General features: G+C 53.2%; 1 protein-coding gene across 1 annotated transcript; it reads left to right on the top strand.

The window, feature by feature from the left end:
- Positions 1-4,548: 4,548 nt before the first annotated feature.
- EPHA8 (EPH receptor A8) lies at positions 4,549-56,129 on the top strand. Its single transcript, XM_086764711.1, has 17 exons — positions 4,549-4,633; positions 16,994-17,058; positions 25,948-26,611; positions 39,264-39,419; positions 42,832-43,167; positions 45,442-45,566; positions 45,750-45,912; positions 46,356-46,452; positions 47,083-47,150; positions 47,687-47,812; positions 47,951-48,136; positions 48,757-48,818; positions 49,209-49,418; positions 50,350-50,499; positions 51,663-51,853; positions 52,247-52,402; positions 53,786-56,129. Exons 1-17 carry the CDS (start codon positions 4,549-4,551, stop codon positions 53,898-53,900), a joined length of 2,955 nt encoding a protein of 984 aa, XP_086620837.1. The 3' UTR covers positions 53,901-56,129.
- The last annotated feature ends 4,819 nt before the right edge of the window (positions 56,130-60,948 follow it).

Genomic DNA, 60,948 nt, shown 5'->3' with positions numbered 1-60,948 from the left:
TTCCAAACTGTCCCCTTCAATGAGGAAAAATTATTATAAGATTATTTTTTTTTAATATAAGGGGTATTAATACACAGCATTTCTGGTAATGACAAGGAAGAAAGGCATGCCGGGCCTCCCCAGCTTTGACTTGAATTAATTGGGTGCTGATTGCTCAGCTGGCCAAGGACCTCCCACAGTTGTACCTCCTCACAACTGGTGCCAAGGGCTGACCATCTCCACTGATGTTAATGGAAGAGACTGTGCACCCGCGTGCGTTAACGGAGAGGGAAGCAGCACCCTCCGCTCGGATGTGTATCTCATGAAAGAGGCTGGCTCGGCGGCCAGGTGGTGATGGGGATACCCTGAGCTCCAGGGAGTGCTGGGGCAAGCAGGGAAGGCACAGCTCCACCTGCTCCTCAGGACAGGCACCTCGCCGAAAAAGAGGCCTAATGCATCAGGAAAGGGAGAACCCCAGAGCACTGGAGAGGGAAAAGAGCCTGGTGCAGGCTGCCCCAGGAGGCGGGGAGGAGGTGAGACACTGTCCCTGTGATGCTCGACCTCGCTGCCGAGCAATCTGTCCCAGCCCTGATGCAGCATGAGGGCTTACAGTGATGCTGGTGTAGCACAGGTGTTGCTGCAGATGAATTGTTATCTCGATGTTGATAACATCGGCATGTTATCATGTGTCATCTCAGCACACAGATGCCAGTTTAATGGCCTTCCCGCATGTGCTGTTATATGGAGCATACTGCAGTTCACGGGGGGTTACTGACAACAGCTCAGGCTGGGGCACCAAATGCAAGTTTTGTTGGTGGATGCCACAGCCACGTGAAAGCGTGGTGGAGGAATGTACCCACCCGCATGAGTCCAACACTCACTCCCTCCTGTCCTGCTACCCCCGGGGCTTTGCTGGGGAGGCTGGGAGGGAGGGGTCAGGGCAAGTGACGGAAGGCAGGACCTTGACTTTTTAAATCAATCCCAGTTTTAAAAGGTCCTCAGATTCAAGGCTGTTGCCTGTACAAGAGATGGAGGGGGCATTGTGCATGGCCATTTGTGTGGGGAAAGCCACCCAGGACTCCCATCCACCCCCCCACAGCAGCATACAGCTTTGCCAGGAGGCTCCCAGATCTCTGTGCAGCATTGCCTGTGCTTGGGGACCCACTCAGCTCACCCTGCTCCTCCTCCCGCAGACACCTTGTGAGTGGGACAGGGATGCACACTGGCCCTAGGAGAGGGCACCCACACCCCATCATCTCTTGGTACTCCTCCTCCTGGGAAAGGGATGCACTGTAGGGGACAGATAGATGGACAGGCATCAGGGGGTTACGGAGACCTGCAGCATAGCTCTGCTCCCACCCTTGAGCATCCCCTTCTCTGCAGGGGTGGGAGGGGTGGTCCTGAGCCTGCTGGTAGCCCAGCACAGAGCGGCACCAGTCCTGGAGATGATGCCATTCCCTTAATGACTCTGCTAGCCACGCTGCCCACACCAGCCCTGATCCGGTGGCACCTGGCCCTGCAAATACTGCAGGAGAGCAGAAGTGCCTGGACATTGCTTTCCTGACCCAGGAGGGGCAGGGGGACCAGAGGCAGGCACGACTACCCTCCCTGCTAGCCAAGGCACAGATTTGCTCTTGCAGGGCAGGGATGGGCAATCCCTGGGTGCAAAATTGGGTGAAAAGGGCAACAGCCACTCAGGTCCAAGCTGCTGAATTAGTGAGGAGGCTGTGGTCTCCCTGGTAAATGCACAATAGCCTGTGTTGTGCTAAAAGGAGGCTTGGCTCTCCTCCTTCACTGATCCTCCCTGTCTGAGCTGCGCTTTCCTCTCTCTGCAGCATCTATAAATATCCTCCCCATCTCCGTGACAGCCAGGTGTGGGACCATGTCTGAGGAACGTGGCGATGGCCACTGAGGAGTGGAGGCAGCAGCACGCAGTGAGATGAGGGAGGCAGCCGGTGGGTGGGCGTTGTACCCCGTATGGCTCAGGCCAGGGAGAGGTGAGTGGGAGCCTGGGGAGGGATGCAGGTGGGGAGAAGGGCCAGGGATCCTGGCGTGATGTCTTCCGTGTGTCTGGTTCCTGTGTTGTTTGGAGTTCCTGGGATGTCTCGTGACTATATCCATGGCTGCACGTAGATCCTGGGTCTGCATTTCCAGACAGGAGCATCCCAGGCTCTTGACATGTGTTTGCATCCCGTACCAGCTCGCATGCTCCCAACAGCACCCAGCCTCCAGGCGCGTGCACTAACTGTGCACGTGAAGCACATCCTGACCACAAAACCAAGTGTCCAGTGAAACCAGGATGCAAAGCCGCATTATGCTCTGTAATAGTGTCCAACCACCGCAGCTTCTCTAGGATCTGGATCACGACAAAGCCAAAAGCTGTGGGGAGGTGCAACATCTGGTAGCCCTGGACAACTCTGCAAGACCTGGAGGACCCACGTTTCTGGGACATGTGGGGCTGAGATGGCACCAGGGGCTGAAGAGCCTGTGTGGGTGCCTGGGTTGTGCTGGAGGTCTTCAGGGCTGACCTCCTGTGTTAGAGCATCGCACTGGGAGTGGGCATCACTCAGTACTGCAAGTCCAAAGCTACCTTCTGCTTCCCCAGAGGCTCATTTCCAGAGCTTGGGACTGAGATGGTGCCAGTGTGGATGTATCCCTCTGGCATGCCTGGCTTTGCTTGGGCACTGGGTGATAAAGAGTTGAGGGATCCAGCACTGAGCTGTGAGAAGCCCTTTCAGCACGAGGAGATTGTGCAATGCACAATAGCTGGCAGAAAATTAGCTCTCCCACCAGCTGCAGAGGTGCAACCATCATGGCATCGGCGCTGCTCTGGGGCTTCCTGCTGTGTTGGTGCTGTTCAGGAAACCATCAGCCCTGACCCCTTTACTCCAAGGCCCATTGCAAAAAAAAACCAACGCTGCTTAGCTGCACCCCCAGCCTGACAGTACCGCTCAGCCTCTGCCAACTGCCTTGGGAACTGCTGGAGCTCTCCTGGAGCCACAGCCGTATCCCTGCCAGAGCTGCCCATCCTGTGATACTGATGATGACAGGATCTCTCCAGCGCTGTCTCCGGACGGATGGCTTCCCAGGCAGGCAGAGCAAAAAACCTTGAGGGACTTGATGCCCCGGACTGTTCCCAGGTCCTGGTGATGAGTGCTGCAGACGTGTCCCTGCAGGCACAATTCTGATCTGCTCTCAATGGGGAATTGTTACCACAACAAGCTGCGAGATAAGCAGGGAGCCCCTCTTGCCCCCACGCGCAGGAAGCTGGCAGTGCCATGGGATACCCCAGTATGGGGTCCAGGATCTCCAGGGAACCCGCTGGGATCCAGGGTGGGATGGACAGTGTGCGATGGTCCCTGCCCTCACCACGAGCCCACTGAGCAAGTCTGGGCGAGCTTTGTCCAAGGGGTGGCCTGACAGTCCGTAGAGATGCCCGCACTTCCTCCTGTGCTTTTTCCTGGGGTGAGTTGCTGGGGGCAGGGGAGAGCTGCAGGCACACAGTGGTCCCCTGGCCACGAGTGCATGGAAGAGCGAACAACCCCACCACACGTGGCAAAGATGGGAGTCAGCATCTGTGGCTACCACGGGCAGGTATTCGTGATCATTCAGCATTTAGATGGGGAAACATTTGTGGCCACTGTGGGGGGTCTGTTGACAGATGCTGAATGTTCAATGCTGAGCAAGATACTTACCCAAGTCGGCAATTCTGGCGGCTCAAAGTGAGAGGGGTGCAGAGGCTTCCTCAGTGGGGCTGTGGGCAGGATGCTCTGTGTTCCTGAGGCAGCCTAGACCCCTGTCACAGGGACCCCTTGCCCTGTGCAAGGGGACAACTGTTGTGGCCCTTCAAACTTTGCTTTTGAAGGGGCTGGCCCTGTCTCAGGTGGCCAATGTGGCTGAAAACGGGCTGGGTGTTGTGAGACCTGGCCATGTTGTCCCCTGCTCCTGTTGCCCCCGCTCAAGGGTGGGGGCAGAGTGTCAATCCCAGGACGATGTGTCATGAAAAGCATCAAGGGTGGGGGTTCTGCCTGTCTTCCCCAGCACCAGACATGCAAGGGGAGCATGTGCAAGGGGTTTTCCTCTCTGTGCAGAGTGGGACTGAAGGGCAACCCTGTCCCCTTCACGCCTGACCCCGACTGAGCATGGAACTTCCCTGCCAGACCACAGCTTAGGCTGCGAGTTTGGAGCTCGCAGCAGCTGGATGAGAGCGACGAGGAGGGATGGGGGGCCACGAGAAGTGGTGGGGGCTGCTGGAGCATCACGAGGGAGGGAGGATGGATGGCAGGTGGGAGTGGGAGCCCCCCTGTCCAGATACTCCGTCTGGGTACAGCGTGCGCGTGTGGAGCGGGAAGGGGGGCTCGCTGCAGAGCCCACCCACCCCATTGGCTTGCGAGCGGTGACAGGCAGGCTGCTCCCTCCCTGCCAAGCCGCTTGCTTGTGTGGATGCGAGCAATGTGCGCAAAGTGCCTTTGCATTAGCCGGCGTGTGCCGTAGCTCTGGGCGCTCACTCGCAGAGGTGCTGGGACCACCAAGGTGGCCCTGTCCCGTGCCTGCTGTCCCTGCTGGACCATGGCATGGGCACTGAAGGATCTGACGTCCTTGCTCTCCATCGTCATTGCTTTGGCTGCCTGCCTCTCTGCCACCACCAGTGAAGGTAGGAACTGGGGTGGCCCTGGAGCGACGGGGCAGCGTTGGGGGGACCCGCATGAGTCTGCATGGGCTTGCTTGCACTGCCGGACCTAGCTTCTCCCTCCTACCAGGGCAGGGCAGCTCTGGGTTCCTGAGTTTGCTGATTCTGGAGCTTTTGCACCGGAGGCTAAACTTTGGAGCTGGGCAGGAGGACTTGATTTCTGCAGCAATGCCTGTCAGCTCTGCCTGACCTTCCCTGTGAGGGCTCTGCTGCAGCGCGCAGGGGTGGCTGCAGAGGGGACTGGGGGACAGGCACCAGCTCAGGCACAGGGATCACAATCACTAGTGCTGGTGGCAGCGTGAGGCCGTCTGTGCTGGTCGGGAGACGTGGGCTGCGATGGAGCAAGCGGGTGGGCATGGGAAGGCGTGCAGAGGGTGTGGGGAGCTGGAAGGGCACTCAGGTGGGAAACTTGTAGCGAAGGAAAGGGCTGGAAACTTCCGAAGTGGAAAGCAGGGATGCAGCCGGGGACCCTCTCCTGACATCTCGGTGTTAGCCACGTCAGGCCTGCTCCCTCCACCCAACTGCTCTACCCTGCTGCCGACTGCGCACATCCCTGGCCCTTGTCGGTAGCACAACCCTGCTCCGACATCCCGGGCCCCCCTCAGCTGTGGCAGCGCTGCTCCCACTGCCTGCCACCCACCCGCTCGTCTGCCTCCTCCCACACTGGCAGCAGTGGCGCGACTGCTCCCCAGGTCTGCTGATCTTCATCACCCGGAGATCTGCTGTTCCCGCTCCCGAGCGTGTCTTTGGCACTGGCAGCAGCATCCTTCCTTCCTTCTGCTATGCCTGAAAGCCGCGGCCAGCACGGTGCAGCCTCTGCAGTGAGTCCTGGTGCCCATGTCCCTACCCGGTGGCAACAGCGGCATCCCTCCCTTCTCCCGCCCGGAGAGTCTGCCACATTCCTGCTGTCCTTCCAGGACGCTGAGGCCTACAGGCTGGCACCGCGACGCCTCGTGCACTTTGCGGTACCCTGCCAGGCTGGGTCCTTGTGCCTACTGCCATCTTCCAACACCCTCCCGCGCCTCCCGTCCCACCTAGCCTTGTCTTCCTCACCTGTATTACCCATTTCCAGCTATTTGCTGGTCCCAACCTTGTATTCTGCCAGCTGTCCGCTTCCTGGCACCCTTCCTGCTCCTTTCCCCACCAGCTTTCCTGCCATTGTGGGGGGATGCCTTGGGCTCTCACAGCTGGACGTGGTCTGTGTGGGTGCAGGATGGGATCCCAGCACCCCAACAGCCCCAGCCCTTGCTCGCCTTTCACTCTAAGGTGCAGCAGCTGCCCTGCGCCCTGAATCCTGGGCGCAGTGCGGTGCAGGATGCCGCCCGCGCCGCCCTGGGTTCTCGGTGCTGCAACCCTGCGGAGCTGAGCAGCCCTGCCTGGACTCCGTTAACCCTGGGCGTGGGCAGCCCTAGGTCTCTTCACTTTCCTCCGTGGAGGAGATCGCTGGCTGCTGGCGTGTGTTTTATGGTGTCTGTGTGGACAGCCAGACCCTGTCTGCCTGTCTTCAGCTGGGAGAGACCTGGGTTTCCCGTAAGACTTTTTGGAAAGGAAAGCTACTCTTAATAACAGCCTTGGTCATAGGGCTGGGGATGAGCCAGGCTCTGGAGAAGACTAAGCGGGCTGGATCTGGGTTAGACTGGGCAGAAGGTGCTGGGTGGCATCAGGACGATGCGTGGGATCCCGCAGAAAGCTGGTGGTGCTCTGTCAGCCGCCCCCAAGGATGCTCGTGCCTCTCTGGGTACTGAGGCACTGCTCTGTGGTGGCATGAGGCAGTTCAGCGCCAGACGGGCCCTGCGATACGGATGGCAGAGCTGGGGATGCGGGTGCAGGCTCCTGACAGCACCCGACGTCCCAGGGTGCTGGGAAGGACCGGTGGCAGGGTCCGTGCCGGTGCGGTTGCGGTGCTGGTCTTTGAGCGCCCTGGCACTGGGATGGGACTAGAAACATGGGGAGATGCTGCAAAGCGCAGCACGGCCCTGGTGTCTCCTGTACGCCGGTTGTGCTGGGCTTTGTTACCCCGTTTCCGCACGGTGCAAGGGGTGGCCGTGGTGCACAGAGGTGCCCCGCCGCTGCGGAGACCTCCGCCTGCTGCCACTGCCACAGCCTGCTTCTTGCCGTGCGTCTTTGGCCCTGCTGCCCAGCAAACCCAGGGCTCGTTTAAAAGCTGCAGGGTAGAAAATTACAGCCACGAAGCAAATTTAAGGCCAGTGTGTTCTGCACTCTGTGTGTGTTTTGGGAGGCAATTGGTATATAAAGACAGGTATTTACCTAAAGAAACGGCTTCAGCCTGATTTTCTTCCCCTTCCAAGAGCTCTCAGTGCCTTTCTCTTTCTTGAAATATTTGTTCCAATAATTTTTTAGCTTATGTTTTTTTTTTATTCCTTTAAGTCTTGCGTGCAGTGGGTGCCCTGGAAATGGGAGGAAAAGGGAATCGCCATTCCATGGGAAATCTCCACATTCCAGTGCGGCAGCAATTGCAAAATGCATTGAAAGCCAAAACTGAGATTTTTTTTTTCTAGATGAGTGAAGATTTGCAGGATGTGGAATATTTTCATTTGGAGCACTGAAAAAAATTTCATCTCAAATTGTTAAATTGCTCTAGAGCAGGGAGGTAGAAAAGTTATTTTCAATAGTTTGAAGATAATGTGATTAAAACAGTCACACTATTACACACTGAGTCACATAGGCAAAAATATTAAAGCAGATATTTCATATGACACCACAAATTGAAGTTAAATAATAAAATATGAAATATCTTTATTGTTTTGAAAGAAAATAAGATAAGTAGAAATTGCCACGTTTGGGGCTTGGGCAAGGGGTGACAAAATTGTATTTTCTGCCAGAAAATGGCACTTCAAACGCTGCTGCTGGGATCTGCTCCACGCCAGGTGATGCCTCCAGCTTGGCTCTGCCCTCCGTCTGGGAAACAGGCGACCTTCCTCCCGGTCGCATGGACTCGGTGGCCTGCGGGTGAGCTTGGGTGGTACCTCAGCGGGGAATGTGGTGCATCAAGGAAGGGGGACCGGGGGCCATCTCCCCCAGAATTTCAGGGCACATAGGAATGGCCGGAACAGTGGGTGACAGGGGTAGGGCGACGTACAGGGAGTGTACTGAGAACGATGCACAGCTGATGACCCGGGGATGCTCGCCTTTTTACCGCGCCACGAGGTTGGCGGAGACATTTTGTTCATCCCCACAACAGGGATGGGGTGTGGGAAAACACCAGTGTCCTTGGGAAAACCCAGCAGCTTGCTGCGCTGCCGAAATGGGGGCCAGAGGAAGGGTTTGTGGCAACCTCCCCTGCTAATCTCTCGATTGTGATCTCATTAATTGCCCCTCTGCTCAAACAGAAAAAGAGGTAAACACACCTCTGTGTGTTTATTCAGCGCTACTTTTCTACCCCTTCTGCAGCAATGACAAAGTCGGGGCTGCGGGAGAAACAAAGCTTTGAAAGGGAGAGGAAGTAGCTTTTTCAGTTGTAAAAAGGCTGTGAGGATGCCATGTTTCTCCGTAAGAACAGGAAACGAGATTTTAGGTACACAGACTTTTGGTGATGGGGGGATGGAGAAGCATTAGTTTAAAACAGGGAGTTGATTTGGGCTACATTTGCAAAAAAAAAAAAAATTTGGAGTGTGTAATTTTTTTATTGCTCCCAAAATGCTGATATAAAGCAAATACTTGCATGATTTTAGGTAGACTAGTAGGGATATGTTTCTGGTCTCATCTTCATTTCCATCCTTCTTGTATTAATAGCTCATAAAACTTGTGGAAAATCAAACCCCAGAATTTACAGAAAAATAACACAACAGCGCACAAAATGCACCTACTCTGTGAGCTTTTTTCATTCTCCTTGAATTCTTGTTTCCCAAAATCATGAGGGGTTTATTCACAGTGAAAATAAAAGAGCAACTCTTTTGGTGACGGTGGTAATAGATCTGATTAATCCAAATTTAAGTACAACTGAAAACCCAATTAATTACTACAGGGACGAACGAATTCCCTATTTTTTTGATTGCCTGAAAATTATTAGAAACATATTTTACTAAAAAGAAAACAACAACGAACCCCAGCCTCAAAAGATGGACAGCCAGGGAGGGAGGGAGAGCGGCTCGTCCCGCACATCCCACTGGGATCAATGCGCGCGGGTCCCGGCGGGCGAGACTGGGGAGTGCCAGTTTCATCGAGACATCCTGACACCTCCACTCTTTGTTTCGGTCAGGTCCTGTGTTTCGTACGTCCCTGCTCGCCTCGCTGGCAGCCTTCGGTGCTGCCTTTATCTCCAGGGGCAATTCCATTCATATGATAACTCTATTCATACCCTGACAGTTTTTGATAGTTCATTCTCCTAACCCCAGCATGTTTGCATGACCAACACTCAAAATTATTCCTCTGTCACACAGAAACGATTAACCCCTTCCGCCCTGGTAATTCAAAAGTAAGCGGTGGGATCATGCAGTCGTATTTCCTTCAAAAAGAAACAAAAAAACCCCATTTCCTGCTCACGCAGGTGTGCAGTACTTAGGGTCATAAATAATTGTATAAAGGATGTAACTCCTTTACGATCAGGTCCAGCCACACCAATAAAGCCTAATGAACTGTGTTTGGCTCAGGGATACTGTCCAGAAAGGTGTTCAACATTTATCTGAATGTATCGGCAAAGGCAGACCCCTGCCTTTGATAATTCGTTCCAATGGCTCACCAGACTCAGCCTGAAAAAATTGGACCCCTGTTTTCTCTAATACAAATTTTCCTGGCTTCACCTTCCAGTCGTTTGTTCTTGTTAGGCTTTTCTTGCTAGATTTAAAAATTTGTATTTTTCTGCCATGAAGGTACGCTAAGCATAACCTGGTGTCTCGTGCCCCTTGTAGCCACAAGCAAATCAGGCTCTGCAGATTCCCCTCATTTTTTTTTTTTCCTCCAGCCTTGTATTGTGATTGTGCCTGTATCCTCCGCTCTGTCTCCAGTTTCTCATATTTAAAATGCCTTCACCATGAAAGTGAGCACCAACACTACTGCCTGCAACTGGATAGACCGACTCCATCCCAGCATCAAGGGCACACACAAGTCACAGGACCGTTCCTCGCACGCGATAGCTTTTGTGTTAGGAAAATCTTCCATACAATTTTTAAGGGCTCTTGTGATATTTCATTATCAGTGGCATGAGATATTCAGCCTGTCCTCTCAAACATTTTTAGTATTGGTATTTTTGTCCATGAAAATGTTCCGTTTCAGAAAGCTATTTTTAAGAGAGCAAAGTAATTGCCTTTAAAAGAAATTAATTTCTTTAAAAATGTCACTGGAGTACAAACAGCTAAGCATGGTTTGGAGTGCCCAGCTGGTGTGAGAGCAAAAGGCATCCTCAGAGAAGTCAGGGAAAAAGCATCCGACAGCCTGAAAAACTGCTGTCCAAAGCCCCTTCAGATAATCTAGATAAGAGAGCATATTTGAAAAAAATCCTCATTTCCCTAGTGAATCCTCCAGAGAGGATAAAACTCAAATTTGCCAGGACTGCTGCGATGCAGGAGTCAGTAGGAAGGTCGGAGTGTCTTTTTCAGGACGCTGCAGGGTTTGTCCTGCTGATGGACTCACGGACTCCAGTTCACCTGAGTCACTGTGGGTGGCGTGGGAAGTGGCTGGGAGCAACACCAGGGATTCCTGATTTGGGGTAAGAAATCTTCAGAATCCCAAACAGGCAGGAGATAACTGAGCGGGCATGTGGCTTACAGGTGGGGAGTGGAAGCTGTGACATGCTCTGAGACAAGGATCTGGGATCGCATTAGGGGCTTGCCTGACATAAGCTTTGACTCCCAAAAAATGCAGCAGAAGTTGGAAACCTCAGCAGCTGAAGCTGAAAACGCATTTGTGTCTATTTTGCTATATCAAACAAACACGAGAAAAGAGAAGAGGGAGTCAGGACTGGTGTGAGGCCCAGTGCAGAGGACCCCAAAGGAGCCATTGGCACAAACCCCTCTGGAAGAGGGCTACCATTTCCTCGAGTCTGTACCACAAGCAGAAGAGGTGTATTTTGTGTTAGAAAACTCTCCCATCTAATATTTAAAGACTGTCTTGATATTGCATTTCTGGTGGCATGTCAGCATTCAGCCTGTTCCGGAACCTGGGACTGCAGCTTGGTGGAAAGTGGGAAGTTCTGGTCTGTGTGCGGGTCCATCACCTGTTCTTCAAGCTTGTGGGTTTGGGGATGTTGGTCAGGGGACATGGGTCAGGGACACAAGAAGCTGTCCTTTGACCGTGTGCGGGTTGAACAGATTAGCTCTGGCAGGGCTTTAGCCAAACAAGATGCCAAGGGGTGACTGTGCAAGGTGTGGGCTCCTCTCTGCTGATGGACATGCCCATGTTGTCTTGCTGTCCCTTAGGCTGGAACATTGTGATGGAAAGGACTTGTGTGACTCCCAGATGGCCAAAATCCAGACCTGGGACACCAGGTCTGCAGAGCCCTCCTCCGGGGCTGCAGGGACCCTTCAGCTGCCCTCGCTGCTCCCCAGCGCCTGCCCCCTCCCCAGCCTCACCACGGTCCTGCTCACATCGGATGTTTCCATGGAATTTCTTGCCTCTCTGACCTTTCTCACCACCCCTCCATCCCCAGAGCCTTCCCACCTCCTTCTCTGGCTTCTGCCCTGAATCACAACAAGCCCAGCTGTCCCTTGAGCCCAAAATAGCTTCTTCCCCACCAGCACGAGCTCCTGGACTGAGGATGTGGAAATGTGTGCTCACGCCTCACTCTGAGCCTTGAGTTAGGCCCCATACAGCCCATCCTCAAGCCCTGAGACAGTCTGTATTTTTTTTAACATTTACAGTCATTTATATTCAGCTGACCCTGCATCATTTGCGCCAAAACTTATGTGCGCTGCGATGCAGAGACACTGTCCGGCAGCAGGCAGCGTGCACACTTTAATTTGGGTCATGAAAGCCAGAGTATCCAGTTCACCCTGGCTGTCCCACCGCGCATGAGCATCAGGAGTCTCAAACAGAGTAGAAAACAGGAGCATTTTACATCTATATTCTCTCACCTATATTTCTGAGAGTGAACATTTTTTTTGTTGTTTGGCTTTTGATGTGGTGTTGTTTTTTTTTTTTTTTTCCCAGGGAAAAGAAATGCTGCCCTGTAGTTTCAAGGTTTTTAGCCTTGGAAATACTTTTTTTTTTCAGGGTGTTTTGTTTTGTTTTGTTTCATTTTTTACATTATTTCATGACATCTCAGTCTTACCACAGGTTATGCTCTTGCGCTGCACATTATCTTACATGATATCATGCAGAGTCTGGAAGGATCAGGTTGATCATTTTATTTTTAAAACCTGAACTGCGGCTTTTTGTTAGCACTGATTGAACAAACAAGCTTTCTTCCGACATCAAAGTGTCTCCTGCTCCTGATATACTGAAAAGGGGTGAACCTCTGGGCAGTCCTTATGGGTATTACCGCTCCTGATGCATTACAAAACGATATAAAATTAAATACAGGAAGTTCACAGCAACAATCCAGAGGTCTGAGAAGAAATCCTGAAATGGGAATTAGGGCACATCGAAAAAGCAGCACTGCTTTTTCATGGCAATTGTATGAAAATATTTCTTTTTAATTTCTTTTTCAGCCTGATTCTGGCATTTCCAGAAATGTGGAAATCCCACGTTCCTACTGAATTTGGTGACATCTTTTATAGTTACCTGCAATGCTTTTCTATATTTCCTCTCTGGGCAGCCGAGGCCGGAGGGTGCCGATGCGAGCGCCATCCCTGCTGTGTCCCCGGTGCATGCAGCCTTGCAGACAGGCAGCTGCGCGACAAAGCCTGCCTGTACCCAGCCGCTTGCGTGGCAGAGCACGGGTGTGCATCGCCCCGCTGCCACGGTGCCGACCCAGATCCATGGGGCACATCTCGTATGCACAGCTCCCACACGGGAAGAGATGACCTCCCTTCAAGGCTTGATGCTTTTACCTCGAAGCCCAAAAGGTTTGCCTCCTGTGTTGGCAAATAAATGACTATTTTTCTTTCTTTAAAGATAAATATTGTCCCGGGGAGGGGGAAGCTGAAAGTGAAGCATCCCATCCCGTCCCCTCACAATGCTCTGAGGCCAGTAGGACACAGCTTTGTTGTTCGGCTTTGCCTCCCGAGTTGGAAAGGTCACATCTGGCTATTCAGCACGCCCCTGGGTTAAACGGTGGGACACAAATAGATGACCCACCCCTGGTCCCACCTGCCCCTCCAAAGTCTTGCCTGAGGTGCTGGGAAATGAATGCCACGGGCTCTTGTTCCCCTTCTCTCAGGGAGTCATTCCCTGTCCCTTTCCTGTAGCCCGATGCTCTCTTCCTGCTGCAGATAACGCGCCCTGTGTGGGTCCCCCACAAAGTGGGGCTGGGGTTGTGGGGATGGTGTGGGGTGCGTAGACTCACGGGGGCTGAACGCGCTGGTCCTTTGGTGGCAGGGAGCAGGAGTGCCTAACCATACTGATAAGAGTTTAATTATCGATGCAAAAGGCGTTGTTGCATGGGGGGGAGCCTTGCTGAGAATCTTGGGAGGCCTTTGAAGTTGTGATGGAGAGGAACTGAAGCCCAAGGGAACAGGGCTGCTCCCACTGACCCTTCCTCCCCACGTCTGAACTACAAAGCCCCGCCTGGGAGGGAGATAGTGGAGTAATTAGAGTGAGGACCGCAGTGGGTTAACAATTAGCGAGCAAGCTCAGAGCCCTCTTTGGTCCCCCACTGCTCTTCTAGAGGCTGGGGCTCGGTGCATCCCCCAGGCTTGTCCCACCACCCCACCATGCACCCCCCGTCAGACTGGGGGTCCACAGCCACCCCTGCGCTGAGTGGCCGTGGCACCCGTGGCACCATTCCCCAGCCCAGGATGCTTGGATGTGTGACCCCACAGCGCCTCTGTTTGTCGGACAGCTCTGCAGGAGCTGCGGTCGCCAACACACGTATTGGGAAGGGTTTCCGAGTGCTCGCTCTTCATGTGGCACAAGAGATACGTGGACCCAGGCAAAATGTACGTGGCCTGGATGCTAGCTCCTGCCTCAGCTTCCTCAGTCATCCCAAGCAGTGTTTAGAATTCGGTAGATATGGGTGCGGATATGGATATAGATATAAAAATAGAAATAGAAATAGCAATAGCAATAGAAATAAAATTAAAGTTAAAATTAAAATTAAAATTAAAAAAAATAAAAATAAAAAATAAAAATAAAAATAAAGATAAAAATAAAAATAAAAATAAAAAAGGTGTCTGTATAAATCATACGTACACATCATATGCATACACACGTGCCTAGTCTTTGACTCTTGCCTAATCTGCATGTATGAGATCGCAATGTGCGCTACTCATGTAACATTGCACGATGCAACTTCAGAAAGGAGCAAGCCAGTCTGCCTTGCATGAGACTTTGTCTCAAGACCTCGGTTGGCGCTGGGAAAGCGACCTGCTCTGTCCTAGGTGCTTCCATTTCAACAAGCAATCAGCCTTGACAGTTTTTCCAGCAGTGCGAGAATTTCTCCTGACACCTCCTGGTGTTTTGGCTCAATACGCCGAGTCAAGGCCAAGGCACAGAATAGGGAAAATACAAAATGGTGCTCAGGAGAACAAAATGGAGCTCGCAGTTTGAGACTGATACGTGCAGACAGTCCATAACATCAAACAGAATTGCCGAGCTGTAGGAGAGAGGTCTCCCAAACCGGCACTTTTTCTGAGAAATGTTTCGGCTGAAAGGGGTCCTTTGTGGTGGTCTCGCTTGCCCTCCAGCATCAAGGGCGGGCTCTTTCTGAGCATCGCCCCCGGAGAAGCAACGCAGCTGGGAGATCACCTGCAAGGGGCTGGACGGGATGCTCCTCATACGTAACATAGTGGGTTCCCCTCAGCGTTGGTCTGTAGGCTTTCCCTGAAATCGGCGTTTGGGTTTTGGGAGAGTATTGACCTCTCTGGTGTATGTGCTCCCATACCTGAGCACGATATGTGATGGTGCTGCTAGATGGATCCTCATGTCTGTAGACGTGTGTGCTATACTGTAAGTTAATGCAAGAGCTCTTGGGCACACAATGCCTTTATATTTGTGCAATGCCCACTGCAGTGGGCTTAATGCGTAGGCCTCCTGTGCCCTTAACTGAAGCATGAGTAATCTGCTCCATGAGCATGTTGTGGGGAATGCAAGCTTGTCTAGTTATTGGTACACCAAAGCACCTGAAAGGAGACAACTCCTTCATCTGTATGAGACTGGGTGGCAACGAGATGGTCCAGATGGTGGGATGGGGTGTAGCAAGCTGGCTCCAGGTCCCACGCACTGCTGTTCAGCCAAACCTGGGGTACATCCCACCACGCCTGCTCCCACCTCAGCATTACTCCCCACAGTGCGATGCTCCAGCTGGACCTCGACACACACAGGCTCCTTGTGCTGCCTGGAGAGTAGCGAGAGGTAGTTGCGTCCATCGCTGAGCATCTCATCGTGGGAAAGATGGTGCAGAGACCATGGCGGGGGGGACAGAGGGTCTGCGAAAGTGGTCCCCTCCCCACAGTCTGCCTGCTGAGGGTCACTGGGACCACGCTGCTGCACTGTGAGCAGGGAAACTCCCGAGCCCAGCCTCCTGCTGGGGGAATTACCCAGGGAAAATAGGCAGAAAATCTTCAGATTAACAATAACAAATAAAAATGGATTTGAGATCTCCGAGGTAATTACTCCGTGCTGAGGGCAAGAGGCCTCTTTAGCAGTGGGAGCAGCGCCATGCGGGGAGTGGAGGGGCTCAGCCTGCTGTTGGGCCAATGGAGTCGCACAAGAAACCCTGGAAATTCTTTCAAATTGTTCTGCTAACATTAATAAATGCCTCAAAAGCTCCTAATCTGCTCTGTCAGGAGCATGACGTCCAGGCATTTCACAGCCAGCTCACGTCTCTGCTCCTCTCTCCCCCTCCTCTCCTTCCCTGCCTGGTAATAGTAAATGAAAGTGGCACCCGTTCCTCACTCATGCTGAGCTCAGCCTCTGCCAGGGCCAGAGCTGCTGTCCCAACGTGCCCGGTTCCTGTCACGACAAGTCGGTGCCTTGCACACAAACCACCATCTGGAGCCCAGGGACCAGGCGAGACCTGGTGCTGCAGCGAGGATGCTGCACCAAGTTGCCTCGAGGTCTGGGTGGATGCACTACCCGAGGTGAGGGTACGGACATGGCAGCCAGTGTGGGCTTGACCTTCCTGGGTGGCTGCAGGACAAAGTGTGCTGGGGAAAGCGGGAGGCACCGGAGGTCCCGGAGGGAACGTGGTGCTGATGAGGGGTAATGAGGGATGGGCACGCTGCTGTCAGTGCCCACCGCACTCACTCCCAAGGGTCAGGGCACCTTGTTGACATCCTCTCCTGAGCCTCCATCTCTGTGGATCTGCACCCTGGAGATGGGGCTTGGGCTACTTCCCTAGGTGCTGAGCACATTGTGGGGCACCAGCTAGTGGCAAGGCTTTCTTCTGCCTGATGCTGTGGAATATGGGTGTGGGGAACACGGGTGGCAGACGATACTTGAAGGCAGCTCACTCAGTGCATGCAGCAACACTGTGGCATCCCAACGTGTCCCCCTCTGCTGACACCACACGGGCTTCCATGGGAAGCTCCTGAGCACATTCAAAGGCAGCCTCGCCTCTCCCCCACCAAAGCTACTCACCTCTCCTTGCAGATTTGCCCATGTCTCCTCATTAAGCTGGGCTCTCAGTGGTAGCAGGGCTTTTGAAGGATTGGCTTTGATGAGACTCCTCATGCAGCCTGTCCTCCTCAGTCTGGCCTCTCTGGTGGGGTGTCAGCTGGGAATCACTTTGTGCCAGAGCCAGGCACCACAGTGGCTGCTGGAGTGCAGATTCCAAACTGGTGATGCTGGGAGAGATGTGAGCCTAAAGGGCTTGGCGGAGCTTCTGGAGGAGAAGTGTACAAGCAAGGAACGATGCTCTGGTTGCATCAGTGTTGGCTCAGGTTAGGACTGGGGGACAACCTGATGCTTGGAGTTTGTTTTCCCAGCTCCCCTTTACTTTGCATCCCCTCCGACTTACTGTTTGCTGCCTCCTCTCCTCCAAAAGGACACGTTGCTCTCAGTCCTGTAGCTGGTACTAATACAGCCCCAGCCCAGCTCTACCCCGAACCAACAGCTCAGGAGCACCATTTGTTGCCATCCCCTCACTCCCTATCTGCCTCAGCTGCAGCCAGGCAGGTCCCTGGCAGCAGCTCCATGGATTGATGGGTGCACGGGACAACCAAGCGAGTGGGGTGCAAGGAGGGGTCACTTGTGGTGGTTTGGCTCCTCACCCCTCAGGGATGGGCAGCAAGCTTTCTAACGCAGCAGTTTTGCTCCTGTGTTTTCCAGTGAACTTGCTAGACACGTCAACAGTCGTGGGAGACTGGGGCTGGATGACTTATCCCTCGCACGGGGTAAGTATGAAGCGACTGTCGGTATGTGGGGGACCCCAGTGGGATGGGTCACCACGGGTGCCCATGGGCAAGGTAGATGGACATCTCAGCTCCAGGCTGGTGCCTTGGTCAGTGCTGATGGGGCAAAGAGGTCATGTCTGTTGGGAAAATGTCTGCCTAAAAGACGAGCAGTGGGATGCAACTAGTTTGGAAATACCAACTGCTCTGTGTCCCCCGATAGGGACCAGGTTGTCCCCAGGCCCTGACCTTTGAGGGAACACAAGAGCTGCATCACCCTGTGGTCACCTATGCTGAGAAGCATCTTACTCCTTGCTCCAGCAAAGCATCAGGAGGAACAGTCCAAAATGTCTGGGAAGCTCTAAGCTGCCTGTAATCAGAGGAGTTTGCCATGGGAACTGGGAAAGAAGGGCAGGGGAGCATCCCTGCGGTCATTTCTTATAGGGAGTGGGGATGTAAAGGCACAGCCCTGTGGCACAGGCGGGAGCGGTGACCCCGGTGTGAGCCTGCCATCTCTGCTGGCTGGATCCTTTCCGCCTGCTCCCTTCACTTGCATTTCCAAGTCCAGGTTTTCCTGTTGCAGCAGCTTTCTGGAAATCGTGAGTTTCAGATGGCAGCGGTGACCTGGCTGTAAGGATTTTGCTCATTCATTTAGCGAACGGAAACAATCCCCTAAATACGCACAGGACCAACTGCAAGGCACAGTGGGGCTTGCTGCATGCACAAGATGTGCAAAATTGGGGTGCCTGCCTGGCTTTTGCTGCTGTGTTGATTTTTCATGTCCACTCTTTTTCATCCCCTCTCTGAATTAAATGGTCCTAATCTTTTCAATTCCACCTCCTACTGAAATCTTCCCAGGCCTCTAATCATTTTCATTGATCTGTTGCTTGAGACTTTCAGTCCCCACACTGTTTGAGCAGGAGTGATCAGAACTATGAATGCCTAATAATAACAGTGATCAGATTTATATCAGACATTATCATATATGTAAATATAGGAAATCGTTAACTCAGCTCTAATTTTAGCAGTTAGCTGTTGCAATGATGACTATCCTAGAAATGTAATAGATTCAGAGGTACAAGGTCAGAGGGGACTGCAGAGCTAATATGATGTGATCTCCTGCATAAATACAGTCCTTCGGGCCTGTCAACTCTGTCACATCCCAGAAAAGCCCAGCTTTTAGAAAAAAAAACATGCTTGACTACAAAATTGCCAGTGGTGGTAAATCCTCCAGGTCCTGTAGTGATGTTGTTAACAGCTCGCTGTTAAAAATCCATTGTGGGTGTGTCTGGCTTTGGTTCCCAGCCACCGGACCCTCTTCTGCCGTTGCCGGGATGAGGGAGATGTTGACCTCTTCATGGTCATGCACAGAGTGCCCTTGGTCCTGTGGATCCTTGCCCTGTCACCCTGCTGCTGCCTCCTCATCCCAGCCCTGCTGCCAAATCCTGGCATCCTGGAGGGGCCCGATGCACGTTCAGGGGATCCAGGACCAGGGCTTCCTCGGCTCCCCTCAGAGGGAGGATGTTTCTGGGAGTAAGGGATGTTGTCCTTTGTCCACTTCCTCTGCTCTGCCCTTCACCGCACCCTAAGCAATTCCTCCCCATAGTCAGAGCCTCCACCACTCGCAAACTGCCCAAGACCTTCCTTCTTCTGAATTCTCCACCATGAGGCCAGCTCTCCAGGTGACTGTATGACCGCATCCCCAAGCCCATTGCTAGCTGTCAGACATGCATATGGGATCCATCACATCACCTAGGTGACTTGGATGAAGATGAATTCGCTTGAGCTGGCTGTTCCAGAGACATTCCCATGCTCATGTTCCCATTTCATTCCCAAAGTGGACAAAGGATTGAGCCTGCAGAAGCCTCTTTCTCACCACTTCAGGGACTTCCATGACCAGTTAAGGTGCGGCACCCTGTATTGTACATCTGCAAAGCCAGGGGATGAATCCTGGGTCCCACCGTTAGGGCTGTCGGGTGTAATGCGTTGCATGGCCATAGGGTGCTGGGGCTGGCTCACAGGGCTGTCGCTGCTGTGCTGCTCCCTTGCACCACAGCAGATTCTCAGCCCTTCACCAGCAGCCCAGCAACTTCTAAATGCTAGTACATGTCTGAAGCCTCCACCTTATTGGTGATAGTCACCATCTCAGGCGCACTGCTGGTGTCCCTGAGACTGTCTCTGCTTGCTGCAGCTGGGTAAAGCCTGGTTGCTGGTGAGGTATGGAGGCAGTGTACTGTGAAGCCAGATTTTATTTGAGGTCCCTTAGTTTTGCTACCATTTCCTTAATTAAGATACTCCTGCTGGAAAAAAAGGCAGCAGTGTCCCTTCTGCGCTATCTTCCCTTGCTGTCTGCTGGCTGTCCTGCCTGAGCTGCGGCTGGAGCCTGCGCTGGGTGTCGGAGGGTGCAGGATTTCCTCGCGGCATCTCTGCTCTGTCCTCGGACAGACATGTACATCGCAGCATCCTCCTGCCAAAGGATGGTGTTGCAGACCCTGGCTCTCCAGCTGAAGCCATGCTTAATTTTGCTTTACCCACATCTCCATTCCTCAGCTCTGTGTGAGCCCAGGGCCACGGCGTGGCTGACAGTGGGGAGGTGGGTTGCTCCGGTGGGGTCTTTGCGTGGCACTAGACAGCACAGAGTCCCAATCCTCACCCTGAAGACTGTGCCAGCTAGCTCAGTCCTTGTGCCCTATGGCTTGCCCACCTGCAGGTGCTGTCTCACCTCTCTGGGGGTCCCGGGGATGCCAGAGGAAAGGCAGCAGTCTCAGAGGTTTCCTGTTCTGGAACGGGAGATTGCAGAGCTGCCAGCACTGCCAGGACAATGGTTCAAAGCATCAGCAGTGCAAACCTGGAAGGGTACAACTTGCAAAGTCCTGATGTTTTCATCATACCTGTGGGCAAGGTGAACTTGCCTCACAGGAAGGTTTTTTGTTTTTTTTTTCTCTCTGGGTTTTCTCTGGCCAGCAAGAGCAGAGGAGCCAGGGGCTGGGAGCAATGGGCACGGGTGGAGGTCAGCACCACCACCGGCCCTGGGGATCGTCAAGCCATTAGGGAGACATTTGTGGCCTGTTTTGACATTTCCTCTTGCCAGACAATTAACTGAGGGGTAATTGGCTGTAATTGCCGCTCAGGGGTTTAATTGTGTCCCCCCCTCACCTCCACCCTGGAGACACGCGCAGGAAGCGGAAGGGTCACTGGGAGCATCCATGTCCCGCAGGCTGCTGGCTCCTCTCAATTATAACTTCAAAGGGCTCCCAGGAGCTTTGCAGCTCACTCTATCCCCAGAACAATTCCCTTTGCATTCAAAACTAAACTCTTATCAGGGCCGTCAAAGAGGCTGCCCCTTCCCCTTCTGTGCCTCCTGTTTCCCAGCTCTCCCCAGCAAAACACCCCAGTACCCCGGTGCCCTTCTCGCCCCTCTCCCTGCTCAGCATCTGTCCTGCTGGATCAGAGGGAGCCTGATCGGCCCCTTTGCTAATTGCTTTTCTACTGACTAATTAAAAGGCTGATGAGATAAGTCAACATATTATTAATAATTATTGTATCGTCTCCTTTGATTTACAAAGTCAAACAGGAAATGATTTTGTTCAGACACAGGGCATCTAAGGAGCTTGAATGATGCTTTGCAAAAGCTAATTATAATGGGAGCACCTTAAGTGCTGGAGAAAGACCCCCGTGCTGCCCACGACCCCCCTGTCTGCCCTCCCCGGCACCTCCGTGGTCTGGCCCCACAGCATCGCCCTTGCTTCACGGGCTGGGGTCAGCCCAGAGACCTGGTGGGCAGTTGCCCCAACAGCTGGTTCCGCGTTGGCTTTGCTGGTGGGAGCACCAGGAAAGACTCTCAGAGGTGGGTTGCCCCTCCCCATCTCTGCCCCTCTGCTCCTGGTAAAGGGACTTATCCTCAGGCCCCTGGGCATAATTAGTCAGGAGTCATCTTCCCTCATTCTGCAGTAGCTCAGAGAGAAAACTGGCAGAAAGGCACCAGATTTGCTTAAACACCCAGCTGGGAGCACAGATCACACATTTCTGCCCCTAGGACCGTGTCTCAGCAGCGTTTGCGCCTCAGGGAGGGGGATTTCGTGCTGGTGTAGGGCTCTGCTGTGAACACCCTGGGACTGAACTGTTTGCAGAGCAAACCCTATGCAGCAGGGGATTTTTTTTTTTTTTTTGCCTGGCTCTGGTCATGCAGCCAACAACCAGTTCATGATTTGGACGAACCCTGTCTGACATGCCAGATCCGACACAGAGCTGAGTCTCCCTTTGTGCCAAGCCCACCCTGCAAAACCCTGTTTCCAGCCGGAGCTCTGCGGCATGCTTGCAATTTCAACCCCCTTCAGGGTCCTGGCTTTCTCCTCAGAGCACCAGCAGATATTTGGGCTCTCCCATCTGCCCGGGCTGTGTCTTCTGCCCTCCATCACTTTGCTGTCCTTGTGCAATTTTTTTGGGTTTCTCTTCCAAGCTGGAGCCTCTCTGCTTGGATCCAAGAATACCACCAAGTTACAGGGCAAGCTGAGGCAAAACTAGTTTATTTGGGGAAAAAAAAAAAAAAAAAAAAAAGACCAGTAAGAATGTAACACTGGAAAAGAAAACTTTAGACTAGTAATTGAGATAAAAGCTCGTCTCCTAGTGCTTGTTCAGTAAATGCTGGGTTATTGCTAATTCCCTAGACGCTGGTCACTACCAGGAGTTAATCACCTGCAGGGAAGCTCAGGGTAGCTAACTGCCTGACAAATCCCTCCTTAACCATAGCACTGACTGATTTCATGGGGATTATCTCCATTAATGCCTCCCATCTAATGATTTATAGCTGCAATAATATTCTTCTCTTTTTCTTTTTTTTTTTTTTTCCCTCTCCCAGTGACAGTGGTGCGAGGGACGAGCCGTAGCTCAGTGCTTGCTCTCAGGAGGAAGGAAAGTGCTGGATGTCCTGGTGGCAGCAAAAGCTTTGCTATGCCAGGCAGACCCGGCGTCCCTCCTGAAAGCTGTCCGGGGGCTGGGAAAATCTCATGCCTTGACCCTCTGTGGTCACCGCAAGGGTGGTGGGAGGCTGAGCTGCTTCTCCAGGGGGACGTGGTCCTTGCACATTCGCTCCCATCCACTCCTGTTCCTCCCCGCTCTGCTGTACTGCACAGGCCCTGGGAGACTTCTAAGACCTTGCTCAGCCGCCCAGATATCTGGTGTTTGCATCTTTTGCCTTTCATAATCTGGCAATTTTTTTTGTAACTCATGTTGACTTTAATTTAAACTCTTAGGCAAACCCCTGAATACAGATGCAGTCATGTCCGCCCCCAATGTGTGTGCTTACCACGTTAATTATGATGTCCTCATTTTTGTCTCGCTAGGGGATCTTATCACAACGATGGGGGCCGGGCTGCGGTTCGTTTAATAAAAGCTACTTCAAACTGCCAGTCGAGAGCAGGTGATGCCGGGAGGCTGGGTATGTGCACAGTGCCGGTGCTCTTGAGAAGATAGTACCCAGCGTAAAAGCTGCAGATGGTCAGAGACTCTTCTCCCTGGCCATAAGAGCTCATAATTACCATGAAACAGAAAAACTCTTCAAGTCATGGAGATTCCTGAAGCAGGTTCCTCCATCACAAATGCCCGGCAGGTTCTGGGACCTGGCAGAATTTGTGGGACCTCTGTTGCCTTGTGGCATGCTGGAAAGATGAACCTGTGGCATCCAAGCCACCAGTTCAGGTCATCCAGCTTCCCTCCACATGTTTCCACTGATGGCAGAGCACTTATCCATTAGGCCAATGGTACAGGTGTGGTGAGTTGGACCAGTCTCAGACTGGGATCCCATGATGCTGCGTACGACCCAGGGAAAGAGCTGACAGTCCAACCGCTGCCCAAAAAAAGCACCAGGTTTGGAAGAATGATGCTGTAAATGCAAATCCTCCAAGTTCTCCACTGCAGTGGATGCTGACCACTGCCAGAGCTTGGAGATGTACATTTAGCTCCCTGCTCTCTGCTAGTGGTGAGGACACTGCACAGAGGTGTGGGGACATTGCAGTCATGAGCATCGTCTCCTTTGTCAGATCTGGGAGAGAAGTAATGTGTGGTGGTGCTGGACACCCAAAGCAACCACATCAGCTGGGGTCCGAGGCATTTTGGTGCACACAGTGACCTCCTGTTTCCCTTGCTGAATGCTCCTGGAGAGCTCAGAGCCCACAGGTGTTGCAGAGGAGAGCCAGCTGTGCTCTGCAGGGAGCATCCTTGCTGGACGCCGCCAGCTCTGCCCTCGTCCTCTGTGTCTACTCACATGCGTAGCTCTGCCTCACTTACTCCCCAGGAACTCAGCAGGGAAAAGACAGGAAACAGATGCTGTGTTAATTTGTGCTCGATTAACTGCGACAACGACTTCCACACCCTCCGCAGCACAGCGGTGTGTGCACACGTTGGGCCAGGAGCGGGGAGCTGCCTGGCTCCCGCCGGCCCTGGTGCAGGGGTGCGCGAGGAGCTGTGCCACGTCTGCTGCTGCACGAGCTTCAGGGCACCCCTGTGCCCCTTGGCCATTGCGGGAGCTGGTGGGCTAGGAGGCACCGCGCTTTCTGCGGGCTCATTTCTGCGGTTGGGGAAGCTGAGGCATAACGAGGGGGGTGCTGCCACCCACCCGTCCAGCAAAGCACACAGGTCCCTTTCTTTGCTGTCCACCTGAGTGCTGGGGTGCAGAGCAGATCCTCAGTGATCCTAGGAAGAATCTGAGCACTTCTGGAATTCAGAGGATGATTTTTTTTTTTAAAGAATCAGAAATATTTTTCTCTCTTGGCAGTGACTTGGCCCCCACACCCTTTGCCAGCACATTCTCCTGCACCTGGAGCTGCTGCCTTTTCCAGGTTGCTTTCAGCTCTTTCAGAGTAAGAAGCAGAGTTTTCTTCTATAGGTGAGATGCTGGGGGAGTTTTGAATATGTACATCACTGAAACAGCTGCTTTGGTCATCCCAGCACTAGCAGAAGGCACAGGAGCAACACCTTCCCAGGAGCTGCAGGTCAAGGATGTTAAATGAGGAAGGACTCTCCCATCTGAGAGGGGAGAAGGGATCAGGCTGTCTCACAGGTGTTACTGATAAATCTCTTTCCAATAGCTCTTACACTCTGGAGGTGTGATGCTTTCCCCTAGCCATGTCTTGTCCCTGCGGTGCTGGCAGCCGCACAGCGAGGCTGTTGGGTGCCTGTCCCAGCAAATCTGCCTTCTTGCTGGCTCTTGCAGACACTGGGGTGAAGTCTTCAGGCTGACCCCTACCCTGAGCTGAGCATCAGACTCCTTCTTTCTGGGCTGCTGTCGGTTTTGAGTCCACAATGAAACACAGACAACCACTCGCATAAGAAAACACTGTTTTTGCCCAATCAGAGCAAGCCCAGAGGTTTTATTTTAATGCACTTGAAATGCTGCCTAAAAGATTTGTTTTCCTTCTCTGTGCAGCACTGCTGGAGCTCCCTGAACCCCCTCGACAGCACGCAGTCCCCCAAAGTGAGGAGCTGCAGAGCTGACAGCAGGAGGAAAGGGGGCTGCTGAGTGATGGTTTGGCAGGGAGGGCAGCGGACGCTGCAGGGGTGCCAGTACCTTCCCCAGCTTCTGCAGGGCTGCGTCTGGGCTGCCCCTCACAGCTGGACTCGGGCATGGTGGTGGGACTCGGGCACCTTCAAAGCCTGTTGCTGAGACCAGGGAAAGGTCAGAAGGTCTGAAGTCCTCCTCTGCTCCTCTTCCTCCTCCTCCTTCTCCTCTAAGAAGAAGTCAGGTGCCCCAGACCCCTCCATGGGGGATGAGATGGGGGTGCCTGGTTTGGACAGGAATGCAGGCTGAAGAGGTGGTGGGAAGCCCCTAGAGAAGGGAAGGCTCGTGTGTCCCAGTGAGGGGCTGGTGGGGTTGGAGAGGGTGGAGACAAAGACATGTGAGGCAACAGCAAGCCCCTAGAAGTGTCCTGTAGCCTTTGACAACTAAGTTCAACTTTCCTCTCAATTACTGAGCTCATTTGTATCCAAAGTCTCACTATTTCTTCTCATTTTGTGTCAGTCAAAATTGCTTTGTATTAGTTTCCCTGCCTTGGATTACACAAATGTCTCTGTCCCCTCCTAACTCATCCAGTAACTCCCCAGACCACCCCTTCATCGCAGTCCTGCTTGCTTCCACCTGCTTTTGCCCAGCATCCCCTCCCCAAGCTCGCCCTGCTGCTGCTGCTACGTTGAATTTTAAACCCAGATCTACCAAGCCCTTGGATTCCCAGAGCCAGACCCCGATTCAACCTCCCAGCTGGGCTGAGGATTGTGGGCTCACACCGAGGAACCATGCTGACCTTGCCTTGCCTGGGAAGAAGGAGGCTTTGTGCCCCATGGACCCCAGTTTCTTGCTGGGAGTCCTGTGTTCACTGCATGCTTCCCCTCCATCCTGCAGTACGCACCCCGAAACTCATTCTCCAGCTGGAAAACAGTCCGTTCGGTTTGTGCATGGAGATCGCACGAGCCAGGAGAGATCCAGGTGAGCACCATGCAGGTGCCTTCCTCCTGCTGCTGCAAATGGCAGGTTGAGCACCAGGAAAAGGGGCTTGCAGATATGGCCTGGAGAGTTTGGGGCCCTCCCAAACACGGACTGCCATCAGCATCTGCCATCAGATCAGCCTCATGCAAGCATTCCTGTCTGCGAATAGGGGTGCATTTCACCCAGCGCTGCATCAGGGTGGGCTGTGAGAATTACTGCCCAAATTAGTGCTGGGTAAAGTCTACTTCTCTTTATTTTCCCTTGGCCTGTGGCAGCAGTGATCTCTCATCCAGACATGGCTGCGAGAGCAGAGGGAGTTCGTCACGGGGTGGGTGATGGCACAGACTCCTTCATGCCCTGTGCTTGCCCAGTGTTCAAGGACATCTGGAATGACCTGTTCTCTCTCTGTCCCACAGTGGGATTCAATCAATGAAATGGATGAGTTTTTCAGCCCCATCCACACCTACCAGGTCTGTAATGTCATGACTCCCAACCAGAACAACTGGCTACGGACCAACTGGGTTCAACGGGATGGCGCACGGCGGGTCTATGCGGAGATTAAATTCACACTGCGGGACTGTAACAGCATGCCAGGTGTGCTGGGCACCTGCAAGGAGACTTTCAACCTCTACTACCTGGAGTCCGACCGGGACCTGGGCACCAGTACCCGGGAGAGCCAGTTTATGAAGATCGACACCATTGCAGCTGATGAGAGCTTCACCAACGTGGACCTGGGGGTGAGGCGCCTGAAGCTGAACACGGAGGTGCGGGGCGTGGGGCCATTGAGCAAGAGGGGCTTCTACTTGGCCTTCCAGGACATAGGCGCTTGCATCGCCATCGTTTCAGTGCGAGTGTACTACAAGAAGTGCCCGGCAATGGTGAGGAACTTGGCATCCTTCTCTGAGGCTGTGACTGGGGCGGACTCATCCTCCTTGGTGGAAGTACGGGGAGAATGTGTAGGCCATTCAGAGGAGAGAGACACTCCCAAAATGTACTGCAGTGCTGAGGGAGAATGGTTGGTGCCCATCGGGAAGTGCGTGTGCAGTGCTGGCTACGAAGAGCAGCAGGATTCCTGCATGGGTGAGTCCCTGCTTCTTGCTAGTGGTGCCTGCGAGGGGAGGGATGGCTGCAGGAGGCTCTTGCCTCTTTGAGGAAGGGCTGAGGCCAGAAGCATGCTCACAAAAACTTGGAAAGCTAGCCTCTGTGAAGGCCAAGGACTGTCCAAGCCTTTGCTGGTCTTCTTTGTGCTTTCAAAATGTATCACTGGCAAGCTCCTTGGGAGCTCCTGTGAGCCTGACAGTGAGAGGTCTTGGTGCACAGGGCATAGGTTAGGGATGGGGACTGGCTTTGGGATGGGGGCTGTCTTTGGGATGGGTGCTCCCCTGGCTCCATCTTCCCCTAGGATGGAGCACACTGCCCAGAGACCCCAGCCTGGTGCCCCCGGCAGCTCTGGCTGGTGCTGAGATCTCTGCAAGGATCACTCCGATTTGCTGATCGCTCCAGCAAAGCACAGCTTGGCTTCTCCAGAATGTCCCACCGCTTGCTTCCCTTTGCCAGTGGGTTGGAAAGCGAGAAAAGCAAAAAGAAAAACACTGAGCTTTTATGAAACAAGGTTATCATGTCCATCCATCACCCCTCCCCGGGGCCATCACAGAGCCGCGCCATCCGGGGGTGCAGAGACCCTTCCCGGGGGCTCTCTGTGCCGCTGGGCAGACTTCACGCTGCCAACTGTACAAACGGTGATAAGGAAGCGGAGTGACCAGCAGCAGCTGTGTGCCAGGTACGAGGATGCGTGTGTGTACCGAGCACAGTGCTCAGGGCTCCCCATGAGAGCCCTCTGCACAGATTTATTTGCTCTCAGTTCTTTTACGGGAGGTGTTTAGAGGAGCAGCGTGCTGCCTCTGCAAATAAGAGTACAGGGCTTTTGTTTGAGTTTTGTGGAATCGTCAAGTGGAGCGTTTGTCTTAGGGAGACTTGACGCAAGGTTAGGACGTCCGATGCCAGACTGGAACGGATCCAGGTGCTTCTGGGACCTGTGCCGGCCCTGACAGGTCCCCAGCTATGCAGAGTGAGAAGGATGGGCAGAATAATTGCTTCTAACTGAAACTCTTCCTGCCTGCCACCATCGACTGGAAAGTCATTCTGGGATAGATCTGATAATTCAGAAAGGGTCTTCTTCTCCCATGCCAAAGAGTGGGAGCAAAGAGTGCCTGGGTCCAGGCACATGTACTGTGAGAGGGGGCACTGGCATGGGCTGCCTGGACATCTGGGTCCCAACCCCGTGACTACAGGGAGCTGTGGGTTGGAGATTTGGTTCAGAAGGGCCAAATACCCCTTCCCCCTATTCCCCCTGAGGTCCCGTACAGCAGACTCTGCCCCAGAAGATCACCACCCCAAAGCCTGCAGGCTGAGGAAAGCCCTGGGGTCTGTGTTGTGCTGAGCCTACTGCATTTCCCTGTGTTTCCCTGGACACGTATGACTCTCTCCTGGGAGCAAAGCTGTTAGAGAGCTCTTCCTCTGCCCTCCTACTCTTTTCTGGTGGGATTACCCCTACCCATAGGCACGGCACGGGAAGAAGCATGGTCCAACCTGCCTCCCCGGTTCGGGTGGACACAGACAGAGGCTGGTCCTTGTGCACACAGATGGACTCAAACTCACGCTGCTCAACCAGCTAGGCTCTCGGGTGAAGCTCTCCAGGGCTTGTGGCATCAGAAACAGGATAGAAATGTCGCTGGACTTTCTCTGCCCTCAGAGTCATCTCGCCCTCCTGCCTTCCCTGTCCCATTTATCCTCAGCAGCTCCTAGCATGGGGAGTCTGATAGCCCAGCATCGAGCGAGCAGGGGCAGCACCTCCCTCCTAGCATCTCCTTTGGTGGGTGGGCGTAGAGTACACATACTTACACATGAAAGCAAATAGATTCAAATCTCTGCTCTAGGCTTCTTGTGCCTGATTGGGGCAGAGTTCAATTTTCACTGTGAAAAGTGCCCTTCTAGAATGATTTATAACCCCAGCGGATCTATCAGAGTTGGAAATTAGCCGTTTTAATTGTCAGGCGGACAAAAGCAGGATTCCAGTGGCTGTCGCCCCAGCAATTTTTCATTATCCATCACAGGGATGAGATGATATAAATCACTCCTTGTGGCCCTAATAATCTTTCTATAAATATCAGGGAAATTCATTTTTTTGCTTGGGGGGAAAAAATTAGAGAGAAGATACTTTACCTCTATAGCAGTGTTTAAAATGTGATTCCAAATTAATTTCCTTCTGCCTTTCACAGCCAGACGCCTTATTTGTCAAAGCTAAAGATGTTTGAACAGTGGAGATTTCTTCCCCTCCTCTTTAGCATTCATTTTTCTCAGGGCCTGCCAGAGTGATGGAAGACAGCTCAGAAAACCAGATCATGGCCAGAGCTGTTCCCAGTCCTTCAGAAGAGAAGGAAGGCTGTGTCAAGGAAGGACAGGGTGAGGTCGGATGTGGTGGAGGACGTGTAGGAACCCAGGGAGCTTGCCACTTGTCCCCTTCACTCTTGGTTGCCACCTTGGATGCCCCTTTCTTTGTGCAGGAGCGTGGTGACTGGGATCTTTGACCCCTTGCACTTACCTGGCGGGATCCACACATTTCATCTTGTTGTGATGTTCTGCTGTTTGCCATAGGGATGTGAGGGGCACTTTCTGAGGGATCAGGGCAGCCAATCTCAGTCCAGGGGCACTGGGTCAGGACCACACTAAGAACGCCAGCTAGCCTGGCATCAGATGCGTCACAGCCTGCATTGCACAAGACATTTTCCCCTTATATCTGGCATCCACCTGATTTATCTTCAGAGGCACAGGACCCCTTTTCCAGCTATGGCTGGGCACGGGTGCTGCAGTGCACATTAGTGTCTCTTACACACAGCAAAGAGCAGCTGCTCTGCCTAAATAGCAGAAGAAGCAATAGCGTGAGTGAAAATGATCTGCCCCAGCAATTTATCAGATAAGAAGACAATCAGCGTAATTCACCTTATTTATATGCAGCTGCTGTACGGGACAGATATAGACCCATTTCAATAAGGTCAGTGCAATTACAGAAATGAGAAAGGGGAGAACTTTAACCCTGGGTCTGCTCCTGTGGGAAAGGAAGAAACCCACAAGCCACCTCCTCAAACAGCCATGAGGCTGAGAGCCAGGACATGCGTACCCCATCCTGCGGATGCATGGGGAGGTGGACAGGGAGTCTCACTGTCACAAACGGGTGATTTAGACCTCCTAAAGAACCACTGTCAAAGGTGTTAGCAAAAGTGGTTTTAATGTGATGTAAAAGAGTAACTTATCAAAGCTCTATGGCAAGGTTCACTCTACTACTGTACGGCACAATCATTTGAACAGTGATTCAAAACTATCAAGGAACAAATCAAAGTTACCAAGACAAAATCAAAGTTACCCAGATAAAATAAAAGTTACCAAGGCACAAATCAGAGTTACCAAGGCACAAGTCAAAGTTACCGGGACAAAATCAAGGTTTCCATACTACAAGGTTATATGTGATATTGGTCGCTTACCAAAGATCTGCTGTTGGTAAAAGGTCTCTCTGCCTCGAGGAGCAATTTTGGGAGGTGTCCCAGCTAAAGGGGAGATCGTCACTCTGCAGCCAGGCTGCTCAGCCAGGAGAGCTCAAAGAAGGCTCATTTAGGCTGTCATATTTGTGGAATGAAGTGGTTGGCTTGCAGTTAAGTTACATGCGATGGGAAAGGTGCGCATGAGGCTCCTTGTACCCACAGCTTGCTTTGTTCCTTGATAAATGTGTCTCAGAAGAGCCACCCACTATCCATGTGTTAATCACATGATTGGTGTTCCAAGCTCATGTGCATCAATGCTCGCTGTGTCATGCTGCTCCAGTTTTCAAAGAACAGATTGAAACTAGAGGAGTTCTTGGCCCATTTATGGTTTAGGACTTTACCTCCTTTGGAGCCTCTATGAAACTAATGCTGGTTTGGTTAAGGGGTCCACCTGCATCCTTCACACTTAGGCAGGTGAGTACGGTGGTTCTTCACCCACTCCCCTCCTTCCAGCCCTGGCCAGCCCCATTTTGGGGAGGGCTGCTGGGCTCCTGGCCCACCAAGGCTTTAGGTCCATGGTCCTTCCATCAGGGTCAGCCTTTTGGGGTGGATCTGAATTATTCCTTGGGCTGTGTCTGTCACCAGCTACCATTGAGAAAAGCTGGAAAGCCAGGCTAGAATCTGTTTACGTGATGGCAAGTACATGCGCAGAGATTTGGTCTGGAGCATCAGAAGCAGCACCATGGCTACGGATCACAGTGCTGCTCTCTGGGAGCTGACACAAACCCATCCATCCAACCAGCCACAGAGACCTCCAGGAGCGCAGAATCTCTCAGGAAGTGTTTCCTTTAATGAACAAATGAAAAAGGGTAAAAAAGAAGGGACAGGCAGGTTGTTGACACCCTGTTGTCAGAGTGAGGCTTTGGCAGAAATGCCATTCCCAAAGATCGCCTTGAAACATGGGTTTCAGGAGTAGTTCAGACATTTTTGTCAAAAGTCTGGGACCAGGCATCTTAGCTTCCGAATGTCCTGATTGTTCTGGCTGCTTTTCCTCTGTGGTGCTCTGTGCTCGGGGCCATCGGCTTTGCTGTTGCCTTTGGCTGGGAAACAGTGATCAGGGAGCAACAATTAAGCACTTGCTGCTCCATCAGCCTGTTAGCACAGGAGGAGGGGTGTTTGTAGCCTGCCAGGGCTGACCAAAAATAGCTGCCAAACAGAGGTCTGATGTGTGTGGCTGAACCAGGATCTGGCCATGGGATAGACTTCACCCAGCTCTGCTTAAGCCAAAAAAAATAGCCTGTGTCCTCTGGACAAGGAGAAGAGAGGCAGGCTGTGACTGCTGGGACCCTTTCTGCTCCAGCTCCCAATGGCCCCTCATGGACAAATCCCTCTGCTGCTGGGCTCTCCTGTGCATCCTGTGGCATAAGACTGGTGGAAATGGATCTGGAGAGTCTGGTTAGCAATGTGGAAGCCAGTTAATTATTTCCTGTTGGTTTCATGCTGATGAACCAATCAGCAAATTAAATGTACCTTAGACCTTCCTCACGGGCAACTTTAATTGAGCAATTAAAGCGCCATGGCATTGCTAATTAAGAGGAGAAAATACTCAGCTTGGTAATTATGTTCTCTTGAATACAGTTTTTCATCCATGGACCTTTATGAAGAAAGTCAGTGGAGATTGACTTTCCAGCTGGTGAGACAAGGGGCGAGCAGAGCTATATGGTGTGAGAGGAGGGGAAACCCCATCCAGCTGCACCCCGTCACCCATGTACCATTCTGGTGGGCACAACCCCGGCCATGCAGGGTCAGGGTAAGCCCTGGAAACACCAGGGGACAAAATAACATAGATGGAGCCATTGGCAGGGGAAGCCAGGTCAGAGAGAGGGACTCCAGCTGTGCTGGGATGGGCAATGACCTGCGGCCACAGCAGCAAACCTTTGCAGCTGTGTGAACAGATGTGGTCCAGATGCTGGTGTTGGCAAGGGAGGAAAGGTGGAGGCATGTAAGCTGCTTTCCTTGGGCTTGGGTGTGAGGGGACGGACCTCTTTGCCTAGTGCTCTGCACAAGGAGATGCTGCTTGCCCCAGGATACCTACCCAGGGAGACCAGAGCCTGTGCTCCCTTCCTTCAGCACAGAAAAAGGGTGGAGAAGTATGTAGGGAGGAGGAACGATATGCTGGTGGGTTAAGGGACCCCAGCAGAGCCTTACTCCAAACTCGTTATCTAAGTCGGAGATGCTCTGAGAAGCCTCAGGCTTCTCTTTCCTTTTTCTGCTGAGAGAGGTTTTTTCCTTTCTGTATAAGAGCATCGCATGGCAACCGTTGTGTCTTCATGTGAAACAGCCAACACAGGCTGCTCAGTTGGAAACAGGACACTGGTCTTGCCAGGGTGACTCCAAGAACACCCCTTTTTCTTGGCTCTGAGCTGCATGGGACCCCAAAATTGTGTGCAGGGGTCACACATGCCTCTGTCAACCAGCAAACCTGGGATTTCGGGGCACCCATTACCAACTCCCTTTGGTCCTGCCTGGAAACATATGTCCCATATAGCAAGGAGACAGATTTTTAACTGTGTGTCAAAATCCCCTGTCCCTGCAACTCCAGACAAACACATTGGAATATGTTTCGTGTTTCTTTGCAAATCGGTGTGGATTTCAAGGAGACTTTCACGCAAGTCCCAGCACACGCATGCCAGCTCCGGTGGCTGTGATGCCTGCTCAGGGTCTCCCGTGCCTGCTGGCAGGCTATCAGGCTGTCGTACCCAGAGCTAGACTGCACCACTGCCCTGGGCGCCCAGCACAGAGGGTTTCTGCTGTGAGTTTACCAAAATAAATCCTTCAAGGGCACGAGCAGTGATAGTTTCGAAGATGCGCTACAGGAATTATGCAAACGTCCTTTCAGTGATGCCAGGCAAGAAAATCAAAGAAACTTAGCGACTCATAAGGTTTTCAGTGTTGGTTTGCAAGCCAGTCAGCTGCTTTGTAAAATACAGGCAATACCCGCTGGTAAGATTATATCGCCTTCTGTTTATCCTGTGCAAAGCCCCACATCCTAAAAAAAATAAAAACAACAAAAAAACAATCCAAAACATCCAGGTATCAGACTTCAGTAGGAACAGACATGAAAGATGTGTCAGAGCCACAAGTCGTTTGCGAAGTTTGGGCTGGACATTAGGAAATACTTCTTCCTCTGGAAGAAGGAGTGCCTGGGAAGCTGTTGTTGGGGAGTTCAGAGACCTGGCATTTTGCACTGTTACTTGCTCTGGAGATGGTGCAATGTGATGGGAGGCTGGAGACCCTAAGTTCACCACCAGCATATTCAGAGGCTTGGTGTGGTCATCTTGCATGGGGAAGATGCTCCTCATTCCCACTGAGCAGTAGGACCATGCCAAAAATTTGTTCTGTACTTGGCATGAGATCCAGATCCCACCCATGTCACTACTTCTTGTGTGACATATTCTTCCCCTTCCTGAGAACAAGATGCTGCTGCTGACACTTCTCTGTGAAGAAGAAAGGGATCCAAAAGCTGACTGTGCTCAGCTGTGCCGGGGTGAGGGCCGTGCTGGTCCCCACGATGCTCTTCACTTGCTTCTGCTGGAGTGCTGGGCACTCTTATTTTAAATCCCACCTGTATATATCCACAGTCATATGCGCGTGGTGAGAGGGCTCACAAACCCTCTAAAGCTGAATACTGGTTTCCTCAGGGGCTGGGATCAAGTTTTTGGTGTTTTGTATGTTCTTTCTTCACTTATGCATCTTTGCTCCCTGAAGCCTTGAAGCAGGGTTATCTCCAGCACTGTCGTCTGCAGGGGTGGCTCTCGTTGGGCCCTGCTCCTTCCTGAACGCAACGTTTTCTGGGTTTGATTTTGGCCTGGTGAAAACTGTGGGTTTTTCAGAAGCCTTGGATAGTTCTATCTAAAACCCTGCGACAAAACTGAGTTTTGGAAACCACTTTTTTTTTTTCTAATTATAGCATTAGGCTGCCTGTTTCCATCTGACTCCTGCAAGCTGTAGCATTTCCCGATAAGCTTTATAAAAAAAGCCTTTGCTCCAAGAGTGTGCCAGGCTGTCTCACCTGCATAAGTCTGCACAGCGTCACCTCGACTCCACTCCCACAGAAGGATGTCTGCACCAGGCAGCAGAGCAGTACTCACAGCAGACTGGGATTTGGATGCTTCCTGGTTTGTTTGTTTTTTTTTAATTTAAAAAAAAAAAAAGACGTAGGGAAGAAGAGCAGGGCAGAGACAGAGGTGCTTTCAACAGTACTGATTTCCAGGCAAGAAGCAAGACGTGCTGATTTTTCTAGAGCAGCATCATGCAGAAGTCCAGTTTGGGATGCCAGTCTAGACCACCATGGGTCAGTTTGTTCAGCACTACCAGTGGAATTACTCCACTTGGAAGAGCAGGGCCCTCCTTACTCAACTTGTCCTGATGGCTGAGAAATCTAGGCACCCTGTGCTGGGTGCCCTTAGTTGCAGGTACCATTTGCTCACAGTCTGATATGTAGGGTTTTGCCAGCTTTGCACAATCTTCATGGGTGAAAATCCCCCCGTGCCCCTCTCTGCAACATTCGGGGGTGTGAAGGAGTGTGAGACAGTGTGAACTGTGGGAAGAAGGGACAAGCAGTGTGGAGGTGATATGAGGTGGAGACTAGGGTGATATGAGACAAGTTCAGGTCTGTAGAGTGGTGTGATGGGTTGCAAGGTAGTACTGGGGGCTGGAAATGCTGTGAGCTGTGCAAAGGTGATGCAAGGTGGAAATTGGGCTGTAAGGGATGTAAGGTTGTGCTTAGGTGCAGGAGGTAAGGCAGTGATGGGGGTATGAGACGGTGCAGCGGCAAGCAGCACACAAAGGATGCACAGAGCATCGGCCGTCGGGTAATGCATGGTCTGGGGACTAAGAGTTTGATAAAGATAGCCAGCCCAGCCAGCCTTGAAAACCCCCTCCGGACCACTGACCAACTTGAGGACGGAGCCTGGGCTGAGCTGGGATTGCAGGGAAAGGGGAGCACACCCTTGAAAAAACACAAGGTTTGGGGCAATGATGGGGACGCCTCTTTTTAAGATACGACTGTGAATAACATGCTTCTGTTTCAGTGTGTATGTCATGTGGGAGGTGAGATTGGAAGCATCATGCTGAAACTGGATTGAAAGAAGCTGTGTTTTTGTGTGTTAGCTCCTCCCACAGCCTGAAGGGCTCTGGGACTGGTGCCTGTCTCTGACTGTCACAATGGCTATGACATCCTTGTTTCTGTCTCTATCCCTTCCCAGCACCACCAAAGGGAGGGATGCGGCTGCTCTTCTGCTGCTTGCTGATGCCCAGCTTTGTTGCAGGGTCAGGGAAGGGGGCAATTGGTGGCACCGGTGCCACGGAGTTGCCCCATGGCACCCTCCCAGCGGTGCCCTCGTCCTGCCCAGACCCCCTGGGCTGAGGATGAAGCCAAGAGGGAGTGACATGGGGTTGGTGCTTACATTTGCAGCCCCACTGAAGTAGCCCTTGGTGGTCTCGCTGGGGCCACCTGCAGAACATCAGTCCTGGACGGTGACTTTGGACTGAGAAGAGCAGCTCGTTCCCATCTAGTGTATCCTTGACAGGTTCATCTATCATCTCCTGAGCTCTGCCAGCTTATTAGCAGATGTTGTCCTGTCCCCAGAGGCTGGTGAGGGAGGGAAACAAACGGCCTGGACTACAGATGGCTGGCAGAGCTCTCCCTACGCTCACGGTTTCTGAAACAAGCCTGCTGCTCCAGGGCTCCTTGTGCAGGCGATGCTCACAAGAGTGGAGCTGGTGGGCTGAGAAAAACTTGCAAGATATGCTGTGCAGAGGGGGAGATCATTAGAAGCCCCATGGCTGGGGTGATAATTAGAGACCCACCTATGCGACAGGGAGCTGGAGATGTTCTCTGCCGAGCACAGATTTAGTGTCAGCTTTTGTAGGCTCTGCTTGTGACACTGGGGCCAGCTAGGTGTCTGGTCGGCAAGCCCAGTGTAGATGTGCAAGTTGAGCTGGGCTGTGGGCGAAGGTCTGCTGCTGTCCCATGTGCATGGCAAAACCACACCGTGAGATGAAACTGCAAGAAAGATGGGGAGAGACTGTTCAGTAGGGCCTGTTGTGACAGGACGAGGGGAAATGGTTTTAAAATAGAGGGAGGTAGATTCAGGTTAGATTAGGAAAAAATTTTTACACTGAGGGTGGTGGAGCACTGTCCCAGGTTGCCCAGAGAGGTGGTGGATGCCCCATCCCTGGAAACATTCCAGGCCAGGTTGGCCGGGGCTCTGAGCAACCTGGTCTGGTTGGAGATGTCCCTGCTCCTTGCAGGGGGTTGGACTGGATGACTTTTGAAGGTCCCTTCCAACCCTAACCATTCTGTGATTCTGTAGGGAGAAGCAGCCTTGGCAGGGTTTTGCAGGGGGAATGGCCACAGAAGGAGGACACCAGTAGCAGGACTTCTGGTGGTACACAAAGAGACAGGACTTGAGATCCTCAGACAAAGAGCAAGGATATCAACTGCCTAAAATAATTTTAAAAATAAAAAAAAGAAATCCCCACCTTCTGCAGGGCTCCTGCAAGGAGATGAGATAGATTTTAGACCCGGTGTGTTAGGCTGAGTTTTTCTCACTGGTCATTTCTCTGCTGGTTTGCTCTTTCCAGAGCTAAGCCAGGAGGTCCTGATCTTCCACATATCATTGGCCTGGCATGAGAGAGCTCAATCCAGAGCAGGACGTGCCTGTCGTCCTGTACTGTAGAGATTTCCTGTCTTGGCGGGTTCCAAGCTGGTGCCCTGCGAAAGGCTTTGCACGTGTGTCCTGCTTCCATCTAAAGCAAGCACTGAGATGCAGCGGAGGTGCATGCCCCCATCCAGAGCAGAGCCCGCCTCAGCGCCGGCGGCTCTCCAGGCCTCCTTGCCTGCTCATGCTGCCCAGGTGCCGGGATGTGGCTCTCAACAGCTCTGCCCTGAAGCACAAATTCACCTGTAATTTGTCATTTAGGATAATTTTCACCCTGAATGCATCTAAAATAATTATGAATCATTACTACAGGTAATTAACATGGAGGGGTTTTTTTACAGCATTAAATGCTAAGCGATTACAATCCTTAGTGCAAATCTGCTGTGCTTCATGTTCCCATCCTTCCTGCTGGCCCATCTCTCCACACCTGACAGAGCACTGATTTCTCTGCCCGTAATTGAGTGTTGGTGGGGGGAACCACTCCAGTGCCTCTTGAATCAATAGTCCCTCTTGCTGGTTCCTGCATGGAGACGGTTTGCAGGTCCAAGGTGGGTTCATACAAGTTGAAGGCAGAAATCCTGGGATGCACACTGGCTAGTATGGACTGTGGGGCGGCTCGTTGCTCCATTCCCATCTGGTAGGCTGTGCTCATGCTGCATCTTCATCCTTTTCCATAAGGAAAAACTGGGATTTTTTCTTTCTTAGAGATTTTTTTTCCCCTCAGCTGGCTACCTCCCAAATTTGTCCCTACTTGAGAGCATGATTTAACAGCACTCATTTCAATCTTACACCCAAAACCAAGGAGTTGCAGACCAGAGGGTGTTGTAGAATCAGACAAAGGGCATTTAGTAAAGGCAGAGACTCTCTGGCTCTCTTGGTGTGTGGCATCACGAGGACCAGTCAGCACCAGAGCTTGGCAAATGTCCCAGGTGGTCCTTGGTGCGGCTGGCTGGGAACAGCAAACCTACGCTCCCAGCTCTGCCTCCCCTGTTTTCTCTCATCTTCTGGTGCCCTTGAGGAGGTGAAAGGAGCTGAAATGCCTTCCTCTGCCATTGCTGGAAGTAGCTCTGTTGTAAAGAGGCTGTGGTATTACAGTGTGTGATATGTGAAATACGTTGGTAGCAGTCAGGCTAGGGAGATCTGTGGCAAGGAAAGGAGTGTTATTAATAAGAAAACAAATCAACATCTAGAAGCAGAATAAACAGAAAGCACAGAGGGACCCAGACCACTGGGGATGCTGGATTGCAAACAAAACCCTTCTACAAGCTTGGAAGAAAAAATTGAGGCTGTAGGCAGAGCTGACCACTGGGAGTAAAGATGGGAAAACGAAGGTATTACTGCCTCGGTAGGAAAACCAGAAATGAATCAGAGCCAGGAACAGCGCTTGAATCACTCGAACTGGTCCTAGAAGGACTTGATGAACACAGGGACGCAGACAGACCCTGTTTTTCCTTCCTTGGAACTGAAATATGCAAGAGAGGACAGATCCTTCCACCCCCGGACAGATACCTGATATGCCACATGTCAGTCTCGAGCTAATCGATTTTCCTAATGAGATATGAGTTGTTAGTTTGTGTGACAAATGGTTCACCCGAGGGGCTGCTGGGGTGGTGGGGCGGGGGGTAGGACGGAGCAGACTGGTGTCAGCCCCGGCGTGGGATGAGCGTGAGTGCAGTTCCCGGCACCAGGAGGAAGCAGAGCAGCTGAAGGCATCTTGTGCTGTCAGAAAAAACTCCGGCTGGCTTCTTCGGCCTTGCTGTCCCTCTGCAAAGAGCAGGCGGCATGCATGTGCTGCTGGTTTGCTGCAACGTGAAACAAGAGAGGATGTTTTCCCGTCTTCTGTGCAAGAAAACTTGTTGCTCTGTATAGCAGCACATCAGGGAGTTGCAGGGGAAGGTGCATCACATCCCAGGTGCAGAGCTTTTATTCCCTAAGCCACCCACACAGATGCTCTGGGCACCTGGGCACACCCAGCATGAGTAGCATGGCAGCCGCTGTGAAGTGAGGATGGTGCCATAAATTCGTCCCATAAATGATGGTTCTTAGAATGGTTTACAAGGTAATTTCTGGCGTTGGCTTGTTTGATCTTTGCAGTGCTGACCTGCCCGGTGGTGGCCCAGACGGGTGGCTCTGGGCGGCAGGCACAGGTGCAAGGGGAGCACCTCCAGCTCTGCAGGCAGCTCACACAAAGCCGGGGCATGCAAGCCTGCTTGTGAAACAGTGGGGAACAGGTACCCCACTGGGGTGGTGGACGGCGGAAAGTGCAGACTGGGGGGAGTGACCAGAGCAGTTTTCACAGAGCCTGGTTTCCAGCTGGACTCACCCAGGCACTGTGGGAAGGGCTGGTTTCCCACACACTGGGAGGGGGGTGAAAGTGGGGTCCAGCTTTGTGCTGGTGGCCTTTGCCAGGCAGCGTGGTGCTCCTCATCCAGGTGCATCCCTCTGACCTCTTGCCCCTTCCCTACTCTGCAGCCTGCCAGCTGGGATTTTACAAGTCAGCCCCTGGGGACCAGCTGTGTGCCAAGTGCCCCTTGCACAGCCATTCGGAGAGCCGGGCGGCTCGCGTGTGCCGCTGTGACAGCAGCTTCTACAGGGCCCTGCAGGACCCCCCCTCAGCCGCCTGCACACGTGAGTACCCTGGCTGCCCAGGCATCCATCCGTACTGCAGCGGGGCAGGGATGCACGCGGGCTGAGCCCATCATCCACCCTTGCCTCTCTGCGCGCTGCCCAAGGCTCCCCAGCAGCCTTTCAACCCTGTCTCCCTTCGGTGCACGAGCTGAGACCTCCTTAGCTGGACACCCTCACTACCCTCTGTCTCATCCTCATCCTGCTGCTTTCCAAACATCCCTGGCCAGAGCCTCCTCCCCTCCCAGGACTCTCTCCTGCAACAGAGCAGTGTCAGACCATGGCTTTTCCAGCAAGCTTGCGTGCTCACACACCAGCCAGCGTGCCAGCCGCTTGCTGCCTGCTTTCCTTTGCAGAAATGCACGGGGAGATGGAGCCCTGCGAGGCCACGCGTCAGCACTAGTGTTGCTGCACTCTCCCTTGGTGCGTGGGCAGATGGCAGCACCAAGCTTGTTACGTGCTTTCCGCTCAGCTCTCTGCAATAGGCTGCTTTCAGAGGTCTGGTGCTATTGAAAGGGGACAGGCTGTTGATGTGGTCTACCTGGACTTCAGCAAGGCCTTTGACATGGTCTCTCACAGTATTCTCCTAGGGAAACTGGCTGCCTGTGGACTGGGTAGGTATACCCTTCTTTGGATAAAGAATTGGCTAGGGGGCCGTGCCCAGCGGGTGGTGGTTAATGGAGTCAAGTCCAGCTGGCAGCCTGTTACAAGTGGTGTCCCCCAGGGGTCGGTACTTGGGCCCATCTTGTTCAATATCTTTATTGATGACCTAGACGAGGGGATTGAGTGTACCCTCAGTAAGTTTGCAGATGACACCAAGTTGGGTGGCGGTGTTGATCTGCCTGAGGGTAGGGAGGCTCTTCAGAGGGATCTGGATAGGCTGGATCACTGGGCTGAGCTGAATGGCATGAGGTTCAACAAGGCCAAGTGTCGGGTCCTGCACTTTGGCCACAATAACCCCATGCAGCGCTATAGGCTCGGAGCTGAGTGGCTGGAGGACTGTGAAGAGGAAAGGGACCTGGGGGTCCCTGGTTGAGCATCCTGGTTGATGCTCAGCTGAACATGAGCCGACAGTGTGCCCAGGTGGCCAAGAGGGCCAACGGCATCCTGGCCTGCATTAGAAATAGTGTGGCCAGCAGGAGCAGGGAGGTAATTGTCCCCCTGTATTCGGCACTGGTGAGGCCGCACCTTGAGTATTGTGTTCAGTTTTGGGCCCCTCACTACAAGAAAGACATTGAAGCCCTGGAACGTGTCCAGAGAAGGGCAACAAAGCTGGTGAGGGGTCTGGAGCACAAGTCTTATGAGGAGCGGCTGAGAGAGTTGGGATTGTTTAGTCTGAAGAAGAGGAGGCTCAGGGGAGACCTCATTGCACTCTATAGCTTCCTGAAGGCAGGTTGTGATGAACAGGGGTTTGGCCTCTTCTTCCAGGCAACAAGCAGGACCCGAGGAAATGGCCACAAGTTGTACCAGAGGAGGTTTAGATTGGACTTGAGGAAAAACTTTTTCTCTCAAAGAGTGGTAAGGCACTGGAACGGCCTGCCCAGGGAGGTGGTGGAGTCTCCGTCCCTGGCAGTGTTCAAGAGGCGGCTTGATGAGAAGCTACAGGATATGGTTTAGTAGCTGTGGCAGCAATGGTAGTGGGAAGACGGTTGGACTAGATGATCTTATAGGTCCCATCCAACCATGTGATTCTATGATTCTAGGATTCTATGACAAGAGCATCCCAGGAAGAGTCTTCCTTTCTGCATTTGGTCCAGGAGGGCAGAGGGGTGTGCTAGCAGAAGCCAGGATGAAAGACAGGTCAGCAGCATCTGACTGGTGTTTCCCTAGGGGATGTCCACCCAAGACTGTTAATCTCTCCAGGAAAAGTTAGTTTACCCTTCCCTTTAGATGAGTGTTGTGGTTTTGTTTAGTAAGGGGGGCCTAAGGTGGCAGCTTCTGTAGGAAACTGCTGGAAGTCACTCCCCTTTGTTCAGTGGACTCGGCCGGGCCTAGGGCGGACCTGCTGCTGGCCAAGGCCAAGCCAATTGGCAGCAGAATGTTCCGTGATAACACCTCTGTGATAACGTATTTAAGAAGGGGAAAACAGGAAAGAAAAGGGAAGACAAGATGTGAAGAAGCTGAGTGGGGGCAGAGGTGCAGAGGGGGAGGAGCGAGCCTTGCGGGCCTTGCAGGCCTCACCCTCTGGCCTCTCGCCAGGTGGCCGACTGGGCCCAACTCGGCCCGGCCTGGCTGCAAGAAGTGGAGAGGAGATGAGATGTGAAGAGATTCTGAGAGGCGTCTGCCAGCCTGTTGTGAAGAACTTTTCTTGTGAGAGGAACAGCTGCAGACACCAAGGTCAGTGAAGAAGGAGGGGGAGGAGTAATGCGGCTCCTGGCCAAGATTTCCCTGCAGCCTGTGGTGATGGCCATGGTGGAGCAGGTTGTCCCCCTGCAGCCCATGGAGGTCCACGGAGGAGCAGAGATCCCCCTGCAGCCCGGGGAGGACTCCACACTGGGGGAGGTGGAGGCCTAAAGGCAGCTGTGGCCCATGGAGGGCCCGCTGGGGCAGCTGTTCTGGAGGGTCTGCACCCCATGGAAGAGATGACCCACGCCGGAGCAGTTTCATGAAGGACTGTGGTGTATGGGCGGGACCCCACACTGGAGCAGGGAAGGAATGTGAGGAGTTCTTCCCCCGACCAGGAAGCAGCGGTGTAAAACAACGTGTGATGAACTGACTGCAACCCCCATTCCCTCTTCCCCCCTGTGCCGCTCGGGGGGGAAGGTGGTAGATATAATGTTAAGCTTGGGAAGAGGGAGGGGTGGATGGAGGTTATCTTGTTCTCTGTCTCATTATCCTGCTGTTTGTAGTAATAAATGAATAGTTTTCCCCAAGTCAAGTCTGTTTTGCCCGTAATGGTAACTTTAAGGATTTTCTCCCTGTCCTTATCTCAAATCTTGAGCTGTTTTTTCCTTATATCATCTCCCTCTATTCTCTCAGAGGGTGGGGGGAGTGAGAGAGAGACTACGTAGTCTGGTCCTGATCAGGGCTGAACTATAACAATGAGCAGGTCCTGCTCTCCACCCTCCAGTCCATTAACACCTTAGCTCTTCCCGCAAAAAGCCTCGTGCATCCCCGCTGTTTCCTGCTTCTGCCAGAGCAAACATCATCTTGCCTGGCAAGTGCTTGCCTGGCACTTGGCATCCTTATCCGGAGCACCTTACCTCCACGGCATGTCACCCTGAGACCTGTCTGTGTCTCTGCTGTCTTCTCTTTGGAGCATTTTCCCCCTAGGCAGCTCTATCTTCCCTGTAGCATCCCTTGTACGTGCAGGTATACGCTGCCCAAGGTGCACCTCCACACTGGTCCCATGCTCTGCCATTCCCAATGCGTTCCAGCAGCCCTGGCTCTGCCTGAACCTCTGATTCTTTTCCAGGGCCTCCCTCTGCTCCTGTGAACCTCATCTCCAGTGTAAATGGCACCTCGGTGACGCTGGAGTGGGGCCCGCCCCTGGATAAGGGGGGGCGTGCTGACATCGTCTACAACGTGGTCTGCAGGCGCTGCGCGGGGGGCGCTGGCCAGTGCGAGGCGTGCGGCAGCGGGATCCGCTTCGTGCCCCGGCAGATGAGCCTGGTGCAGGGAGCGCTGACAGTGACCAACCTCCTGGCCCACACCAACTACTCCTTTTGGGTGGAGGCCGTCAACGGCGTGTCTGACCTCAGCCTGGAGTCCAGGAGAGCCGCAGTCGCCAACATCACAACAAACCAGGCAGGTAGGAGGAGCAGACACCTCCCCCAAGTCTTTGCCTGTGTGGGTGATGCTGATGTTGCTCCGATGTTGCTCCAGCCAGTATCTGCAGGAGGCAGAACTTACCCTAGCAGCCAAGGATTGGTTTGGTGATGGGCATGGGACCCGCAGCAGATGTGACCCCTGTCCTCTCTGCTGCTGAGGTGGGTTCAGGGAGCCAGAGTGGGCTTGAGACCAGCTGCTGCCCAAGGCACCTCTTACCCTCCTCTGGTCCAGAGTATCCTTTTCCATCCTCCTTTCCCTCCACTTCAGCCTGCAGCAGCTGGTGGAAGCTCTTTTTTCTGCAGGAGACAGAGGGCACGGAGAACACTTGTTTATTGACAGGAACACTAAGTGGAGCATGAGTCTTTCAGACCGTTCCTCCAGCCTCCTGTCCCTTCCCAAAGGGCCAAGCAGCAGTTCATGCTCTGCTGTTAGCTCACACCAATGCCAGCCCCTGGCAGGTGACAGCAACATTTGCGGGGAAAAGTCTCTCTCATGCATATCTCATCTTTGCAAATCCCTTGCTGTAAAGTGCTCTTTTCCCAGGAAATACTTCTGAGCAGCGCTCTAGCCCAGGTGGGCCAGGACCTTGCTCCAGGGTCCCTAGGCATCTCCCCAGAGCAGAGCCCAGCTAAGCCCCTTTCCACGGAGCATGCTGTAGGCAAAGGGGACAGGGCAGGGACTGACCCTCCTCGTTAATCCTCCGAGTTGAATATGAGCCCATAGGATCTTCCCATGATGCTGAGCCCCTTCTGCTCTCACGGTGGTGGTGCCAGCAGGAGAAACCCAGGGAAGCCTCACTGGGTTAGCTCATGGCTGGCACAACATCAAGGCCCTTTTGTTGCTAATGACTACCCGCAGCAGTTTTTCAGCCCTCTGCCGAGCCTGCGTGGAAATGACTGAGTCCTGCTGGCTGGCTCCTGCCTGATCCCTCCAAGTGCTGACGAGCAGCATCAGCCTGATGCCTTGCAGGGGGATGCTCTTGGGAAGGGCTGAATATTCTCATTTCAGCCTCTCTGCTGGAAAATGGATACTGAGCAGGTGCTGCGAAACCAGTGGGGTTGGGAATTCGGTAGCCATTGGAGTTTAGCTGCAGTGCCTGCGCAGTGCTCCAGCTGCTGCACACCACAGAGCATCCCTGCCCACCAGGACAGGCTGAGGGACTCCTGCCATCTGCTTGGGTGGCTTGCCCATGCTGAGCACTGGTCACTCGTGTCCCCCCAGCCCCGGGTGGCTGAGCAGGGCAGGCGCAGGTGCAGCAGAGATGCCCTGGGGCTGTTTGGAGAGATGGTATTGCACGTGCCTGCAGGGTTTAGCTGATTTCCTCCATCCCACCCAGTCCCAGCTCCCTGGGGTCTTGTGTCCAGACAATGATTTCTGCTTCTCAGAGGAGTCAGCCCAAAGACGAACTGAGCTATAATGACTGTCTTCCCTGGGTGCCCCACTGCTACTGCAGCCCCTGTGACTTCTTTTGGTCTCTGTGCTGCCCCAGCAACACCCATGGCAGACAGCAGCTACATCATCCCCAGAGCTGCCACATCCTGATTTTCATCCTGCCGTTAGGGTCATCAGGGGTGCCTGACCCCTTCCCATGAGTTGGACCCAATGGCTGACACTTTCTGGGGTCCTTCCAGGGGGTGTTTCCCAGTGGGAAAAGAGGTTGGTGAGTTGGCTCCTCCAGCTGTGGCAGCTACAATTTGGACATGGCAGGTACAAGGACCAATTCACAGGCTCCCAGCCCAGGCCAGGCAGATGGCAAATATCTCAGGGCAGGAGAGCAGCCCCAGGGCACCTTTAGTCCCTGATCACCCCTCTGGGCCTTTGCCATCTCCCTTTTCCCACTTCCCCTGCCCCTGTCCCCCTTCCCCAGATGGGGCAGGAGTGGTCAGGGTCCTGCTGGGGATGTCCACGACCTGCAGCCCTGCAGCCCCTTCTCCTTTCTGGCTCCAGATCAAAGTGAAGCACCAGTCTCCCTCCTGCCTGTGCTGGAACAGTGCCCTCCTCTTTCATCTCCTCAGAGCCTGCTCACTCCATGGAAAAGTGATTGAGGCAACTGAAGGGAACAAAAGCCTGTTTGCAAGCCCCTTCACAGCCCCCTCATCTCCACATGGCTTTAATTAAAACAGAAACATAGTTTAAACCAGGGGTCCTGCATGGGGCTCCGGTTCCACCCTCCCCTGCTGCTGTGTCCTGCTGCCCCTTGCCATGCAGGACCCCCACCAGCAGGCACCTAACACCCTACCATCTGCATCCCCAGCCCCGTCCCAGGTGGTGGTGGTCCAACAGGAAAGCACGGGCCAGAACAGCGTCACCTTGCTGTGGCAAGAGCCTGACCAGCCCAATGGCATCATCCTGGAGTATGAGATCAAGTACTACGAGAAGGTAACACTGAGCTTGCTCCCGCAAATCGGTCACAGCACGGTGGATTTAGACAGAGGCACGGCACGGTTTAACTCCTGCTGGTGCAATTGCTGCTGTCAGCCAGCCTTGCACAAAGGAGTATTTTGGAAGACTTTGTGGTTGCCGTGCTGATGCAGCAAGGTGTTTGGTGTGGCTTTTCCACAGGACAAGGAAACGCAGAGCTATTCAACTCTGAAATCCAAGGGCACCACTGCCACCATCTCTGGGCTCAAGCCTGCAACCCGCTACATCTTCCAGGTTCGGGCTCGCACCTCCGCTGGCTGCGGGAGGTTCAGTCAGACTGTGGAGGTGGAAACGGGGAAGCCAGGTGAGTGTGTGCAGTTGTGGGACATGGGAAGTGTGGGGCAGGGAGCATGGGGGATGGCAATGCCCTTGTCCATAGCAATTCTGCCTTTGCATGGAGGAAGAGAGACTGGAGGCACATCTCCTGGGATTTCGGCCTGTGAGACTTGCTTGAGATTGCCCTCCTGAGAAGTGTTTATGCATTAGAAAGAAGAGAGAGGAAGGATGTAGCAGTTAGGGCAGAGAAGGTCTGGTGAGGTCCTGGGGCTCCAGACTCCTCTCTGCATGGGTTTGCTGTATCCCTATGGCCTTCCCATGTGCAAATGGTCCCTGTACACTGGAAGAGCCCCAGAGATGGGGCTGGTTGGGGAATGGTGCTTTATCTTTGAAAAACATGACCCTAGTGGCGTAGGTGAGTTTCTGAGCACAGCGGAGCACTCCTCACTCCAGCTCACCTGCTTCTTCCAGTGTCCCTCCGGTATGACACAATGACGATTGTCTGGATCTGCCTGACACTCATCACTGGCCTCGTCACATTGCTGGTGGTCCTAATTTGCAAGAAGAGGTAAGTGTTTTCTGAAGGTCAGTGCGGCTTGTCACCAAGCAGGCCAGGAGCGATGGGAGAACGTGGGTGCAACTTTTTTCCTCTCAGTTTGTCTTGAGCTTCCATAGGTCAGAGGTTAATAAGCAACCAAAAGACTTTGTTTAGAAGTCACCATGCTTCCACTTTCCCTGAAGCAGAACCAATCTCCGGACCTTGTCCTCATGCCAGCAGGCTGAATAGCAATAGCAACAGCAATGCCATAGCAATACCAGTACCACTACTGCTACCAGCATGAGGGCTGACTGGATGGGCTGGGGCTAGGTCAGGAGTGGAAAGAGCTCTTTTCTGTCAGAGAGGTCTAAGGAGGACTGGCTGAGCCAGGCACATGAAGCCACTGCCCAGAGGACATGAAAGGGCCACAGCTTTTAGCACTGCCAAGCCTTGGAAAGCACCTGGAAAGTGCCTTGCTCCAGGCCAAAGCGTCAGTCCAGCAAGACGCAGGGATGCAGCTGGTGCAAGGCCAAGTGTGAGCTCCAGCTCCTTCTGGGTTGCCCAGAGCCCTGGCGGGCACTGCCTTCCACACTGCCTTTGGGCTGCTTGTGGGAGCACAGGACAGGAGCACCTCTTCTCACCCTTGTGTCTCCATGGCAGGCACTGTGGGTACAGCAAGGCTTTCCAGGACTCTGACGAGGAGAAGATGCATTATCAGAATGGGCAAGGTAGGACCCTCTCTGCTGCTGCCCCTGGAGTGTGAAGGACCTCTGCCCTGTGGATGGGCAGGGACTTGGACCATTATCCCCTGGCACTGCTGTGGTTTCCAGGAGGAGGGGTTTTGACCACTGACTGCTTCTGGGGATGTGTCTAAGAGAGCTGAGCAGGGGCTCTGATCCCAGGGGCATCCTGGTAATGGGGTTCAAAGGTACACAGTGTGAGATGAGACTGTAGCACATTCATCTCAGACAGTAGCAGGCCAGAAGAGTGGAAAATTCTTCACAGGCAATGGGTGAGGGGGTGATGGACTGGGACAATCCCATGGAGAAGACCTGGGCAGCCAAGTCCTAGACTGTTCTGAGAGCACTGCTGTGCCAAAGAATGCCTCGGGTTTCCTTGGGGCTGGAACCTCTGTGGCCCCTCAGCATGTCAGCCCAAGAAATCCTACCTCTGCCTATCCTCTGCCTGGCTGCTGGGTACCCCTTCTTCTTGGCAGGGCTGCCTGAAAGAGCTTATCTCCTCTCTCCCCTTTGCAACCTGGCAGTGAAGTTCCCCACCTCCAAGTTCTATGTGGACCCCCACACATATGAGGACCCCTGCCAAGCCGTGCACGAGTTCACCCGTGAAATCGAGGCCTCCCGAATCAAGATCGAGAAGATCATTGGGTCTGGTGAGTCCCTGGGCATTAAATAATCTCTTTAGAGGCAGCCTGGTGTGAATGGAGCATGCGTGCCAGCGGATGGAGTGATCCTGGTCCTGATGGGTCGGTGCAAGAAGCCCCATGCTCTCACCTTCCCTTACTTTGCAGGGGAGTCTGGAGAGGTGTGCTACGGCCGCCTGAAGCTGCCGGGGAAGAGGGAGATTCCTGTGGCCATCAAGGCACTGAAGGCAGGCTACACGGAGAAGCAGAGACGGGACTTCCTGAGTGAAGCCAGCATCATGGCGCAGTTCGACCACCCCAACGTCATCCACCTGGAGGGGGTGGTGACCAGGAGTATGTGGCTGTGGGATTGGGACCCTGTGGTGGGGCAGAGCTGGAATGTATCTTGCTGAGGGCACCCTGAGAGATGGGAGTCAGGGATCACTTTGGGTGTAGTCCATCCTTCAGCTGCCCCAGTTGCTCACTTGTCAGGTGTCCATTGAAAGGGTCCCCTCCATCCCACCCCTTCACGTTGTCTTACAGGACAAACTTTCCATGCGACAGTTCCTCACCTTGCTCTGCAGTGCACCCCAGGTCAGGGTTATTGGATTAGGAGACATCCTACCTGTTAACATTTATTTTAAAGGCTGCCTGTATTGAATCACAATTTGAAGTCTTCCTTCAAAAAGGCATATTCTGATGCAAAGTGTTATGCTAATGGCATGCAAATTTCAGCAGGATAATGAAGCTGACCTAGCCACTGCAATACCACCTGGAGGGAGGGGTAAGTGTTGGGGTTATTGCCACATCCCCAACATCATGCCCGTCCTGCACTGTACAGGGGTGAGACAGCTCTGTGGGGCTGTGGGAGACCCATGGGCCTGAATTCGTGTCTCTTCCAGTAAAAGCCTAGCGCTGGGCTTCCCGGAGGAATGTGACTTCTCTGCTAACTTGACCTCCCTTGTCTTCTGCAGGCAAATTGGTAATGATTGTTACTGAATACATGGAGAACGGCTCGCTAGACACCTTTCTCAGGGTAAGGAGCTCTCTTGTATTTTTATTCATTCATTGCACATCCCCCAGGCTGAGTGACTGGAGAAGAGGCTGATTCCTGCTCCTCAGCCTCACGGCGACTGCAACTCCAGAGCGGCGTGCTTTGGGCTCTCACCTCTCCTGCAGACACCAGCTCCAGAGCATTGCAGCCGGCTCCCCACGATGGTACTGCAAAGGCAGGGGCACCTGCCTGAGCGGTGTGTCAGAGGCAGTGGGAGCAGGAGGTGGGTTGGGGGGGACAGGAGAGAGCCACTGGGGTTAAAGGAGGCACTAAGCCAAGAATGAGTGGTACTATGGGGATAGTTTAACGAGAGCAGTGTCAACAGGATGCTGGTGAAAACCACAAATGAACTCTGCGTTATTTCCTCTCCAGAAACATGATGGGCAATTCACCATCATCCAGCTGGTGGGCATGTTGCGCGGCATTGGAGCGGGCATGAGGTACCTGTCTGACCTGGGCTATGTGCACCGGGACCTGGCTGCCCGCAACATTCTGGTGAACAGCAACCTGGTCTGCAAAGTGTCTGATTTTGGCCTCTCACGCATCCTGGAGGATGATCCTGATGCTGCGTACACCACCACGGTGTGTAGCTCCTAGAGGTGCAGTCTCATTGATCCTTACCGACCATGATTGCCCTAGGCCACTGACAGATAGAAAAGTTAGACACTGTCAGGTCAAGATAGACAGGATAGGAATGGAGATATTCACCTCACCACTGCTACCTGGACCGAGGGCATGAACCCAAAGAGCTTTATGCATTGTCCTTTACACCGGGACATACCTGAACTGAAGTGTGCAGCGAACAAAGAAAAGAAGGGTAGGAGAGCAGGGAGCTGATAAAACCTCCCCACCCAACAGCTCCTGTGGGCATGTGTGGCCCACTGCACAGGGGCACTCCCATGTCCCTACTGCAGCCCTTCCCTAGACTGCATAGCTCCATCCACTCCTTCAGTTGTCCTAGAGCCACCAGTCAGAAGGTGCGTGTTATCATAGAATCATAGAATATCTCAAGTTAGAAGGCACCCATAAGCATCATCAACTCCCTGCTCCTCACAGGGAGTCAGCCCTGCCCTTTAATTCAACAAGTCCTCCTCTTCAGTGCTTGCCTGCCAAAGCCATAATGGACAGGGTGCACATGCCATCTCTCTCCTCGTCTGTTACACTGAACAAGTCAGACTCTCTGCCCAGGGTCAGCTCCACGCTCTTGTGCTGTGATAGCCCTTGGCTCCATCTCATCACCTTGAATTCCTCTCTCTTGAGTGCTAAGGGGAAGAATTGCTCATGGAGAAGGCCTTGTAAAACAACACAGCTTTCTCCTTGCTCCAGTGCAAATGCCTTGAAGTCATCCTTCAAGTACACCTCTGGCACTGTCTTGTACAGATTGCCTCCTCAGTCCTTTCCAGAAGACACCATCCCAGTGTATTGCTTGTCTAATCCGCTGTCCCAGCTGCGGAAAGGTAGGGATGCCTGATCCCTGCATGCTCTGAGCCTCCACTGTTGCTCGCTTTTTCAGGGGGGGAAGATCCCCATCCGCTGGACGGCTCCAGAAGCCATCGCATACCGCAAGTTCTCCTCGGCTAGCGATGTGTGGAGCTACGGCATCGTCATGTGGGAGGTGCTGGCCTACGGCGAGCGCCCGTACTGGAACATGACCAACCGGGATGTGAGTGGATGCGGGGCAGCATGGCGGCAAGCCTGCCTCTCCTCCTGCCCTCCCCCAGGCGAGGGAGGGGACTGGGGAAAAGGGACCCAAAAAGCAGCCCTTGCCTCTCCTCACATCCTTACAGGGCTGTGCGCAGTGTGCTTGTCCCCTTGGGGGGAACATCCATGCGTTTCTCATCATCGCCTTTCCCCTTGCAGCACCGTGGCTCCTGGCTGTACCTGCCTGTCTGCACTATGGGTGCTGCTCAGTACAAGCCTTTCTGCTGGCTGGGGAGCTTCAGCAAGTGCTGTGCCACCTTCCCCATTCCCTGGAAGGGGTCAGGGCTTCCCTAGGATGGCTGCAGCCCCGCTGCGTTAGCCTGCCAGTCCCTCCTGCACCCAGTGCACGGGTCCATCCCTTCCACTGCCCGTGTGTGGCTGCTGAGAGCCCCAGGCTTGCACTGTTCGGCAGTAGGCTTTGGGCTGGTCAGAGTTAGGGGGAGCCACTCTTACAGCCAGACTAGCACAAAAACTGTGGCAAAATGTACATTATGTTCCTGTCTAAAACCTGGGAGCAAAATTTCAAAAAAGAGGCAATAAAATTAGTATTTCTACTCTGCAGAACCACAGGACTCCCTTTTTTTCCCTTCGGGGACTATAAACCTATCTGCCTTCTCCCTGCTCTGGGAGTCCTGAGGGTTCCCTCTCTCCCCAGTGTTTTTATTACTTGAGAAAGTGGCTTTGGTGACAGCAGGGCATGGATGCGGTGGCTTACATACCTCCTCTGCACAGTTCCTTCGAGCAGAGTTTCCTCCAGCCTCGCTGAGCGGTGGCGAACACTGGTGCTAGAACAACTGAATGTGAGCGCAGCTCTCGTGGCTTGTCTGCCGGGGGGAAGCCGCAGTATTTTAGGCCTGTTGGACCACTTAATGAATCTGCTGTCATAGCAGTGATTTCTTGTATGTGTACGGTATCCAGCCTGCTTCCAGCTCTCTGCAGAGACTGTACACAGCTCACTGGCAATGCACTTGTCATTTGGCGTGAATCCTGTGTACACCCACCCTGCTTCCCCATCTGACAGCCACAGCAGCTCATGCACCAGGGATCTTCTCCGTGCGCTGCTGTCTGGGGTGCTTGGAGCCGGGCAGGAGTGGAGCTCCACTTCACCATGTGGCTTCCTTCCAGGTCATTAACTCAGTGGAGGAAGGCTACCGCCTGCCTGCCCCCATGGGCTGCCCCACAGCCCTGCACCAGCTCATGCTGGATTGCTGGCAGAAGGACCGCAGCGAGAGGCCACGCTTCTCCCAGATTGTGGGCATCCTGGACAAGCTCATCCGCAACCCCAACAACTTGAAGTGCACAGCCACCGTGAACCGGTAAGGGCTTCCTGAGCCACCGTGGCGAGCAGGGTTTGACAGCTGATCCTGGGCAGAGCATGTGGGTTGCAGCGAATAAGGGATATTTCTGTCCAACTCTAGCAGCAGGGGCTTCCCTGCAGCCATGCACATGCGTGGGGTTGGTGGACGTAGGTTGTGGTGGGCAGTGGGAAGCATCCTGCATTTCACTGCCTTGCTCCCACCATGGCATCCCCATGCCAGGGCCTGGACAAGCATGTGCAGCAGTGCCCACACAGCAGTGTGCCTGCCTTTACCAGCCTGCAAGGGCTCTCTGTCCTGCCATCCCTCACAGGGTGACTGGCTCTTTGAGGTGGACCTCACAGTCTGGCCACCTAGGACATCCTGGACTAACCCCTTCCATCTTGCTCCCAGGTTCACCCAAACACCCTTCGACAGGGGTCTCCTCGACCTGGCCAGCTGTCTGACGGTGGAGGACTGGCTGGACTCCATCCGACTGGGGCACTACCGGGACAACTTTGCCATGGCTGGGTACTCCTCCCTGGGCATGGTGATGCGCATGAACATCGAGTGAGTACCAGAGCACAAAAAGCACTGGTTGGGTTCTCCTGCACCAGCCCCGAACAGTGACCATCCTGCCTTGACTTACTTGATCTAGTTGGTCCCTGATGCCGGAGACACACCTCTAAGGAAATGGTGTTGAGATCCAGGACAATGCCCAAAGCTGTGCTGACCCTTGAGAGAAGGTGTGGGACTTGTACTGAGAGGGTGTGAGTGCCAAGTATCTTATGGTGCTCTGTAGTGTCATCATAGATAGTTTGGGTTGTAAGGTGCTTCAGGAGGTCATATAATGCAACGTCCTGATCAAAGCAGGGTCAGATATGAGGTTACCATCTCCTTGCACTTCTCACCTTTGTTTCCCTGCAAAAGTCATGTCTGGGGTAGAGTGTGGCTGTGCCGTATTGCGGAGCTTCTCTGAGTTCACTGGAAACAGATGGAGCTGGGGGGCACCTCAGGGCTTCTTCAGACCCCAGTGCTCTGGGCTGTTTCCCTGCTCAGTGCAGTTAGGCAAGGAGGCACCATCCAGGGCCTCCATGTGAGTCATAGCCAAGCGACCAAGGCTGGGGTAAGTAAGGAGAGCTGGACAAGATGTGTCCCACCACCCATCCTCCTGCTCCTCCTGCTGTAAGCGTCTTGCTCCACCAGCTGTCTCGGGGTCTCCAAGGTGGCTGATGCTCCAAGAGGTACCAGAAAAGAAAGCAACTATACCTTCTTCTACCCTGGGCTTACATTCCCTATCCATTGATGTTAGCGCTAGTGCCAGGACTGGCAACAACCTCTCCTGCCTCTGAGGAGACTTGTTCCCTGTCAAAAGGCGTGGAGCTGCCAGACAGTAGTTCCCATGACTCGGGAAGGACGTGACAGTGCATGCCTTGGTCGAGGTGCGGAAGGTGGGGAAGGAGGCAGTGAAAGGGAAGATGGAGACACGCACGCAGAGGGCTGTCATGTGCATCAATCGGAGGCTATACTTGGGGCCTTTGCTGTGGGATTGAACTGATACTGATACTTGTTTCTCATGCACATCGGTGAAGCTTTTGAATGGGGAAGGCTTGTCATCCATCCATCTTTCTGACTGGGTTATCTGAGGACATCTTGCTAAAACTGAATCCAATTTCAGAGCATTGATCTTGTCACCTACTAGCCTGTCAGGAGTGATCCCTCTCCTGCTCCTGCTTCCCCTCGGGGCTGTCACGGCAGCCCTGTCAGGATGATGTGCCAGAGGGAATGGCAACCTCTCCGTTCCTCAGCAGCAGCAGCCTTGTGCTGATGGGTGAGCAGAGAGGTCCTGGGCTGGTTGGTCTATGGGATGTGCACATGGGGAGGAACAGTGTCTCTCTGGGGCCTGGCACAGGTCCAGCCCATGGGGTGTCTGACAGTGTCCTTGTTTTCCAGGGATGTTCAGAGCTTGGGCATCACCATGATGGGCCACCAGAAGAAGATCCTGAGCAGCATCCAGGCCATGCGATCTCAGCTGCTGAACACAAATGGCCCTAGGAGGCATCTCTGATCATCAGCTTTGCAGACCCGCATCGGGCATTCCTTAACACTTACCCTGGCAAAGGGGCAGCAGGATGGTGAGCAGGAAAAGAGGTGCCAGACTGGGACCTGAAGCCCCACCAGCATCTCTTTGATTTCAACGTCAGTGGAAATGTGACTGTCCAGATACTTCGATGGTCCTGCTGCCTCCTTCCCCCAAATGAAGGGGAGAGCAGCTTTCCAAGCAGGCTAGGGACATACCATGCCACTCTCCATCCTCTGCTGTGTCCCCGTGGGACTAGGGGTGCCCACACAACTATGCAGGACAGGTGGTAACCCCTTCACACAGCGGGACAGTCCCAGCTGCACCTGCAGACGGAGGAGTATCAGACGCAACAGCAATACTAGGAGCAGTGAGACTGGGCTTGCCATGGCACGAAACTCCTTTGGATCTAACAACTGGGGCGTTTGTTGGATCTCTGAACTAAGGAGGGCCCCACAGGCTGCCACGCAGCAGAGACAACCCTGCTCCCAGTACCTCCCAGTTCCAGTGTACTCCAGCCTGGACCTCCTGAACTGCACCAGCCTGCAGGTGACTTCATGGTCCACCTCTACCAAGCCCAGGAGGGCAGGGAACAGAGTACAAACTGGCAGTGCCAGGAATGGCTGGCTCCGTGTGCAGATGAAACTACCCCAGCATGGAGAAGAGGTGGCCAGAGTCTGCTGTCTGGAGCCTCAAGAGGCCTCAGGGTGCTGTAGGAGGCTCTCCACCTCTTCAACCCAGCAGCGCTGCTCCTCTCTGGATCCAGCACAGGCAGCCCTTTTCTGGGACCACAAGCTCAGGTTTCCCCCGTAGCAGAACAACCATCGTGACTTCCCCCAAAGAGTGGAGAGGAGCGGGAGAGTGTGCTTCCATCTCACATGACGGAGACGCTTCTGCCAGACTCTTCTTTGTCCTTATATTGCCCTAGAGAAACCGAAGAGCTGTCCCATTACCACGCTACCTGCCTATGCCCAGGGATGCTGCGTCATCTGCAGAGGAGGGGTCCTGAGCAAGGTTTCCAGCTGCAATCACGCGATTCCACGGCTGGGGACAGGGGCTTTGGGCAAAGAAGATCTTCAGCTCTATGCAGCTGGTGAGCCTGGTGGCTGGGAGGCTGGACTTTCCTCCACAGCTCTCCTCTCTCCTCCACAGGAGCATCTCTCTCAGTGAGCTTGCCTGGTGCGGAGCAGTGGCCTCCAAAGACACATGGAGCTGTTCTGAGAGGCTGAGCTGCCTGCAGAGATGCAGATGTGCCAGGGGTGGGGGGCAAGGCTGCGGGATGGGAAGGTTCCTCTTGGGTGTAAATACAATTTTTTATGGGTTTGGGAACTGCTTTGCTGAAATATGATGTTAAGTACACAAAAATGGTCTCAAAGCACAGAAGCCTCAGTCGTGGGGCTGAATTCACTGCAAAAAATATCTGCTGGGAGCGTGGCTGGGGAGCGGAGGCTCCTGGAGAAGGAGGAGTGCTGGAGGGGAGCCACGCTGACTGCCAGGGACTTACGTGGCCCACAGCATCCTGTCCTTAGCACTGGCACGGTAAATCCAGCATACTCCAATGCAGGTACTGGTAGGATATGGGCTGAGGTCCGTTCCTCTCAGTGCTGTTTGGGCACAAGGAGGGTGGGGGGAGAGTGAAAGCCATTTCTCAGCTGCAATAATCCTGGCTAAATTGGCCGTTCAGGGGCTGACTTAGCTTTCCATCCAGGATGCTCACATCCTGATGGATTCTCTGACTGTGGTGGGCACTTTACTTCTTCCTATGGAAGCTCTTTGTAATGGAGGACAGACGCAATGTGTTGTTTTATTTCTGTTGCACCCTGTGTCTCACACTAAGACCTGTCGCCCACCCTGCAGTCAGCATCATGATGGAGGTCAGCCCGAGTCCTGCAGCACAGGATGGTATGTGCTGGCTGTGTCCTCACTTCCCAACATTTGGGACTTCCTGGAGAGTGAGTCCATTCTGGACAAATTGGGGAGAGCAGAGGTGAGGCCAGTGCCACAGACCTGTGTCCTTGGCGTTTGCAACCCTGGTAATGCGCGCTGTGGGGTCTGAGGTTGGGAGCTGCCAAATTGTCCCTTTCCAGGTGGTTCATGGGTCAGATCCTGCAGCGTGGGGCTGTTGGGCTGCTCCCAGTTGTGGGGATGGTGGAGCAGGGTTTGCCTTTTCTGTTCAGAGTGTGCACCTCTTTCTGGACAATAAAACTCCTTCTTCCATTTCCTTGCCTGTTCTTGTCCCTGTGCTGCAGAGAGCTGCTTCATCACTTGCAGAGAGCGTGAGGGCTTCCACAGCTGCTTCTCAGGCACAAGGCAGCCAGCACAGGGATGCCCAGCTAGCCACCACCTTCCTCCACTCCAGAAAGCCTCCCACACTTGAAGGATGCTTCCCTGGGGAGCAGGGATGTCTGTGGGATTGGACTGCAAGGGCAGGGAAGGGCCAAGAGGCTGATGGATGGTTCATAGGATCCCTGCAGGGAGGTCGCTGTGCTGCAGGCTAGGAGAAGCTTCCCAAAACCACCCAGCCATTGATGTGTAGGGCAGGAGATCACGCAAGCAAGGCAGACCTCGCTTGCCGAGGCTCCTCTGAACCTCAGGGGTCTCTTGCATGTTTTCCCACACCCAGGCTTATCCTGACCTGGAAATTCAGGAATTGTTAAAAAAAAAGCAGGAAAAAAAACCAAAACCCAAAACAGTAAAGCCCTCATCCTTCAAAGTTTGAGCTGAAGTACCTCGTAGGTGGGTTCGCAAAGCGTTGCAGGCGTTTAGCTGTGGTTGCAGCTGCCCTCCAGTGAAGGATTTGCCAGTGTATGAGTGGCAGGGACAAAGACAACACCAGTATTTGCAGGAAAGAGGCATATTTTTCCTGCCATATAAAACCAAAAGAGCACCACAGCGCTGAGTGGGATCGGCTCCATCCACCTCACTGCCTGCTTGCGTGCTGCCAGCCTTTGTGGCCCTTCAGGGATGGAGGTGACTGTCCCCAGGCCCTGCAGCCCTGCTCCACATCCCTGCTACAGAGAAAGGCCAGCCTGGGTCCGCACAGCACTGTGCAGCCCTGTCCTCCCAGTCCTCCTTGCACCAGCTGTCTACGGGCTATTGGATTATCCTGCCATCCAACGTCTCCGTTACTCCCAGCTCCTGCTCTGATCCTTCTTTCCAGGTCCCCTTCCCCGAAGCACTGACCCCCAAGCTAGGCAGGCTGCTTCTGGGGAGTGTCTTCAGCGCTGATGCTCAAGCTCACAAGCCCTGCCCTCTGCTCTCCATGTACGTACCCCATTTTGGTATTTGCATCTCCTGTCACTGCCACCCACAGCACGATGCAGGATGCCTGTTGCCCCTCCTGTGCTCATGTCCCTGACCTGTCCTATCCCGAACCCACCTCCTTTCCCCACCACTTCCCAAACACATCCTCAGGCATCATGTGCCACCTTTCTAGTTTTCTGGAGCCTTTATCTGCCAGTGACTTCAAGAAATACGGTTGGAAGGGACCTCTGAAGGTCACCTCATCCCTCCTGCTCCCTCTGCACACATGTCCAGTGCACACAGCCATACAGGTTCTGCTCAGACCTCGCCCCATCATGCAGACAGGGACAGCAACCATGTCCCACCTCACTCATGGTACATTGCTGGGACTTGCACAGTGGGACAGCCTGGGAATGCTGGGATAATCAGTGTTCACTGAGGACCCACATTTCACTAATTTATTTCAGTTAGGAATAAAGCCAGCATCCACATTGTACAAAATTCTTACATTTCTTACATTGTATAAAATTCCTTACATTTCTCAGTCCCAAAGCAAGCACTCGATCCATGGAAGGCTGGCTGATGCTGTCTCCTTCCCCCAGATATGGGCAGGGGCAGACTGGCGTGCATGGCTCTGCGCGGGCAGGGACTATGTAGTAGCTGCTCCACAGCTACTACAGCATCACCTTGTGAAAGACTACGAGGACCGTGGCTGGGGCATCACCCTACTCACAACCCCCAGGAAGACCAGGCAGGGTTGTGGTATTTTTAACGTCATTTCTTCTGCTTCTGGAAGAAATTGCCATGAAAGTGCAGTCCTGGCAAGGACCAGTCACTGGAGGTTCCTCTCCAGAATGCAGAGCTGCGTTTCCAGACCTTATGCACTGCTCCATATTCCCAAAGCTAAGCCCCACCACAGGCAGTGGCGGTCCAGTCCAACTAGGCTGGGGACAGGTCCGGACCATCCTGATGGCTGAGAGAGGAATGGGCTCTGCAGCAAACCTGTTGTGGAGACAACTTAGGGAACCTCTCCAGCAGAAGGAGATGGGCAAGAGGCAAACTTCCATCCAAGGCGAGATGATGGAAACTCTAGCTTACATATGACAGCAAATAAACACCTTAAATTAGCAAAATAGCCCTCAGGGTTTTCACACCTTCTTAATGTCCTCTGAGAGACTTTTATTCCAACTTGCACAGTTAGGAGCTGATCTTTCCCTTGTAAAACAGCTTTTATTTTCTAGTCACCCCAATATTACCCTAAGCTACCAATAAGTCATCTCTAAAACATTTCATCTACAGCTGTCCAGGCCAAATTTGGCTGTGTCGTTAGTGAGTGAGGCTCCGGGAGCTTTGTGTGCCTGGAGGTGGCAGTCTGGGCTTGCAGAGCCCTTCCTGGAGCCGCCCACCTTAGCTCTGCACCCATGCTCATCTTGTGCCAACTTTGCGCAGGTTCGCAGGGGTCAGATGCACTCTGTGGATGGTGTTAACAGATGGCGAACTCTGCTTCGTATTCACTGATATGATTCCTGTCTGACCACATACCAGATGAGTCTGCCAAGGAAAGCTGTATTCCCAAACCACCTTCTCTTTCTGCTTTTAGCACAGTCGTTTAGCATCATGTCCAAGCAAATTGCTCAGGATAACCTGACGTGAGATAGAAATATCATCCACAACTGCTGTTTTAACCCTTGGAAGGTTCTGCATGGGTTTTGAAGTATCCCACAGGTCACATCTTGGAAATCACAGTGAAGGTGTGAGATAGGAGAGCAGTTTGTCCCAGGATGAGCAGAGACTGACAGAAGTGCCTGCTCTGCAACCCGGGCAGGGTCTCCTCACCTCGAATGAGCTGGATTTGGGGAGGGATGAGTCAGGACCACAGCAATCCTGACTTCTGCCGCAGGGGCTGGGAACATGGGACAGGCTTCAGAGCAGAAATGGAGGTCTGGCATTACAAGGTCTCCCTCTGAGAAGTCGCCTTTTGCCCTGAGTGGGAAAAGAAAGAAATGGATGGCAGTTCATCACCTGCCTTCTGAAGGTGCCTTCCTCTCTCCATTGAGTGTAAAAGCAAGCCTGGACCGATCAGCCCGACTCACCTTCAGTTACATGAAAAGGATCCCACTCCCTGCATCCGGGGTGGTCTCACAGGTTACATGGGATGCAACCCAAAGCACTTCACTCAGAGGGGAGCACCAGGGGATCCCCAGGCATGCACAGCCCAGCTCCCCCGGGACCGGGGACCACCCCACCCCCATGACATGCCCTAGGATGTGCAGTTTTGCCATGCAGCACGTGAGCTGGATCCTTGACTCTGCACCCTCTGCAGTTTACGGGTCACTCATCCAGCAACTCAGGCACAATTACACCTGCTGTTCTGAGCAGCCTGTCAAACATCCACGATATCCAGACAAGCAACAGAACCTTTCAAATTTATTGGATGCAAACTCCTAGCACTTGTGTCTTGGGAAATCCCAGTGCATCTCCTGCTTATGCTGGTCCTTCCAGAAGGGAATTGCAGACCATCTGCAGGTGCCAGAAAGATTTCTGCATGCAAAGTTGGCAAAACTTCCCTTACACAGCATGCTGCTTATCGTTGGAAGTAAAAAACAAACAAAACAAAAGTAAGAATTTTTTTAAATTGAGTTAAAAAAAGACTAAGAGTTACATTTAGGAAAAGAGTAAAGGCATTGAAACCTGTTGATCTAGACTCCTAGCCACAACACGTTAGAGATTTTCATTTTGCTGATGCTGAAAGAAGGTGAAATTGTTCCCAGGCACTCACTGATGTCATCCTGACCGCAGAGACTTTCACTCATATAGATTTCTTACTACTCATCATTTGTTTCATTTCCTTCCCCTCTTCCTGTCTTCCTCCCACAAAGTAGTCCAGAAAAGTGTCCCTTGTAGGGAGTGGACAGTGGGATGGACAGTGTGGGTGTGGTGGCATTCAGCAGATAACAGCAGATAACATCCTCCCCAAACACAGATAAAGGTGCAAATTAAGGATGTCTCAAGGAGGAGAGGTGAGGGTATACAGTGCAGACGATAGTGAGCAGTGGTCTTCGTGCCTGGACAGGAGGTGAGGGAGCGTGGACTGACAGAGGCAGTTTGGGTGGAGGTGCTTCGGTGCACTGATGGGGCATGAGCTTGGGGACCCATGTGTGCGGCAGCACAGGCAGGGCATGCTCCAAAGGCAGCGACTGGGCTTACACCTCTCAGTGCAGAGGAGAGGAGATGGAGATGCAGAAGGTGATGGGGAGGCAGGAGCTCCAGGCTTACGTCTCTCTGCCCTGCAGGACTGATCCCATCCCACATGGACACACAGCAGGGAGGGATGAAACCCCATTTAATGCTGGGCTCCTCTAAACCTCAAAAGATGAGGATCCTGATTACATTTCCTTTATTTTTCTTACATCCAGAGCTGCCAGCGAAGGGTCAGCAGCACTTATGAAATTTTCAATTCTCGCAGGTTTTGAATTTACATGTTTTTTTCTGTGTCTGAGCTGGAAGATGATTATGAATAAAAGATTAAAATTGGAGGTCTCCAATCATTTAAGAGCAATGCAATGAGCATTTATTACAGGAACCAGTATGAGCCAAACACCGCTGCATGCATACCAAACATTAGCAGCAAACTTCAAACAGGGCCTAAACAGAAGGCTGTGCTCTTTGATGTGACTCTCTGCTGGGGTGCAGGGATGAGTGAACCTGGGGAGATGGAAGTCTCTGGGCTCTGCGGGGTCTTGGGGTCTTGGGAGCAGAGCAACATCCTTCTTGACTCCAGATGCTCTAGAGA

This window comes from Chlamydotis macqueenii, chromosome 21 (assembly GCF_036417535.1).
Source record: "Chlamydotis macqueenii isolate bChlMac1 chromosome 21, bChlMac1.mat, whole genome shotgun sequence".
Taxonomy (NCBI): domain Eukaryota; kingdom Metazoa; phylum Chordata; class Aves; order Otidiformes; family Otididae; genus Chlamydotis; species Chlamydotis macqueenii.
Note: the sequence above shows the minus strand (reverse complement) of the source record. Positions and strands in the feature narration are given on the sequence as shown.

Bases quoted from the DNA above. Each gene is read 5' to 3' on its own strand.
- EPHA8 (XM_086764711.1), top strand. From the start codon at position 4,549: ATGGCATGGGCACTGAAGGATCTGACGTCCTTGCTCTCCATCGTCATT. The intron at 4,634-16,993 runs GTAGGAACTGGG...TGTGTTTTCCAG, and splicing joins CTCTGCCACCACCAGTGAAG to TGAACTTGCTAGACACGTCA. The intron at 26,612-39,263 runs GTGAGTCCCTGC...CCTACTCTGCAG, and splicing joins GCAGCAGGATTCCTGCATGG to CCTGCCAGCTGGGATTTTAC.